Source organism: Mus caroli, unplaced genomic scaffold (genome assembly GCF_978045245.1).
Source record: "Mus caroli unplaced genomic scaffold, Mus_caroli_1 scaffold_6, whole genome shotgun sequence".
Lineage (NCBI taxonomy): Eukaryota > Metazoa > Chordata > Mammalia > Rodentia > Muridae > Mus > Mus caroli.
In genome coordinates, this window is record NW_028227261.1 from 63975487 (window position 1) to 64047575 (window position 72089).

Below are 72089 nucleotides of genomic sequence, written 5' to 3' on the forward strand. Positions count from 1 at the left end.
AGGTGAGCTGTCTTTCGTTGCATTTCCTGCTAAGCTGATGTTCTAAAGAATAGGTTCCTCGGAGTAAAAGAGTGTATTTTAGCTTCAGGAAGAGAGAATTTGGCATCCTAACATGATGCTTCTTGAACATTTCTTCCAGTATTCCTGAACACAGAAAAAACATCCTTGAAGGACAAAAACCCTAAGAAGATGTCTCTAATCACACAGAGATGCAAAGGCACATTGGCTACCTACAGATACAGACCAGGTCCAGAATAATAAAGAGGAAGAGACTGAGCAACACAGAGGGGACAGCAGAGAACCCTGAGATACCAGAGGCTTTCTCAGCTCAAGTGAGCAATACACAGGCTAGAGTCTCCTGAAAATCAATGGCCAACAAAGCCACCAAAGGCCAGTGGCTTCTGGGTTCTTGGTTTCATGATTGCAGAATAAATTTTACGGACATCAGGAAAGCAAATTTTTAGAGAGTTTATTGTAACGTAGGAGCTTATGAGATTAGAAACAAGCAGGACTTCTATTTAGCAAGAGCAGGGGGAACATTGACTTGCTAGCGGAAAGGCTTTTTATATATAGGATTTATGGCAGAAACAGGGTTGAGGCATGGGGAGGGGAGGTGACCAGGCTAGTTAGCATTCATGAGATATCTGTGCCCCTCTCCATAATGGTATGTGAACTGAAGCCTTGATCTCACCCTTACTACTTCCAGGCAGCTGTGAGAAGAGAAATAATAATTAAACATATACACATGTATACACACACACTCACACATACACACACAAACACACACACACACATACAGATCAGTGTCCTTCCAAGACAAAAGATATTTCTGGGTTGGTTTTCACCAGGACAGAACTATCTTCTGGGCAAGAATAGGCAATGAGGTCCCTGTCCTTAAACTGTCTGACAGGTTTTGATCTCCCATTCTCATGAGTGAGAAGCATCAGTGTTATAGGGTGAGGCTAAGGTTTGGGCAAGAAAATTACAGTCTGTTCACACCACCGTGATTAAAAAATCAAACAAACAAATCAGCATTTTGCTTCCTTGATTTCCTTCAAGGAAGGTAACCAGGTGAGATTTGACATCAGCAATGCCAGAAACTTTATCCTCTTGTAGATTTTTGTTTGTTTGTTTGTTTGTTTGTTTGTTTTTTGCTCTTGTCCTCTCTAGAACTTTATGGCTGTGAGAGCAGGTAGTCTATGCAGCTGAAGATGATGGGCAGGGGTTAAGTGCACTTCCTCTTTTGACAGAAGATGTAGGTTTGGTTCCCATGACCCATATGGCAGCTCACAAGTAAATACAGCTCCAATTCCAGGGGATCTGATTCCCTCTCCTGGTATTCAAAAGCACAGTACATGTGTAGTACATATGCATACATGCAGACAAATGTTCATACACATGACCTTTTAAAAGTAAAATCTTAAGAAGGAAAGAAAAGAAAAGAATGAGTAGTCTACAGAGGACATGAAGGAGAAACTGCTTCAGATCAGGGAAATTTGGAGCCAGAAAACAAAAGTTTTCCTATCAAACCTTTCTTTTGTTTGTTGTTGTTGTTGTTGTCGTTGTTGTTGTTGTTGTTTTCGAGACAGAGTTTCTCTGTATAGCCCTGGCTGTCCTGGAACTCACTTTGTAGACCAGGCTAGTCTCGAACTCAGAAATCCTCGCCAAGTGATCTAAGGTGCCAGACTCAAGGTGAACTACAGGCATTTTGATCTGTGAAATAGCAAAGGTTTTATTGCAGGTAACTTACTGACAGAAGGAAACACTAATGTGTTTCCTTGTCAACAAATACTAAGAGTCTTAAAGTATGGGATGCTTGAACCCCGCACTATTCCTAGACTCCCTTTTAACAACTTACACTTAAAAAAAAAAGGGAAAAGTTTTATTTAAAAAGACTCCATCACAGTAGTTATTATTAAAAAAAATAAGTAAATGCATGTTGTAGCACATTCTGTAGTCATGAGTACTTCTGGGGACAATACTGTAAACAAAATAATTACAATAGTGATAGATGTAAAGCAGGACACCAAACTTTACACCAGAAAGAGCCCAGCAATGCTTTTAAGTATATATTCAGCAAAGACCAGAAAGGAAGCAAGGCACACTACTTAGTTTATCTTTAATGTATATTATTTTCATTTATTTGTTCATATTTATATTTTCAATTTTTTCTAGGAAGGAAAAATTGCATATTAAAAACAAAGAGCTAAAAAACAAAGAAAAATGGAAAGCTTAAGAAAGATCAGGAGTAAATGGTAGCTGCCATATAAGCCATACCAATGCTACCTTTCCATCTGAGTTAAAACAATATATATTCTTGTAGCTGATATCCAACATTTAATGGTAGACATCCACCTTGAAGTATAAAATTGACCTTGGCACCCCTAAGATGAAAACTTTTCAGAAGGGCCAAAAAATGATGAATTAAAAGAAATAAAAATATAAGATTGAATATGTGGTGATGGGAACCATATGCCTCCTAAACTCTCGTGAATATTGAATGCATTCAACATCTTCAGGATTGTGTTAGGCACAGTGAGTAGATGTCTCATAGACATTGCTATTTTTTTTTTTTTAATTTTTAAGTTATAACTGCAAGATGGCCATCATCTTTATTCTTTTTGAACATTTTTGTTTTATTTAGTTTTGTTTTATTTTTATTATTTTATTTTGCCTGTATGTCTGTTTTCCCTACATTTATGTATGTGCACCATGTGCATACCTAGTTCCCAAGGACGTCAGAAAAAGGTGGATTCCCAAGAACTGGAGCAATAAATGATTGTAAACGAACATTTAGGTGCTGGGGTTATTAAACCTGGGTCCCTGGAAAATAAACAGGTGCTCTTAACCACTGAGGCATCTCTCCATGTCCCCCCTCCTTTTTTTCTTTTTAAAATTATATATTTTTATTTAACAAAATATATTTATTTTAAATGTTATTGTTATTATTACTATTATTATTATTATTATTTGCTGTGGTGGTTGTTTGTGTGTGTGTGTGTGTTTGTGGCTGATGTGTATCTATAAAAACAGACAAGCATGCTCCATTGTATATGTGTGGGAACTGACAATTTTCAGGAGTCAGTTTTCTCCCAACGTGAATCAGGGATTGAATTCTGAACACCAGGTTTTTGTAGTTAGTGGTTTTACCCACTGACCCATCTCATTGACCCACATTATCTTCTTTTAATAGATAAAAATGAGTAGACTGAGAGAGACTGAAAAATATGCCCAAATTCACAATGACTCCATAAGCTAGCGAAGTCTTCATTGTGTGTACCACCAAAGTCAGAAGATGCTTGGAGGGGGCCTAGCTTTCAGGTTGTTTAGCTGGCTGCTTTTAGGCAAGTTTTCAACAAGAGTTGTGAGCAAAATCTCAGAGCAGAAAGACTTTTAATATTTTAGATTAAATATTAATTAATATTTTAGCAGAAAGGCAGTATGATATTTTTATCTTGATATATTTGTGTTAATTCTTTGATAATCATACACATATGTAACATATCTTTTAAGCTTGCAGTTTGCTCTGAAATATAGAGTAAAGGTGAAGCCAGGGAATATGGGAACAACTAAAGTAATTTAGACCATTAAAATGAAGCCAAGTCCCTTACATCAAGACAATTTAAAAACAATGCAAGGGTGGGAGGCAGAGGCAGGCAGATTTCTGAGTTCAAGGCCAGTCTGCTCTACAAAGTGAGTTCCAGGACAGCCAGGGCTATACAGAGAAACCCTGTCTCGAAAAACAAACAACAACAAAAACAAAAGCAAACAACAAAAACCCGATGCAAGGGTTCTCAGGGTTGGACACGCCCCACCCTTCTCTGAAAGGTGAAAAGACACCAGCTTTTCACTCATGTAAAAGACTCTTTGAGAAGAAATCATCTGGGTTCCTGCTCAAACAGTTCTCCTGAGAACAAGGTTTCCTTATCAGGTTCACATAGCCCCTTGCCATCCCCCGGAATCCATGGTCCAGAGATGGGGAGGGGCAGCGGTTACTCAAGCTGGCAGTAGACCTTGTTATTGACACTTTACTTGAAATAAGCAGGCATACAGAAAGTAAGAATCACAGACTTACAGAGGTTTCAACTAGATGTCTAAGGAAGGCCTGACACATATTTGAGGATGTTCTACAAGCAACGCGAGCAATGGCTGTGCTGAAGCGGTAAAAGTAAGTCAGAAAGACAGTGATGACCTAAGGAAGCTGCAGGTGCCAGGTATGTGGAATACCTGTGAAGGACAACTGAGAGTAGGGATGAGAGCCAGTTCAATAAAGAAGCCATCAGGGCCACAACCAGTAAAGCTTATGAATGCGGATGGGTTACCCTAAGTCCTTGTAATGTCTCATCATGCCACCCCATCACAAAATTTGGGCTATGGAGCTATGGGGCTTACACTGCCCCTGATGGTTTTGGATTTTGCTTTGGTCTGACCGCTATTCTCCCTTCCTATGTCTCCCTTTCTCCTTCTCAGAACTGGGATGTTTACTCTGTATCGTAGTATACTGGAAGTGTGACTTCTTTTGTTGACAGGGGTTTACAGCAAAGAATTCCCTAGAGTTTCAGAGAGGACCTTGTATTTGGACTTTGGCTTAATACTGGAGCTCTTAAGTTAAATTCAGTAGTGGGGCTGAGGAGACAGCTCTTTTGGTAGAGTGTTTGAAGACTAGAATTCAGTCTCCAGAATCCACATACAAAAGAATGAGAAGCCAAGTATAGTGCTGCATGCTCATAACTCCAGTGCTCGGGAAATAGAGGCAGATAGTTTCCAGCCAACCTAATCTACTTGCCAACTTCTAGGTCACTAAGAGAACCTACTTCCCCACAATAAAAAATAAAATAGCCACGCAGACAGACAGCAAATGAGGAAGGCCACCTGAAGACAGAAATGCAGATGTGTGTAGTCATTACACATTACAAGTTGCTTAATTTTGTTAATTCCATATTTAAGTTCAAATTTATCATATTTGCATTTTAAACTAAAAACATGCTATAAAAAGATCAATGATAATAGGCATGCTAATAATCTCCACTTTCTTTTCTTTCTTAGAGGCCATTAAATAAATACTGACAAGTTGGCAGAGAGACAGGGTACGTGGAAACCATTTTATACCTATTACCTCTTAGTGGTTTTTTTTTGTTTGTTTGCTTGCTTACTTGTCGTTTGTTTAGTGGGTTGTTTATACTATGAACTAGGGGTTTTAGCGGTTTTGTTTTTTTACAACAAACAGCAAAAATTATGCAGTTGATTTTGTCTTATACTAGTGCAGCATGATTTTGAAATTTGGAAATAGAGCCACATGTTGGAAAAGAAAAGCCATTTTGGAATGCACCTGTACAAAGCCATTTTAGAATGCAGTACTGACTGGTGCTCTGTGCTTTAGCAAAGTGAGCACTAAGCTTCACAATAGCAAGAGTTCACATTTGTTTGTTTTCTCAGCCATGCCTGCGGGGATCTACAATACACAGAGAGCCTTGCAGACTTTGAATTCCAAGGCAAGTGCTTTATCATGGGAAAGGCCATTGAAATTCATACCCCGTCCTACCATGTGCAATCCACTCCTGCAGTCTAATGTCTTTCCTGAAGTTAATTAATGAGTCTGCCTTCCTCTTCCATTAGCTTGGCCACTGATGAAGATATTAAGTAGATTCGTTATTGGACTGAACTCATGAAGATGAGTACCACTGATGTCATCTCAAGCTAATTCAGCCTAGAAGTCCTTTTAAACACAACACTCTGATAATCCAAGCAATTACTTAGCTAGGGTGTCTCTCCTCCATTTGTTGAGCAGCTTGTCATGCAAAAAGAAAAATCCTACCAAGTCAGGATAAATTATAACTGATGTCCCCCACAGTTACCACCCTCACTCTGCCTCTTAAGCCCAGCTGCCTTGTCTCAGAATGAAATTACATCTGTTTGCTGGAGCTCCGAGAGGAAACAAATGAATCTCAGTGGTCTGATTTGTTTGGGCCTTGATTATAATTAGAAAAATGAAGCTGAATGGAGGAGACAATTTACCTTTGCAGAAAAGATAGAGATTTAGGGAGAAAAGTTGTCACTTCACTGCTGACATTCCCTTGGACTGTTCTGTTCTGCATCTGGCTTTTCCCCAGGCCATCTGATCTTACCTTTTTTTTTTTTTTTCATTTGTCCTTACTACAAGTTCAAACCTTTCCATCAGCACCAGAGAATTAAGGATACAACTATCAGGATGGCTTAGATATTACCACCTTTCATGTCTAAGAGAAAAATCTTCAATTTCTCAGTATCATGATACCATACGTCTAGAAAGGGAGATATAATGCATTCGATTCCATTTAAGAAGTCACTATGATTTATTTTTATGGAAATATATATATATTTTTGCAAATTCAGCTTATTAGAGCTTCATTCTTGAATGCTCTCCTTATAATCTGAGTGACACTGGATGAAGTTTATCAAGAAAAGAGCAACAAAAATTAGCTATGAACATCTGAAACTAAAAGGTTTATTGATGTTAAACCAGAACACACAAATTTCTATAGTTTAATCATTTTTTAAAATATTAGTTGGTTGAAGACATGCCGCAGCAGTTAAGAGGGATTGATGCTCTTCCAGAGGACCCTAGTTTAGTTCCCATCATTCAGTTGGGTGGCTCACAATCACCTGTAACTACAGTACCAAATAATCCAATGCCTATCTTTGGCCACTATTAGTATCAGCAGATACATAGTAAACATATACATAGACACACAGAAATAAAAAATAGAAACAAAACCACAACCAGGTTGATATATCATGACTCTAAAGAATTCTCTGTATTAAACCTTTAGTTAAGCTGGGTGTGGTGGCACAGGCACTTGAAGGCAGAGGTGGGTAGACCTCTGAAAGTTCCAGGCTGGCCAAAGAACTACATAGTTAGATACTTTCTAAAATAAATAAATCAAATACATAGTAGGCCTGAGCCATCTGATGGCACATGAAATGAAAATTGCAACAGTCCATCTTTACACAGCAGAGAATTCTTCCACTCGTGTGCCTATAACTTGGATTACTAATACTACAGCAATATTGTCCATTCATTCTAAAAAACTTTTGTTTCCTAGTGTCTTCCCTTCCCTCCAAACATTCTAAACAGACCTGACTGATACTGAAACACTTGTCTGGGTGAAGGAGAAGAGCAACTCTTAGGTATAAAACTGACACTAAAGACAATCTGGACTTAGTGCTTGATAAAACTTCCTAGAATGTTCTATTTTTCCATATCAGTCATAGATGATCTTGGAATTTGTTATAACAAGTCTAGTAATTTTAGACCTAAAAAACTCCTGAACAAAAATTTACAAAAGAATTGTTTCTATCCACTAAAGCTTTTACGATAATTACAGAGATATCATCCTTCCTGTAACCATTATGAATAAGCTAAGAATATAGCAGATTACAAAAAGAGAATTTACTAATTCCTTTGATTGTGGCTGAAAATGCAATTAAATGTGTCAGCTTAACCATTTCCTAGTCTCTAAAATTCTGAAACTTCAGCAGAACAGTGTGGAGAACAGTAGTTAAGCAGTTGCTAGATGTGTGCAGCTTTTCTCTCTTCTAATACTCTGAGGCACTAGGGAATTTCCCATCAGCGAGACAGAGAAGTGTTTGTGTGACCTCATCTTCTAAATAAGGTTAAATATTTTATATTCATGCAAGCAATTATAATCAATCATTAAAAACAGAAGGAGGGCCGGTGAGAGACCCCAGGAGTTAAGAGTGGGTACTGCTCTTCCAAAGGGCCCCAAGTTGCATTCCTTACACCCTCGTTGGGTGGCTCACAGTACCCTGTGTGTAGTGTGCTAATATGTGCATTCCAACATTCAAAGGCACACATACAAATGATTAAGAATGAAATAAACCTGAAGAAGAGGAGGAGAAGGAAGAGGAGGAAGGGGAGGAGGAGGAGGTGTGGGGGACAGCTTTAAAAGAGAAGGAGGAAGAGAAAGTAGCAGCAAGGGGCTAGAGAGATAGCTCAGTTTGTAAAGTGTTGTCATGAAACCATGAAGATCTGAGTTCAATTCCCAGAACACACGCTAAATAAAATTTGGTTGTGGTGGAACATATATTATACATGTGTTACACACAGAGGAACTGTGAGAGGTACTGGAGAGGTCCTAGAACCCCACAATAAATAGATTTCTTTCTACAAGTTAAATTCAAGGTGCAATAAACACCCCTAAGTTATTAATCATTAACCTCTGAAAAGAAAAAAGATATCTAGGCTCTTTTAACATTTGAAAAATGTAAAATCTTCGCATGCCCTAATATAGAATAGGTGTCTAAATATAGTAGCCAATGGGACATTATATGATACATGTGTTTCATAAGCTTCCAACTTTAATGCATTTGTGGTTTATCTTTATTATTTCTCCTTAAATGTCACCAATACTCCTAAATTATTTTAGAAAGCAATACATTTTTACACTAAAGAATACTAAAATAACGATGCGATGTGATTTAGACCAATAATGTCCAGCAGAACTTCTGAGATAATGGGAGTGGTTTCCTAAAATAATATGACTGTTGTCCTTCCTGCATCTCACCAGTGCACACAGGATGTGAATTTCACATTTTATCATTAGCTCAAATAGGGAACTCACCATGGGTCCAATAGTCAGTATAAATGCAGGCCAAATCAGCCTTCATCATGTTACCATTGCTCTGCCATGTGCTGCCTAAGTTTTTGTATTTATTAAGACTATCAAAAATCATAGTTTTGATTAAAATATATCATGAATGTGTGTGTGTGTGTGTGTGTGTGTGTGTGTGTGTGTGTGTGTGCATGAGTGAAGGTGTGTATGGGAGTGTGGGTGTATGTTAGAAGTTTCTATTGGCCTGGGTTTGCATTACACATATTGAGGGCTCTAGATGAATACCCATATGTTATACCTTGCCAAACAACCAAAGGCAAACATATAAGACACTGTGGAATAATGCAAAATGCTGTATATATGTGCATAATTGCTAATAATCTAAAAAGACTTTCTCTCACTGATTCTAGGTAATATGTCCTAAAGAGGGACATAGTAATGTGTGGTGACATTCTTCTAAAGAACAGTGTCTCAAGGCATTTAACATTTTTCGGGGTCCTAATTCAGAGGCTTCAAGTGAAAGTATTACAATCTTACTGAAAAGAAACAAGTAAGATCTTTACTAATGAAATGCCTTGCTCCCCAAGTGCCAAAGAAAAGCTTTCAGATGATGAATCAGGTGTGTTTTGTTCTGTGCTGTTCTAGATGACTCTGTTCCCTTTGACTTTTCTTCCTTCTTGTTTCTCCTTTCTCCTTATTTTTCATAGATAGCCCTTTAAATACTGTCTTTTTCCCACTAAAAATTACTTGCTTTGAAATGGTAGACATAGTTGAGCAGAACATGATTCTTGGTTGAATTTGTCATTGAGACGTTACATTCTGTTCATTAGAAAGTAGCCTGAAACAATGAATTCCCTTCACATAAGCCATTGAACTACCATGGAAAGATAATGACTTCCTGTCACTTCGAACCTCTGTCTCATGCAAACCCCCGACCTGGAGGCAGAGAGGCTTTGAAGCTCATTAGCCATTCCCCCAGAGCCACCAGTGCTGAGTTTCTCATCTCTTGGTGCCTAACATAAAGGATTGTGTGCCTCTCAGCCCTGGTGGAATTTTATTGGCAAACATGATAAAGTGCTAACCTAAGGGGCTTAAATTTTAAGAAACTGAACATCCTTGGTGTGATTAAAGTGATCGTGTTGATAGGATTTTTAAAACTTTAATGTAATTGCATTTTTATTGAAACTGTTTTGTCAACTTTTAGTAAGGACAATATCCAATTCAGCAAATCAAAAACAGACTTTTTCTTTCTTTTTTCTCTCTCTCTCTCTTTTAATATATTACTCTTTCCTTAACCAGAAACTACATTGAGGTAAGGAGATATTTTTTTAAATGCTGCACACAAATGTTTTCTTAATGTAACCAAAAGAACTATTCTCTTTTCCATTTTCTAAGCTTGCTGAAAGCTTTAATTTTATGTTGTATTTCAAAGAGAATGTGGAAGAAAAGTCTCTCAACCTGGCTTTCCTGGCATTGCACTAAGCTAGAGCCAGCCTCCCGAGCTCATACTTTCATGGGATTTGGTTAAGTTCTTAAGCCATCAACTTCATCATCATCATCATCATCTCAGATTGCTGTTTAGGGTTCTGTGGTTTCAGTTCTTTGTTTGTTTCATTTAAGTGACTTTTTTAAACATGCAAGCTAGAAATAAAACTAAGCAAATCAGCAAAGCATTATTTACAATAACTGCATTTTCAGTTTTGTGTTGAGCCAAGACATCATCATTGTTACTAACTTCTGCTTCTTCTTTTTTGTTGTTGTTGAATTTATTTATTTATTTATTTATTTATTTATTATTCATTCATTCACTCACTTTACATCCAGACTGCAGTCAACATCCTTCCTCTGCTCCTAGTCCCACACTTACAGATTTTTCCCTTCTCTCCGCACTACCTCTTCCCCTTCTACTCAGAGAAGGGGATCCCCCACACACATGGGTTACACCACACCCTGGGACATCAAGTTGCCATTGGCTAAGCACATCCTCGCTCAGTGAAATCCAACTAAGTACTCCAGTTACAGGAAGGGGATCCAATGGCAGACAACTGAGTCAGAGATAGCCCTTGCTCCAGTTGTTCAGGGAACCAAATGAAGACAAAGCTGCACATCTGCTACAAATATGTAGGGGGGCTGGTCCAACTCATGCATGCTGTTTGGTTGGTGGTTCAGTTTCTGTGAGCCTCATGGGATCAAGTTAGTTGACTCTGTCGGTCTTCTTGTGATGTCCCTGACTGCTATAGCTTGCTCAATTCTATTCCTCCATTCACCCACAAGACTTCCCTAATACCATGTGATGTTTGGCTATGGGTCTCTGCATCTGTTTCCATCGGGGACTGGAAGAAACCTGTCAGGAGACATCTTTGGTGGGCTCGTGTCTGAAAGCATAACAGAGGATTAGTAGTAGTATGAGGGATTGGCTATCTTACATGGGATGTGTTTCAAGTTGGGCCAGTCATTGGCTAGCCATTCTCTCCATCTCTGCTCCATCTTTATCCCTGAGCATATTGTAGGCAGAACAAATGTGGGCTTCAAAGCTTTGTGGGTGGGTTGATGTCCCCAACCCTCCACTAGAAATCCAAAGTGGTTACAGGAAGTGACCATATCCCCTACTGGCAGGAGTCTCATCTAGGGTCATTCCCCCATAGATTCCCCAAAACCTCTCCTATCCCAGGTCTCCAGTTATTCCCAAAGATAACTCCAATCAATTGCCATTCCCTCCCCCAAACCCCCTTTCTTCACACCTGATTCCCATCCCCATTCCCCTCCTGACAACCTCTACCACCCAGTTCCCTCCCTCCATCCACCTCTGATGACTATTTTGTTTTCACTCCTGACTCAGACTCACACATCCTGCCTTGGATTTATTTGGGTCTGTGAATTGTAGTATAGTTATCTTGTAATTTACAGCTAAAATCCACTTATAAGTGAATACATACCATGTGTGTCCTTCTGGGTTTGGATTATTTCACTCAGTATCATATTTTTTAGTTCCATCTATTTGCCTAGGAATTTCATAATGTCTTTGTATTTAATAGTTAATTAATATCACATTGTGTAAATGAACGACATTTTCTTTATCCATTATTCAATTGAGGGACATCTAAGTTGTCTCCAGTTTCTGGCTACTATAAATAAAGCTGCTATGAACCTACTTGAACAACTGTCCTTGTGGTATAGTGGAGCATCTTTTGGGTGTGTGAACCAGGACAGCTGAGTTAATTTAGCCAGTTAAGAGCTCAAAAAGAACTAGAAAAGATGAGCTTATTCAGTAGTAAGTCACAAAGGCTGGAAATATTCTAGACCTAAATAAGATCGTATGGAGGCTAGAAACCTCCAAAACTAGGCCTAGGATAGCAGGCTGAGGCTATAATTGTTTCAGGTAAGTAAAACATACATTTAAAGACTGACATTCTGACTGACGTGAGAAGGAGTCTTAACATAGTTTTAATTTCCATTCCTCTGACAGATAGTGAGACAACTATTTTTTTCATATTTGTTTGTTCATCTTTTGAGGCTAAAATTCTATTTTGTTAACTCATTTATCTATTAAGTTGCTTGATTTCTTGTCATTTCAACTTTTGAGAGTATTTTTAATATAAATACTAATCCTCTATAAGACATACAGCTAGCAAATTTTATTTCTCATTCTATAGTCTATCATCCAGACTAAACTGCTTCCCTGGATATGCAAGTTTTTCATCTCATAGGATGGCAATTGTGAATGGTTGGCTTTATTTACTGATATTTATCCTATTTTAAAAGTGTTGACTATGCCTATACCTTGACATAGGCATACTTTTGTTTTTTTACTAAAGTTTTCAGAGTTTTAGGTTTTATGTTACTATCATTGGTGTATTTGAGTTGAAATTTTTTTACAGGGTAGTTTTTAGGAAAATTTTGTTTTTGTTTTTGTTTTTGTTTGTTTTGTTTTGTTTTACAGGGTCAGAGAACACAAATCTACTTTCACTCTTCTACCTGTGGAATCCAGTTTTCCCAACATCATTTATTTGTTAAGAAGCTGTATTATTTCTAATGGAACTTTTGACATCTTTGTCTAAAGTCAAATAGCTATATCTGTGTGGGTTCATATTTGGAAACTCTCTTCTGTCCCACTGATCTATGATATGTTGTGTCCAACCCCATGCTGTTTTTATTACTATGGCCCTGCAGTGTAACTTGGAAATCAGCTATGAGCATCCCTCTAGCATTGATGTGTTTGCTCAGGATTGATTTGGCTGTCTATGATATCATGCGCTTCAATAAGAATTTTAACATTCTGTTCCAAAGCTGATTTTTAATTTTGTGTTGTACTTAATTGTCTACAAATTTATTTATGAATGTGGAGGATGCACTTGTGACATGACTTTCATGTGGAAACCAGAGAACATCTTGCAAGAGTCAGTTCTCTCCTTCCACCTTAGTGTCCCAGAGACTGGGCTCAAGTGATCAACTTTAGCAGCAATTATCTTCACCCACTAAGCCATCTTTTTTTTTTTTTTTTTTTTTTGGACAGGTTTTCATGACTTTAATCATAATACCTCGTCCCATAGGGTCCACTGAACCATCTTGCTAGCTCCCGATCTTTAATAATAAATCTTTCATCTAAGGTCTACTTTGTGTCTTCTAGTAATATGATATATGCATATATATCATATGTGTGTGATTCATAAAGTCAGTGACAAAACTAAAATTCAAATAGGCAGAATCCTAAAGTTATCTCAGATCCCTTCACAAAATCAGTCTCTCAGAAACAAAGCTATTTGCTATTCAATTTCCAGTATGTATGAATGAACAAGACAACATGTCCAGGGCACTGTACTAGGAGCTGATTTGGAGCAAAGCATACATACTTAAACTTTTTAATTCAGTGGATGGATGCATACACTAAGAACTTAGTCATTTAAATAGGGAGTTGCATGGACAAGAAGAGATGGGCAGACAGAGGAGAAGACAGGAGAACAGATCCAAAGTAAAATGGCATAAGGGGATGACATTATAGGTCTTAGTGGGTGTCAGGTATGTTGGAAGCTTTAAACATTTGCATATGGGGAGGATCTTAATTTTTCTCTTATAAAAGTAATTTAATTTGTTGTTGTAGATGTATGGCATAATTTCTTTTGCGATCTACTTTTAATAAGGGTTCAACCCCACCTCTAGCCCATCACCCAGCAGAAAGAAACAAGTTATTAGGATACAGGGGAAGTAGACCTACTCAACAATAGTTCTTTGGGGGCAAGCTCAAACTTCTTTCAGTCCCTTTGCAAACACCAAATATGACTCAGCAGCCACAGACCCATCCTCTAGGCAGGCAGATACCACACAAGAAGTAGCAGTTGTAGTTCAATCCTGAGCTCACCAGGCTCACCAACTGGCCTGAGGTGCAGCTGAGGAAGTGGTCAGCTGCCTCGCCTGGGGAACCTCACAAGCAGTTCTTGAGCTAGTTTCTCGAAATGGCTGCATTATCACAAGTTGAACTTCACAACACTATGTAAGATGAACCAATACATTAATGTTGTTGGTGAAAAATAGCAAGGCCTAGCAAACCAAACCAATGCTCAGTGCTCATCTCGCACTGTCTGTGGGTCATATTCATATTCCTTCATCAAGCATTCTTTCACGTCTGGCTATATCCTTTCACCTGCGTCTGCTTCAGGAAAACATTCTTTCCTGTGTCTGCTTTAGCAGGACATCCTTTCACCTGTGTGCCCCAGCAAACCATCATTTGACATAACTAACTTTCCAAAGAACTAGAGGTTTCCATTTCATGTGGGTCTTGTGCCTGTAGATACGTCTATGCACCATATTGTGCCTGTTACCTGGAGAGGGCAAAAGAGGAAGTTGGACCTCCTGGAACTGGTTACAGACAGCTATAAATTGGGAATTGAACCCCCTGTTTTCAAGAAGAACCCTCAGTGTTCATAATTATTGAACCATCTCTCTGGCCTCATAAAGTAATTTCGTTTTAAAAATACATTCACATACACAAATTCACATATACAGCTACCATATCCAATGTCAGATAATCTACAGATACTATTCTTATTAACTTAAATTATTACCTGACCTTTGCAGAGGAGTAAACTAAGCTCAAATGGGTCAGAGTTGAGCACAGTTACACACATCACAGAAATGAAGAGAGATCAAAAAGCCAGAAGTGTCTGTACCCTGCCATGCCAAAGCTATGCTAAAATGTAATATTGTGTCAGCCTTCATTATCTTACTGTAGCTTCAAATTCATATTTGTTAGGTAAACAAAATATAAACACCCAAATTGGATTGAGAACTACACAGTCATACTTTGAAGCAGAACATAAATTATAAATATAATGCATATGATAAATATATAATTAATACAATTAATAAATATTGAACATTTATGTTAAAGAAATGAAGAAATTCTATTTTTATTTTCATAAATAAAAAAAAACACTAACAATGGCATATATCGCATTGTTTGGTGATGGGGATTCCATATGTCAATATTGATTCCCATATAGACTCTATCCTTAGAATTTTTCTCACTAGTAACAGGATTATTTATATGGCTGCAGGTACATAAAATGGGCATATATATCAAATAAACCCTTAGAATAAATCATAAAGAGATACAAATGGAAGTAATTGTCTACCATGCTCAATGTCCGGAGAATTTTTTGTTTTTGTTTTTACTTTTATCATTGTTATTATTATTATTTAATCATTTTTTACAGTCCAGTCATCATTCCCCTCCCAGTCTGCCCTCTGACTGTTCATCATCCCATATCTCCTCCCCCATCTCTGAGCGGATATCCCCACACCCCACCCCTACCCCACTAGACCTCCCTACTCCCTGGGGCCTCAAGTCATGAGAGAGTTAGGTGCTTCTTCTCTCACTGAGGCCAGACCAGGCAGTCTTCTGCTGTATATGTGTCAGGGGCCTCATATCACCTGGTGTATGCTGCCTGGTTGGTGGCTCAGTATCTAATAGATGTATGGGGTCCAGGTTAGTTGAGAGTGCTGGTCTTCCTCAGCTTCTTCCAGCTTTTCCCTAATTCAACCACAATTCAACCAGCTTCTGTCCATTGTTTGAGTGTATTTGTATCTGATTCTTTCAGCTGCTTGTTAGGCCACTCAAAGGGCAGCCATGCTAGGCTCCTGTCTGCAAGCATCAGTAATAGAGTCAGGCCTTGGTGCCTCTTCTTGAGCTGGATCCCAATTTGGCCCTATCACTGGAACTTCTTTCCCTCAAACTCTTCTCTATTTTTGTCCCTGCAGTTCTTTTAGACAGGAAAACCTCTGGATCAAAGTTTTTGACTGTGGGATGGTAATCCCATCCCTCCACTTAATGTTCTGTCTTTCTACTGGAGGTGGACTCTACAAGTTCCCTCTCCCCACTGTAGGGCATTTCATCTAAGGTCCTTCCCTTTGATACCTGAGAGTCTCTCACCTCCCAGGTCTCTAGTACATTCTAGAGGGTCCCCTTGCCTCCTACCTCCCTGTTTCCATGCTTTCTGCTGGCTCTGAGAGTTTTAATCCTGCACACCCCCATACCTGATCATGATCCCCTCTTCCCCTCCCTGTCCCCTCTCTAATGTACTGAGTTTTATCCCCGAAACTGCATAACACCCTGTATTACAAAAATACATAAATAAATAACAATTTAATTTAAAATAAAAAGAAATACATTTAAAACAATTCTTTGGGTTTTTACATTTATTAAAGATGAATGTAAATTTGCATACTGATGAAACATATGTTCTTTTATATTTTTACATAAATAATTAGGACTGGAGAGATGGCTCAGCTGTTGAAGGCTAGGCTCACAACCAAATATAAATAATTAAATCTTGGCAGAATATTTAATACTCAGGATCTAGAGCATCTTCAACATTTTCCAGGCTTGATTGATATTTAAATTCAACAATGCTGACAATGCTGAGAACCAAAGAACATTCACACATAGATGTGCTGCGACAAAGTGACAAGACAGTGCATAAGGTCATTTCAGAAATTATTGCAAGTTCTGACTTAATTCCAAGCCAGAATTCTTTTAATGACTTACTATGAGGCCCAAGTTTTCAACTTAATAGCCCAGCGTATCAGCTTAAGCAACAAGTTTTAAACTCAAAGTTTCTAACCCAATACAATCCAAACATGAGCTGATTTGGATCCTGATGGACGACAGGAAAACAGATATTGTCTTCATTGTCCATAATTAAACCTATGTGTTTTATAAGAGTATAACATTTATGAGAGTATATGTACAGTAAATGTACAACTCATAACATAAAATACTCTCAAATCTGAGCCAAAGTATTTCAGGCAAAATCTACTGATAGTGTGTGCAGGATGGCATGAGCAATGCAGTGTGTGTGCTGTGTATTTGGAAGCTGCAGTAAAGCTGAGTGGTGCTCAGAGCACACACAGTACACATTTGACTTTTAATTCTTTTCCTCATTGCCCATTCAGAAAACTTTTATAGTTGTTAAAAGTTTTGTAACTCCCAACATAATGCATTCATCCAAGCAGTAACATGGGTGATCACAATACACAGTTTAGGAAGTTGCGCTCAGCAAAACTGGGACAAGGGCCCATGAAGTTCCACCTATAGCTGAGGAACCATGGGCAGCTGCTGGCTACTGGGGGATGGAGAGTTGATTTTCTTTAGAAATATTGTCCCTAGTAGCTTGTCCATGTTACAGTCAATGGCCCACACCCACATATGTAGTGGAGAAACTAAATGGACTTGATAAATTAAAAAAGAAGAAAACTTGAAGTTGGAAACACGTTAAAGAATGTGAAAAAGATGGAAGAGATCTGATCTATATTGTATTCATGTATCAAAGTTTTTAACCATAAAAAATAAAAACTAGGATCTTTATGAATTCTACAATCCCTTCAAGAAAAATTGAAGAACATGAAAGTTTATATTGGTGATAGATTACCTATAGTGGGTCCTCTTCTGCACAATCTGAGATTCATCCAAATAAGTCTGTAATAATTCTAAAAATACTATAGAGGAATCAATTTAGGAATGTTTTATTATTATTCCTGAGGTATAAGACTGGGCCAGAAGAGATAAGAAAATAACAAATTAGGGAACAGTCAGGGAAGTAAACATATAGTTAAGTCATACTAGCCCATCTTACCAATGAACAGGGTTTGTAGAAACAGACTTGTTAGAGACATAAGAATACTCTCCACTGGCATCCGGTGGAATTCTGCATCTGCTCCGTATTACAGTCTGTTGTGGTAAATCTCCAACCCAAATATGCCCCAGCAATAAAAACAGAAATCAGTTAATATGAATACATGCTGTGCCCCTAGTTTGGGCAGACCTACCACTACACTACCATCTTCCACATCTATGAGACCCCTTAGAACTTGCACTTTCTCTAGGCTGTGTGCTTCTGTTCTGCTTTTCTTCTTCTTCCTCCTCCTCCTCTGCATCCTCTCTCTCTTCCATTTTCTCCTTCTTCCCTCTCCCTACCTTCTATTCCACCTTCCCTTTTATCTGCCCAATCATCAGCTCTCCTTAACTTTACAAATGAAGGTGGGAAGCAGGTTTACAGGAAATCACCTGAGTGCAGACTCATTCCTTGTTTGCAACCACTCACAGGGGAATGGAATTAACATCAAATATAATTAGCCCCAGGGCTATCCACAACAACTGTCTACATCTGGGTACACATGTCCTACAGTATCCCATTTCTAAGAATACAATTGAGCTGGCTGTGATGGCGCACGCCTTTAATTCCAGCACTCAGGAGGTAGAAGCAGATGGATTTCTGAATTCCAGGCCAGCCTGATCTACAGAGTGAGTTCCAGAACAGTCAGAGCTACACAGAGGAACCCTGTCTCGAAAAACCAAAAAAAAAAAAAAAAAAAGAATATAATTGAAATGAAGGAATGATACTAACACAAACATCACTGGAATGGCATTCTATTGCCTTTCAGAACTATTATACAATATACATGTTTTCAAGGAATCTGAAAATAGGAAATGGAAAGAAAAGCAGGTCAACCTAAACTCAACTCTTCAGAAACCAAAGAAAACATAAAGTGCCCACAAGTGAATACCCCACTCAAAAACCTAGCAGAGTAGTCCAAGTATGATTTTAATTGCTTTTATTATTCCTTTGATTAAATTATTTTGTTTACAAAATACTTAAAAGATACTTACTAAGATTTTATTACACATAATTCCAAAATGACTGGAATACATACATATTTGAAAAGGGAATACAATTGAGAAACATTGGTCAACTGCTTTATTATACCATACCATATGGTGATTGCTCTTCCATGCTTGCATTTGCTGTAGATGGTCAGGTTTAGCTTGGTATGGTATAATTGGGTTTGTATTTCAGGTAAAAGAAATTTTTTTGGTAATGTCATATATGAGTACAGTGTATTTACATCATATCCACCCCAATTCCCCACCTTCTTTCAGACTCTTCCCTTACAGCATCCTCCCAACTTCATGTTTACTTTCTTTCATTTGTAGAGAGTCTTAAGCCCAAGTTGCCCTCTGAATTCAGGTTGGGTTCTGAATTTTCTTATATTAATCCTGTGAGTGCTAAGCCTTTTCATGTTAATTGTTACAGTTTTATATAACTGGCAATGATGGAAGAAAATGGCTACCCTTCTTAAATAAAAGTTTGGAGTCAATTCAATACACAATCATTGTCAAATTAAATGGTCCACTATCATAAGTATTAAGAAAAATACAATCAGGGTATCTAGAAAATGTAAAGGGAACTAATAACATAGAGGACAGAAAATTAAGGTTAGTTAGAAAAGAGGATGTGATGAAATGTCTTTATGATTAAATTTACAACTAAACTCTTCAATTTTTACCACTAATCTTGTTTAAAACTCTTAAGTCCTTTAGTCTTTCCAAGATCATAGTTTAACTTTCAAGGTATTTATTCAAGAGTATTTCCAAAATCGACTTTCTGATAAGGGGAAAGGGAAACGTAGCATTAGTGTCATGAGATGCTGAAGTCAGTCTTTGCTCCTCTCTGAGACTTCCATGCATCAATTCCCTACTTAGGCAACATTCATTTAAGTACTGCCTGATGATACATCTGCAACAGCTGAATTGAAATGTTACTAAAACCTAAGTAAGCACAAAATCTTCTACTGTACCTCCATATTTTTTTAATTGGATATTTATTTCATTTACATTTCCAATGCTATCCCAAAAGTCCCCCACACGCTCCCCCACCAACTCCCCCACCCACCCACTCCCACCTTTTGGCCCTGGCATTCCCCTGTACTGAGGCATATAAAATTTGCACAACCAATGGGCCTCTTTTTCCACTGATGGCCGACTAGGCCATCTTCTGATTCATATGCAGCTAGAGACACAAGCTCCGGAGGATACTGGTTAATTCCACCTATAAGATTGAAGATCCCTTTAGCTCCTTGGGTACTTTCTCTAGCTCCTCTATTGGGGGCCCCGTGATCCATCCAATAGCTGACTGTGAGCATCCACTTCTGTGTTTGCTAGGCCCCGGCATGGTCTCACAAGAGACAGCTATATCTTGGGTCCTTTCAGCAAAATCTTGCTAGTGTATGCGATGGTGTCAGTGTTTGGAGGCTGATTATGGGATGGATCCCCGGATATGGCAGTCTCTAGATGGTCCATCCTTTCGTCTCAGCTCTAAACTGTGTCTCTGTAACTCCTTCCATGGTTGTTTTGTTCCCAATTCTAAGAAGGGGCAAAATGTCCACACTTTGGTCTTTGTTCTTCTTGAGTTTCATGCGTTTAGCAAATTGCATCTTATATCTTGGGTATTCTAAGTTTCTGGGTTAATATCCACTTATCAGTGAGTACATATTGTGCGACCTCCATATAATTATGAGGTTTTTAAACATATGTATGTTCTGAGTGCTCAAATATGAGAAAGATTAAACTCAAGAATGTTAAGTGTGCCATATGGATGCACAAGGCATGACATAAGTTTCACTCATCTTTCTCAAGTGTCAATTTTGCTCAAAGATGCTTTGTATATAAAAACAACTAAGCATAAATCATCTTTAGTTTATTTTTATTTTAAAGAATAATAGAATTCAAAAGTCCACTCGGGAGGCAGAGGCAGGTGGATTTCTGAGTTCGAGGCCAGCCTGGTCTACAAAGTGAGTTCCAGGACAGCCAGGGCTACACAGAGAAACCCTGTCTCAAAAACCAAAAAAAAAAAAAAAAAGAATTCAAAAGTCAAGTAAAACAAAGTAAAAATAAACAAATAAAACTTCAAAGAAGCATTGTACTCATTGGTTTTTTGTTGTTGTTGTTGTTGTTGTTGTTGTTGTTTTGGGGTTTTTTGGAGCTACTTCCCCAGGACCCTGAAACTAAGAAGTTTGGGTTCTACATTCGAAATTTTTGTTATGGTTTTTGCTCAAAGCTTCAATAACCAGTGTTACACTCTTTAGGGAAGTGTCTTGCACAGGACAGATAAAAGTATGAACTGTGTTGATTTCACTGAATCTACCTTTAGACACAACTCAATCTAGGAAAGTTTAATTTGACACATTAGATAACACATCACCAGACAAAGAAGGGAGAAGAAAAACTGGGAGAAAAGTTCTATCAAATGACTTGGAGAGATAGAGTCTCACTATGTAGCTCAAGCTGTTCTGGAACTCTCTATGCACACCAGGCTGTCCTCTAATTCACGGAGATCCGCCAGCCTCTGCCTCCCACATGCTGGGATTAAATGCATGTGCCACTATGTCCAGCTTAAATATCTGCCTACTACCACTCAATTCTCTGTGGTACACTGAGTTCTCATGTAGACAGGCATTAGTATGAATTGACTTCTACGTTCCTTGAAGAATAAAAGCCAAATGCCTTAACCTGTCATGCATTCTATACAGGATCCCAATACATCTAGAGCATCCCACTTTATTACCCAGTTTTATGCCAAATTACACACACAGAGGAAGTTGGAGGGAAAGAGGAAAAGAGAGAGAGAGAGAGAGAGAGAGAGAGAGAGAGAGATTTCTATTCACCTCTACAGTCTGTCTATTCTCTCTAACTTGAATATCTTTTCCTAACCCACCATCATTACATTGGGTATAATAATCCTTACAATACTTCCCCCAGAAAGGCCACACTAATCAAGTGCCTGAAAATTCATGCTTCTTTCTAATCTAATAAATACAGAATATGCTTTTCAGTGAGATTACTGTCTGTTTTATATTATACTTGCATATAAATCCTACTTTCCCTATGATAAACTCTTTGAGGGAAGGCAAAATGTATGTATGTGAATACTAACATATTGAATGGGTGTATAGATGAACATACTTAAGCACTTTTACATAACCCAGAACTCTCATTAATTTAACTCATTATTATTCTACCCTTCAAACATATTTAACCCATGTGTAATCAGAAATACAGCAAAGCAGCCCGTGCATCGATTTCCATGATCGCCCATAACAACTGTTTCATTGACTGGAGAAAGGAAGAAGGGAGGTCAGTGCCCTTTAATAAAATCTGCAAAGATTGTATCTGCTCCTAGCCTGTACTGCTGGGCATGCACTGCCAACTTCCTTTTGGATTCTGTCAGCAGGCTTTCAACCATTTTAATTTAAATGAATCATCCAAAAAATCTATGGCATTTAATACACCCACTTCTCCGGGATATGAAATTCAGTTTTTCTTTATGTAATTTAGTTGATGGTGCCAGATAATGTCAAAAATGTTCTGGTTAATAGCTGTTTCAAGTTTCATGGAAATAACCAAACAAAAGTTGGATAAATGTATTTTTTACAGAGCTGCCCAGTAGGAATGCAGAACTGGACTCACAGGTAATAGATGAAATAGATGAGGTCTTCTCAACACTATCCCAGCTCACCAAAGAGTACAGAGCACATCCTGAACTGCCTTGTGTGATCACCACTACAGCAAAGTATATATTTGCAATTTCCCTGCTTATGCACAGGCATAAAAATATGCTTATTCTTGTTTCAAAAAAGTTGGAAACTCTAAGTAAACAACATAAAAATCAAAATAGAAACCACATCATCTCATCATAATGTAGAGATTAGCAACAGGAAGATCTGATTCAATTCTGTGAAAACTGAAAAACAATCAAATGCCAAGAGATCCCTTTCTGTTATTTCATGAAACTTTATTTCTTGTATCATCTATTGGTGTGGGTATAACATAATTTAAAACAAATAGACATGAATGTGTATGGTTTTGATGGCTTATAAGAGTCTCTATGAATCTTTGAAAAGTCAAAGTTCAAGAAATGTCAATTGTGTATCATTTTTAACTTCAAGAATTTTTTTGTACTTCAAGGAATTCTCTTGCTTTTTTTTTCTATAGGAGACTGTGAGAAGGCTTAACATTTGAAGTCTCATAGACCTGGATTAAATTCTACCTACTTGTGCCTTTCACTATATCATGTGAACTTCGGTCAGTCACTTTATGTCAGCTGTGGCTCTCTCTCGCTCATAAAGTTAAAAAAACATTTAAGAAACACACACAAATAGTCTGCCAATGTTTGATCAACAGCAGGCACCTTCATATGAAGGAGACTTCTCCATCATATGTGGTCCTCACTTACATATGAAGTGCTTCTTCTTAGAACTTCTAAGATATCCTGTCCTTTGGAGAACTCAACACTGTTTGCTAAGGCACAGGGAGGAGGACTGCTAACATGTAAGACTGGAGTAGGGGGAGGGGGCAGCACCCTCATAGAAGCAGAATAAGGGAGGATGGGATAGGGGGTTTGTGGAGGGGAAACCAGGAAACAGGATAACATTTTATTATTTTTTTTAATTTTTAATATTTTTATTACATATTTTCCTCAATTACATTTCCAATGCTATCCCAAAAGTCCCCCATAGCGCCCCCCACTTCCCTACCCACCCATTCCCATTCTTTTGGCCCTGGCATTCCCCTATATTGGGCCATATAAAGTTTGCAAGTCCAATGGGCCTCTCTTTCCAGTGATGGCCGACTAGGCCATCTTTCGATACATATGCAGCTAGAGACAAGAGCTCCGGGGTTCTGATTAGTATATCATGTTGTTCCAACAATAGGGTTGCAGATCCCTTTAGCTCCTTGGGTACTTTCTCTAGCTTCTCCATTGGGAGCCTTGTGATACATCCAATAGCTGACTGTGAGCATCCACTCCTGTGTTTGCTAGGCCCCTGCATAGTCTCACAAGAGACAGCTATATTTGGGTCCTTTCAGCAAAATCTTGCTAGTGTATGCAATGGTGTCAGCGTTTAGAAGCTGATTATGGGATGGATCCCTGGATACGGCAGTCTCTAGATGGTCCACAGGATAACATTTTAAATGTAAAAAATAAAATATCCAATTTTTAAATTTTTTTAAAAGTTAGTCTCCTTGTCTCCATCTCTAAAATGTAGTTTTAGTTCTTTCTGTGTCTGACTGAATTGAAGTACAAACCTAACCTGACTAGTGTAGCTACTTCCAGAGAACTACTGTACAACTCAATGATTCTCAACCTGTGGGTCATGACCCCTCTGGAGATTGGATGACTCTTTTATAGTATCATCAAAAACCATCTGCATACCAGATATTTAAATTATGCTTCATGACAGTAGCAAAATTACAATTATGAAGTAACAAAATAATTTCGTGGTTGGGGTTCAGCACAACATGAGGAACTCTTAAGGGGTTGCAGCATTAACAAGGCTGAGAATCACTGGTAGCTAAAAGAAACTGCTTGGTCTTATTATCTTAGATTTAAGCAAAATTGGATTTTATTGTTGTAGTTGGGTATGGATTTTTAATTGCCTGTTCCTTCATTAGAAAGTATCATTTTCAAGGATCCTTGTCTCCATACATAGTCTTTCTTCCTCTCGGGGTTTCTAAGCTACTTCATCCTGATATACCATCATTCATCAGCATGCATCAGTGTTTCTATTGCACCAGAGTCAATACAGTTTTTAGCAAAAGAAATCCTACTTACTTACTTTTTTTTTCAAAAACAAGCTATTCAAACGTATAAGGAAGCTTAGATATTTAGAGCTTCAAACTCTAAATAAGCTGAATTAGACTGAAACATGCTTGATATCAAATACACTGTTGACATCTTCAGAAACAGAATACTCACCTGTAATCAAGGGGTAGGCTGCCAAATTCTAACTCTCTCTTTTTTTAGCAAAGGCTTATGGAGTTATAATTATATACAACACAACTCACTCTTGAAAGGTACAATGTTTTGACAAATTTGCCCACACATATATATAAACACCTCCAAAATCAAGAATGAGAATATTTCTGTCACCTGGGAAGACTCTTTTCTTTCCATTTGTCATCAGCCCTTACTGGCCCACTCTCAGACTATAATACCCACTGATATATATATATATATATATATATATATATATATATATATATATACCTCTGTAAGGTTTCTTTTTCTAGAATGCAACAAAGTAGAATCACATAATATGCAGTAGCCTTAATCTGAGTCTCTTCCCATGATGTCATGATGCCTGAAGTAGTTGTAACACATTCCCTTTTATTTCTCCATATATTTCCACTATGTGGGTATAAGAAAGTGTGTCATTGTACTCATTGCTCCATCAATATTAAGATTGTTTCCATTTTGGATTATTGTCACAACACTTTTCATAAAAATTTGAAAACAAGCTGTTGTATAGACAAATTTGTATTAATTTCAAGATTAAAAACCTAGAAATATAGGTGGATCATATGATATGGGTGTTTCTAGTTCCTTAAAATTGTCATAGAATGTTTTTCCTTTTTTTAAGTAAAAATGTCACCTTGCATTCTTGTCAACAACACAGGAAATTTCCAGTTTTACCAGAACCTTAACATCAAGTATCATTGTCAGTCATTTGTGTTTCATTCTACCAGATGTAGAGTATTATCTAAACATGGTTTGAATTTGTGTCCCTAATTACTGTGTTGAGTATCTTTTCCTATAGCTGTTTATACTTGAGTAGCTTCTTCAGTGAAATGTCAACCTGAAGGTTTTGTGTGTTTTAGGTTAAGATATATTACTATAATCGTTATTATTATTACACATTATAAATTCTTTGTTCCAATATTTTACCAGATTTGGGTTGTGATTTTGTTGAGTACTAAAGAGTACATACCATTAATACTCACTCAATAATTATATGGCTCAAATTAGACAAAAAAAAAATCATACAGTTAAATCATATCAGAGTTAAATTCTTTTTTTTAATATATTTTATTACGTATTTTCCTCAATTAAATTTCCAATGCTATCCCAAAAGTCCCCCCTACCCTCCCCCCTCTCCCCCATTTCCCTACCCACCTATTCCCATTTTTTTTTTTGACCCTGGCGTTCCCCTGTACTGGGGCATATAAAGTTTGTGTGTCCAATGTGCCTCTCTTTCCAGTGATGGCCGACTAGGCCATCTTTTGATACATATGCAGCTAGAGACAAGAGCTCCGGGGTACTGGTTAGTTCATATTGTTGTTCCACCTACAGGGTTGCAGGTCCCTTTAGCTCCTTGGATATTTTTTCTCCAGCTCCTCCATTAGGAGCCCTGTGATCCATCCACTAGCTGACTGTGAGCATCCACTTCTGTGTTTGCTAGGCCCCAGCATAGTCTCACAAGAGACAGCTATATCAGGGTCCTTTCAGCAAAATCTTGCTAGTGTATGCAATGGTGTCAGCGTTTGGAAGCTGATTATGGGATGGATCCCTGGGTATGGCAGTCTCTAGATGGTCCATCCTTTCATCACAGCTCCAATCTTTGTTTCTGTAACTCCTTCCATGGATGTTTTGTTCCCAATTGTAAGAAGGGGTACAGTGACCCCACTTTGGTCTTCATTCTTCTTGAGTTTCATGTGCTTAGCAGATTGTATTATATATCTTGGGTATCCTAAGTTTTGGGCTAATATCCACTTATCAGTGAATACATATTCTGTGAATTCCTTTGTGATTGTGTTACCTCACTCAGGATGATGCCCTCCAGGTCCATCCATTTGCCTAGGAATTTCATAAATCATTCTTTTTTTTTTTTGCATGTTTATTAAGCCTTTTACTCTTGGCATCATATTCTGAGCTTGTTAACTTGCCTTACTTATATTTGTTTATTTTTGCTCTTTTGTTTGCAAATTGATTTCTTTTTTTTTTAATTTTTAATATTTTTATTACATATTTTCCTCAATTACATTTCCAATGCTATCCCAAAAGTCCCCCATAGCGCCCCCCAATTCCCTACCCTCCCATTCCCATTCTTTTGGCCCTGGCATTCCCCTATATTGGGGCATATAAAGTTTGCAAGTCCAATGGGCCTCTCTTTCCATTGATGGACGACTAGGTCATCTTTTGATACATATGCAGCTAGAGACAAGAGCTCCGGGGTTCTGGTTAGTACATCATGTTGTTCCAACAATAGGGTTGCAGATTCCTTTAGCTCCTTGGGTACTTTCTCTAGCTTCTCCATTGGGAGCCCTGTGATACATCCAATAGCTGACTGTGAACATCCACTCCTGTGTTTGCTAGGCCCCTGCATCGTCTCACAAGAGACAGCTATATTTGGGTCCTTTCAGCAAAATCTTGCTAGTGTATGCAATGGTGTCAGCGTTTAGAAGCTGATTATGGGATGGATCGCTGGATACGGCAGTCTCTAAATGGTCCATCCTTTCATCACAGCTACGAACTTTGTCTCTGTAACTCCTTCCCTGGGTGTTTTGTTCCCAATTCTAAGAAGGTGCACAGTGTCCACACTTTGGTCTTCATTCTTCTTGAGTTTCATGCGTTTAGCAAATTGTATCTTATATCTTGGGTATCCTAAGTTTTGGGCTAATATCCACTTATCAGTGAATACATATTGTGTGAGTTCTTTTGTGATTGTGTTACTTCACTCAAGATGATGCCCTCCAGGTCCATCCATTTGGCTAGGAATTTCATAAATTCATTCTTTTTAATAGCTGAGTAGTACTCCATTGTGTAAATGTACCATAATTTCTGTATCCATTCCTCTGTTGAGGGACATCTGGGTTCTTTCCAGCTTCTGGCTATTATAAATAAGGCTGCTATGAACATAGTGGAGCATGTGTCCTTCTTACCGGTTGGAACATCTTCAGGATATATGCCCAGGAGAGGTATTGCTGGATCCTCTGGTAGTACTATGTCCAATTTTCTGAGGAACCGCCAGACTGATTTCCAGAGTGGTTGTACAAGCTTGCAATCCCACCAACAATGGAGGAGTGTTCCTCTTTCTCCACATCCTCGCCAGCATCTGCTGTCACCTGAATTTTTGATCTTAGCCATTCTGACTGGTGTGAGGTGGAATCTCAGGGTTGTTTTGATTTGCATTTCCCTAATGATTAAGGATGTTGAACATTTTTTCAGGTGCTTCTCAGCCATTCGGTATTCCTCAGGTGAGAATTCTTTGTTCAGTTCTGAGCCCCATTTTTAATGGGGTTATTTGATTTTCTGGAGTCCACCTTCTTGAGTTCTTTTTATATATTGGATATTAGTCCCTTATCTGATTTAGGATAGGTAAAGATCCTTTCCCAATCTGTTGGTGGTCTTTTTGTCTTATTGACAGTGTCTTTTGCCTTGCAGAAGCTTTGCAGTTTCATGAGGTCCCATTTGTCAATTCTTGATCTTACCACGCAAGCCATTGCTGTTCTGTTCAGAAATTTTTCCCCTGTGCCCATATCTTCAAGGCTTTTCCCCACTTTCTCCTCTATACGTTTCAGTGTCTCTGGTTTTATGTGAAGTTCCTTGACCAATTAGATTTGACCTTAGTACAAGGAGATAGGAATGGATCGATTCTCATTCTTCTACATGGTAACAACCAATTGTGCCAGCACCATTTGTTGAAAATGCTGTCTTTCTTCCACTGTATGGTTGTAGCTCCCTTGTCGAAGATCAAGTGACCGTAGCTGTGTGGGTTCATTTCTGGGTCTTCAATTCTATTCCATTGGTCTACTTGTCTGTCACTGTACCAAGTTCACATTCATTTTTGGACCAATTGGGTTTTTTAGTTGGTATTTATTTTATTACATATGTCTGAAATATGGTTTTTTGTTTGATATTAGTATCTCCCCTAAATCAAAAATCACTTGGTATTCTGTCTCAAATACAGAAAACAATATGTGCCACAATATTTATCTGTCATTCAGAGTTTCATTCAAAGTACATAACAAGGAAATAATTTATCAATGTACAAACATAGGGAAAATCAACAAACTAGATTGCAATTCTAGAACTACAAATTAAAATGGAAAGCAGAAGATGATTGAATATCAACAAAGTAAATAACTAAAAGGGCACTTGGCTCTTAGGAATTTCAAATTATGCTATGGACAGGCAGGCAGGCAGACAGACAGACAGACAGACAGACACAGACCAACAGACAGACACATATTCATCTTAATCTCTTCACACTTTCCTTTTCCTGGTGGTCAATGCCATGGGGAAAATCAGAAAAGAAGACCTTGTTGGAGAGATAAGATGTATTGATGAATTTTATATGACTTAAACACCCAAAGACTTTGAACAAAAGAGAAAAGGCATGATCAGTAGTTCCACAAGACCAGAAATCATCAACCATAAAGAGATTATAAATACACACTAAGCACTGAAGGATCATAACAGGAGACATTTAATTCTGACCATAAAATGATAACAATAAATATTCAGTTGTATAGTCAATGAATGACTTACATTTCATATCATAGTGGCTCAATACAAAGAAATATGCCATATGTTGAGGTCTTCTTGTTTTATACCCAGCTAAAACATAATATCAAAAATTTTAAAGTTAGAGACAAGAGGGAAAAAGGATGAAGTAAGATCAATTGCCTTGTTTTTACTTTGATATATCACTATGTACTACAGATGCTGTTTCCATTTTAAGCTACCTACTAAATACTACACACTTCTGTGTTCTGAGGAACTTCCATGTCATTTTCCACAGTGGCTGCACTAACTTACATTCTCATAGCACACTATTCTTACCCAATCATCACCACCTCATCATAACCAGCATTTGTTGTCTTTGTTTTCTTGATGATAACCACTCTGGTTGGAATGTTATGAGTTCTAAACACATTTTTCGTACACATTTGTTTGATAGCTAAATGTGTTTTAAAATGTTTCAGATATTTTGTATCCTTTGTATTTATGAGAGATGAAGGTCTAATCTTATTCTTCTATATAGAAAGATCTAGTATCTTGTCTTATTTGGGGTTTCCTTGTTGTGAAGAGACATCATAACCAAGGCAAACATTTAATTGAGGCTGCCTAACAGTTTCATAGGTTTAATGCACTATCATCATGGCAGGAAACATGGTAGCATGCAGGCATGGTGCTGGGGGAGGAGTTGAGACTTGTACATCTTGACCCAAAGGCAGCCAGAAGAGGACTGTCTGTTGCAGGCATCCAGGAAGAGACCATCTACAGCACTAGCAGAGCCTGAGCATTGGAATCCTCAAAGCCCACCTCTGAAGTGACACACTTCCTCTAACAAGGCCCTACTTCCTCCGGTAAGGCCACACCTCCTAACAGTGCCATTCCCTAAGCCCAAGCTTTCAAACACATAAATCTATGGGGGCAAACCTATTCAAAACACCACATATCCTAAGCAAAATTGTCCAAGGAGACTGTCTTTTCTCCAATGTGAGTCTTGGCACCTTTGCTATGACGACAGTTGCACAGGCTTATTTCTAAATCCTCTTTATACCTGTTTATTTGACATATTTTGCTATTACAACTCCATAGCATAGTTTGAAATTTAATATAGTAGCACCTTCAATATTGCTTTTTTTCTTTTTGTTCATATTTATTCTCACTTTTTAGCAGTGTCTTCTTATACCATATAAATATTAGAAATTTTAGCTAGCTACAAGAGATATGAAATTATCTGATAGTTGTGTTGAATCTGTACATATGTTTTAATGACCTCAAGTTGTAGTCATTTTCCAGAAAAATTATATAATTTCATTCTTCATGGCTGGAAAAACAAACTTCATTGTGTATACATACTACATTTTTATTACACAATCCTCTGTTGACAGACATCTAGAGTAATGCTACAACTTGGCTATTGTGAATAGCACTATAATAAACATATGTGCAAGTATCACTATAATATGTTCCCTCATGTAACTGCAGGTGCATACTAATCTCTAATGCACCTATGTCATCTGAAAGTTCTATTTTTAGCTTTTTGATAAACTGTATTGACTTCCTCAGTATCTGGATTAATTTATGTTTCTAATTAGCAGTATATTAGGGTTTTCATTCCCCAATATCTTCACCAGCTTTTGTTGTTATTTATTTTCTTTATAATATGCATTCTGACTAAGATGGAATAGAATCTTAGTTTGGTTTTAATTTGCATTCCCCCATTGCTAAGGATGGCAAATATTTTATTGTAGATTTCCTGGCCCTTTGTATTTAATCTTTTGAGAACCATTTATTCATTTTGTTGTCTGATTTATTATTTACATTGTTTGGTTTGCAGTATTTCATTTTATGGGTGTTTTATATGTAAGAGATATTGGTGAGCAAATGTCAGGCATATTGCTAGAAATGAACTTCTCCTGTATTGTGGGTTATCTCTGTATTCAGTTAAATATTTCTTTTGTAGTACAGAATCTTTATAAAATTTCATACAATTCCATGTGTCACTTCTTAGCATTATTTCTTGAGCTAGTAGATTCATTCCCCAAAAGCTCTTTCATGTGTCTTGAATCAGTTTGCCTGTTTTTTTCTACAATTTTCAGAGTTCCAGACCTCTTATTAAGGTCGATTTTTAATTAAACATTGTTTAAAGTAAGATATATCTACCTGTATTCATTCTTCTATATGTAGATACATTATTTTTTATAGCATCACATTCTCTTTTATTTTTTGTATCCTCATCTAGTCAGGGTATTAAAGTAATAATTGTTTCACAAAATGACTCCAGTAGCAATTCTTCCCTTTATATTTTACAGAAGACTTTTCAGAATTTGATAAAAATGAAGACGCATCGTGCCAAAACTTATGAAACACAATGAAAGCAGTGCTAAGAGGAAAACTCATAGCTCTGAGTGCCTCCAAAAAGAAACTGGGGAGTGCATACACTAGCAGCTTGACAGTACACCTGAAAGCTCTAGAATAAAGAGAAGCAAATACACCCAAGAGGAGTAGATGACAGGAAATAATCAAACTCAGGGCTGCAATCAACCATATAGAAACAAAAAGAACTATACAAAGAATCAACAGAACCAGGACCTGGTTCTTTAAGAAAATCAACAAGATATATAAACCCTTAGCAAGACTAACCAGAGGGCGCAGAGACAGTATCCAAATTCATAAAATCAGAAATGAAAAGGGAGACATAACAACGGAAACTGTTGGAAGTCAAAAAATCATCAGATCCTACTACAAAAGTTTATACTCAACTAAATTGGAAAATCTGGACGAAATGGACAATTTTCTAGACATATACAAGGTGCTAAAGTTAAAACAGGATCAGATAAACCATCTAAACAGTCCCATAACCCCTAAAGAAATAGAAGCAGTCATCAAAAGCCTTCCAACCAAAAACAGCTCAGGACCAAATGGGTTTAGTGGAGAATTCTATCAGACCTTTAAAGAAGATCTAATACCAAGACTCTTCAAACTATTCCACAAAATAGAAACAGAAGGTAAATTACCAAATTCATTCTATGAAGCCACAGTTACCCTTATCCCTAAACTACACAAAGACCAAACAAAAGAAAGAGATCTTTAGACCAATCTCCCTTATGAACATTGATGCAAAAATACTCAATAAAACTCTTGCCAATTGAATCCAAGAACACACCAGAATGATCATTCACCACGATTAAGTAGGCTTCATCCCAGGGATGCATGGATGATTCAATAAAAAGAAATCCATCAACATAATCCACTACATAAACAAACTCAAAAAGAAAACCACATGATCATTTCATTAGATGCTGAAAAAGCATTTGACAAAATTCAGCATCTCTTCATGATAAAAGTTTTGGAAAGATCAGAAATTTAAGGCCCATACCTAAATATAGTAAAAGCAATATACAGCAGATCAGTAGCCAACATCAAAATGAATGAAGAGAAACTTGAAGCAATCCCACTAAAATCAGGGACTAGACAAGGCTGCCCACTCTCTCCCTAACTATTCAACATAGTACTTGAAGTTCTAGCTAGGGCAATTAGACAACAAAAGGAGGTCAAAGGGATACAAATTGGAAAGGAAGAAGTCAAATTACCACTATTTACAGATGATATGATCGTATACTCAAGTGACCCCAAAAATTCCACCAGAGAACTCATAAATCTGATAAACAACTTCAGCAAAGTCCCTGGATATAAAATTAACTCAGACAAATCAGTAACCTTCCTGTACTCAAAGGATAAAGAAAGGCTGGAGAAAGAAATTAAGGAAATGACACCCTTCACAATAGTCACAAATAATATGAAATACATTCTTGTGATTCTAACCAAACAAGTGAAAGATCTGTATGACAAGAATTTCAAGTCTCTGAAGAAAGAAATTGAAGAAGATCTCAGAAGGTGGAAAGATTTCCCATGCTCATGAATTGGCAGGATTAATATAGTAAAAACGACCTTCTTGCCAAAAACAATTTAAAGATTCAATGCAATCCCCATCAAAATTCCAAATCAATTTTTTATAGAGTTCGAAAGAGAAATTTGCAAATTCATTTGTAATAACAAAAAATCCAGCCGGGCATGGTGGCACACGCCTTTAATCCCAGCACTTGGGAGGCAGAGGCAGGCAGATTTCTGAGTTCAAGGCCAGCCTGGTCTACAAAGTGAGTTCCAGGACAGCCAGAGCTATACAGAAAAACCCTGTCTCGAAAAACAAAAACAAAAACAAAAACAAAATCCAGGATAGTGAAAACTATTCTCAACAAGACCATCCAGAGACTGCCCCACCTAGGGAGCCATACCATAAAGAGTCACCAAACCCAGACACTATTGTGGATGAGAACAAGTGCTTCCTGACAGGAGCTTGATATAGCTATCTACTGAGAGACTCTGCCAGTACCTGACAAATACAGAGGTGGATGTTCTCAATCAACCACTGGACTGAGCACAAGGTCCCCAATGAAGGAGCTAGAAAAAGGACCAAAGGAGCTGAAGTAGCTTGCAGCCCTATGGGAGGAACAACTATATGAATCAATCAGTACCTCAAAAGCTCCCAAGGACTAAACTACCAACCAAAGAGTACACATGGAGGGACCCATGACTCTAGCTCATATGTAGCAGAGGTTGGCCTTGTTGGACATCAATAAAAGGAGATGCCCTTGGTCCTGAGAAAGCTCAATGCCCCAGTGTAGGGGAATGCCAGGACAGGGAAGTGGGAGTGGGTGGGTTGGTGAACAGGGGCAAGGGAGATGGGATTTCCGATTTTCAGAGTGGAAACAAGGAAAGGGGATAACATTTGAAATGTAAATAAAGAAAATATCTAATAAAAAATTCAATCAAGTCCTTGCAAACTAAATCCAAGAACACATCAAAAAGATCATCTACAATGATCAAGTAGGCTTAATCCCAGAGATTCAAGTATGGTTCAACATACAAAAATCAGTCAATGTAATCCACCATATAAACACACTGAAAGAAATAAAACACATGTTCATCACATCAGATGCTAAAAATGTCTTTGACAAAATCTAACATCCCTTCATGTTAAAAGTCTTGGAGAGGTCAGGGATACAAGGCCCATACCTAAAGACAATAAGGCAATACACAGTAAGTTGATAGCCAACATCAAATTAAGTAGTGAGAAACTTAAAGTAATTCCATTAAATCAATCAAATCTGCCCATTCTCTCTATATGTACTCAATATAGTATTTGAAGTTTTAGCTAGAGCCGTGACACAACTAAAGTAATTCAAGAGAATACAAAGTGGAAAGCAAGAAATCAAGGTCTTGCTATTTGCAGATGATATGATAGTATACTTAAGTGACCCCAAACTTCTACCAGGCACCTCCTATAGCTGATAAACACCTTCAGCAAAGTAGCTGAATACAAAATAAACTAAAAGAAAATTCAGTAATCCTACTATATACAAATGATAAATGAACTGAGAAAGAAATCAGGGAAACAACACTCTTCCCTATAGCCACAAATAATATAAACTATCTTGGGATAACCTTAAGCAAGTTGAAGACCTGTATGACAAGAATTTCAAATCTTTGAAGTAAAAATTGAAAAAGATATTGGGAAATGGAAAGGTCTCCCATGATCATGGATCAGTGGGATTAACGTAATAAAAATGGTTATCTTATGAAAAGCAATCCACAGATTCAACACAATTCCCAACAAAATTCTAACACAATTCTGTACAGACCTTGTAAGAAAAAGAGTCAACTTCCTATTGAGAAAGAAGAATCCCAGGATAGCTAAAACAATTCTGTACAATAAAAGATCATGTAGAGGTATCACCATCCCTAATTTTAAGCTGTACTACAGAGCAATAGGAATAATTTTAATCAAATCTTTGACCCAGAAGTAAATCCACACATGTATGTACCCTTGATTTTTGACAAAGAAGCCAGAACAATACAGTGAAGAAAAGAAAGCATCTTCATCAAATGGTGCAGGTCTAACTGGATATCTGCATGTAGAAGAATCCAAATAGACCCATATTTATCATCTGCATAAATCTCGACTCCAAGTGTATCAAAGATCTCAACATAAAACCAGAAATGCTAAACTTGGTAAAAAATAAATAAATAAATAGCAATAGCACAGGCACTTAGATCAATAATTAATGAGACCTCAAGAAACTAAAAGGCCTCTATAAGGCAAAGAATGCTGTCAAAAGGACAGCACAGCAGCCTACAAAATAGGAAAAGATCTTCACCAACCTCACATCCAACAAAGGACTGGACCAATCTTCCTGAAGACCCAGTTATGCCACTTCTAGGCATATACCCAAAGGATGCTCCATCCTACCAAGGTTTACTTGTCCCACTATATGTTCATAGCAGTTTTATTTATAATAGCCTGAAACTAGAAACAACCTATATGTCCTTCAACCAAAGAATGAATAAAGACAATGTAATACATTTACACAATGAAGTATTACTCACCTATTATAAACAATGACCTCATGAAATTTGCAGGCAAATGGATGAAACTAGAAAACATCTTCCTGAGTGAGGTAACTCCAGACTCAGGAATATAAACATAATATGTGCTCATTTACAAGTGGATATTAGTCATAAAGTATAAGATAACCATGCTACAAAACACAAACACAAAGAAGATAAGTAACAAGGAGGGCTCAAGGGGGAATGCATGAATCTCACTGAGAAGGGGAAATAGAATAGACATCCTGGGTAGATGGGGGCCTGGTGGAGACTGAACAGAGTGGGGTTGGGGAAGGAGAACAGGAGTGATTAGGTCAGGGGAAGAACCTGTGAGAGACTGGAATTGGGAAGAGAGGTTGTTTCTGGGACAAGCTAGAAACCAAGGTCAATGGAAACTCCCAGGAATGTATAAGGGTGATGCTACCTAGTTAAGACTTCTAGCAACTGATGGTATGGAGCATGAACTGGCTATCTCCTCTAACCAGGCAAGACTTCCAGTGGAAAACTGGGAACACCATCCCAGCTACAAGACCTTCGACCTAAAATTTATTCTCCCTACAAGATGTGTGCAGGGGTAAAAATGAGAAGAAATTGAAGGAGTAGCTAACCAATGACTGATACAGCTTGTGACCCATATCATGAGAGGGATCTTATCCCTGACACTGCCCAGAGGGCCAGGAACTAAAGGCTGGTTATCCCAAAAATCCCAAAATAGAACCAAACCCGAATGGGAAAAAAGCAATAAAATGATTCCTAATGATATTCTGCTATACTTCCAGACAGGAGCCTAGCATAACAGTCATCAGAAAGGCTTCTGATACGAACAGATACAGAGACACACAGTCAAACATTAAGTAGAGCTTAGGGAATCATGCAGAAGAGAGGGAAGAAGGATTATAGAAGCCAGAGGGGTCAAAACTACCACAAGAACACTTACAGAATCAATTAACCTGGTCCCACAGGACCTCACAGAGACTGAACCATCAACCAGGGAACCTTCATGGGACTGACCAAGACCCTCCCTGCACATATATTACATTTGTGTAACTTGGAACTGTCTCTGACTCTGATGTCCGCCTTTGGGAACCTTTCCTCCTATTGGGCTGCCTCATCTAGCTTCAATAGAAAAGGATGCATCTATTATTACTTAAACTTGATATGTGTGGGAGTTCACTCCTCAGAAAAGGTAATATATTACTCTTCTCCGAAGAGGAACAGAAGAGGAGTGGATAGAAGGAGAGGAGGTAGGGGGAAACTGAAGTCAGGATTTAAGTTAACTAATTAATTAACTAACAACACTGAGTTACTTGTTGGCCCAAGGATGGAAGAAAAGAAGACAGAAGTCATCTTTCCACAGCCCCAGTGTAAGAGACAACAGTTAGAGCAGTAGGGTTGGATGCTGACAAACCTAAAACTCCAGTCGATGGAAGGCTGAACTTAGACAATGAAGCATCCAAGAGGAGATGGTGCATTCCCCAGTGTCAGGAATTGATCTATCTTCTGAGAATAGTAGTCCTGAGACTCTGTAGAGAATAGTGGTGTGAAAACAGAACTTTGACCTCTGACCCTCCACACAACTGCATCTCTGCAGAAGATTGATGAAAGCCTAGTGAATTTTGAAATTATACAGGTGTAGGTCTGCCTGTCTATAACTCAGTGTTGTATCCTAGCCTTGAATAGTTCCCAATGTGCTTAAAAAAATAAACATCTAGAATGAGAGGGTGGACAAACTGGAGTATCTTTGAATAGTATGAGAACCTGTCTAACCCACAGACTGCAAGATTTAATGTGGCCAGCAGGGGCCTCTGGTATGCAAAGAAATCAGATTAAAATGAAAGTGCAATTTATCAGAACCTATGGAAGACAGAAGAGGTAGCTTTTAAGAGGAAGGTGTATAGTTATTGAGGCTTACATTAAAATAAATCAGAAATATCAAGAAAGTAACTTAATAATGCTTCTCAAAGTTCTTCAAAAACAAGGATAAACAGTAGACAGAAGGAAATAATGACCAAGTCAAAGATCAATGAGACAAATGAAAAGAACAATACAAAGAACCACCAAAATACAAAGAACTGATCTTTGAAAAATTCAACAAAACTTGCAAAACTGTAGTGAAACTGATAAAAAAAGAGAGAAAAGACCCAAACTCATGAAAAGGATGAAAATGAAGGTTATATACCAACAAAACACAGAGGACCTGAAAGTAATGCTGTAAAAACTTATATCCCATACTATTGGAAAATCTAGATGGAATGTTAAGTTGCTGAATATGTATTATCAACGGAAGTTACATCAAGAGTCAATAGACAAATTAAACTGGTGCACAACAAATAATGATGAGGAGACAAAAATAGATTCCCAAGAAAGAAAATCTCAAGACCACATGGACTCAGTACCAAAATCTACCAAATCTTTATCTCAAATATTTATAAAATTGGTAGAGAAATAGAAGAACACAATCAGACTCCTGGCATGAGGCTAGCTTTACACTGACACCAAAATCTTTTAAAGAAAAAAAAAACTATAAAGTGTTCTCCCTGATAAATGTAGATACAATTTCCTCCATAAAATATTTGCAAACCAAATTCAAGAATACCTTCAGAAGATCACACACCGTGACTAAATTGGTTTCATTCCAGAGATGCTGGGAAGCCTCAACATATGCAAAGCAATGAGTGTGATACACAGCTTGTAACTAGAACCAAGGACAAAAGCCACATGCTCATCTCACCTGGACAGAGATATAGCAGCATGTAACTAGAACCAAGGACAAAAATCACATACTCATCTCACCTGGACAGAAAAGAGCTTAAACAAAGTTTAACAGCCCTCTAAGATAAAAGCCCTGAGGCCATCATGCTTTGAAGGAACATACCTCCATATAATAAAAGCAATATATAACAAATCTATAGATGATATCATACTACTTTTCAAATGTAAGGACATTTTCTCTAAAATTGTGAGGCAAATACTTTCTCTCTCTATTTTTATTTAATATAGTATTTGAAGTCTTAGCTAGAAACATAGAGCAAAATAAACAAATAAAAGATATACAAGTAGGAAAGGAAAAAGGAAATTACCACTATTTTCGGGTGATATTGAGAGGCTAAACCTACTCCATCTTCGGACCAACCTCCATTTTAAAAGAAAAAGAGTCTGAGAACTTGACCTGCAGTTGAATCCAAACTGCACCCAAGTTCCAGGAAGAACCACATAGTTTTCTCTGGCCAATCCGTCAAACTTACTCCCTAAGTAACAGCCAATGAAGATTAGTCTAATAGTTCCGAATGTACTTTCAGACAGTTTGTGATTGTTCATGGCTTTGCTTCAGAGCACCTGCCTACCAGATCACAATAGTCATTCAATTAGATGCTTGCCAGGCTAGACACCTCCTCGCTTGCTCACCATTTCCTATAAAACCTTGTCCCTCTGAGGGATCTGGGCTGCACACTCCCATCCTGCTGCATCAGTGTCCAGTGTGAGCCAAGCTCCAGCTTGAATAAAAAGACGATTGCAAAAGAAATATTTGTGTATATATAGATAGATAGATATAGATATAGATATAGATATAGATATAGATATAGATATAGATATAGATATAGATATAGATATAGATATAGATATAGATATAGATATATTCATGTGTGTGGGTGTGCACGTGTGTGCATATATGTGATAGATGAGTGTGGAAGCCAGTGATCAATGGCAGATATTTTGTTCAATTATTCTCCCCATTATTTTTTGAGTCGGAGTCTCTCACTAAACTCAGAGCTCAGGAAAAGAAAGGAAAAAGCAAATTCAGCTAAATTGCCCGGACAACAGTTTAGCTTCCTTCAGTTTCTGCTACCTACAGTATTGGATTACAGGTACATGATCCTGTACCCATATTTTATGTGTATACCAAGAATCAAACTCTGATCTTGATGACTGTACAGCAAGCTCTTTATTAATAGAGATATCTTTTGGCAACATTACTAGGAGCAATGTACAGATTCCATGTGATTCCCATGAATATTCCAACAATATTATTCACAGTAGTAGAAAAGACTATCTGAAATTCTTGTGGAATCACAAAAGGCACAAACTATCTAAAGCAAGGATACAATAAGACAAGAAACAGTGGTGGGGAATGAAGAATCTTTCTATACTGCTCTTGGGAACATATACCAGTTCCGTGACTATAAACAAAACACTATGAAGATTCATCAAAAACCTAAAACTTGGATTTCTATGTATGAACCAACTACATCACTCCTAGGTATACATGCCCAAGGAAGCACACCACAGAGACACTTATTGCTGCACCATTCACAGTGGCCAAGATGCAAAATTTGGCTATGTGTCCAGCAATATATATTTGGATTCTTCAAAGGAGAACATATATACAATGCAATTTCACTCATCTGTAATAAATAACAAAGCCATGCATTTCCATTAATATGGATAGAACTGGGTCTCATTCAGTTGAAATAAGCAAAATTCAGAAAGTAGATATGACATTCTTCCCTCTTACATGTCTAGATACATATATGTGTGTGTGTGTATGTATATGTGTATATATATATATGTATATATGTGTGTATGTATATATGTGTATATATGTGTGTATATGTATATGTGTGTATGTATGTATATATATATATATATATATATATATATATATATATATATTCACATGAACACATGCATTCACATATACCACAAATTTTACAATGGTTATTCTGCCATTTCATAAGCATGGATAGCTTCGCTATCTTCTGACATATTATTCAATTTCTTCAGTGCTTTGGAATTTTTGTTATATAAGTCTTCATTTCATTGCCTGGGTTAATTCTTGGGTCTTCTGATGTTTCTTGAAGCTACGTAACTGGGAATTTTATGATTTTCTCTCTCTCTTTCTCTCTCTCTCTCTCTCTCTCTCTCTCTCTCTCTCTCTCTCTGTGTGTGTGTGTGTGTGTGTGTGTGTGTGTGTGTGTTAAAATGGGACAAAAAGGACCTATAAGGGATGAGACATGGTTCTAAAGGGAATAAGAAGGCAGCACCGAGACTGCTGACAGGAAAAAAAAAGATAAAATATCACACATTTTCTCTCATACAAGGAATGTAGATTTATCTGAATACATATACAGTATGGATCAGCAATGTTGAAATATTTCAGGAGAAGAAGGAAGTCAGTAAGAGGTGTAGAATAAGAATGGTAGTGGAAGGGCAAATAGGGGCAAGAAACAATAATGTATATTGTGAAATGTCATAATTAAAGTCCTATTATTCTATGTACTAATTAAAAATATTAAAGATATGCCAAAATAAAAGAAAAGATATGGGGAAACAGGATGTTAAGAAGGATAGATTTTTTTCAGACTCTTTAGAAGAAATTCCATACTGCCTATCAAATTTTTAAGATGTTTGTGTTCAGATAATGTTTATCTTTAATATCATGCTACAGAAGTACTTGTACAAATGAACAAATCATTAGGGTTTCTATTTCTGTGAAAAAATACTCAAAAACAATTGGGGAAGGAAAGAATGTATTCCGTCTTACAGTTTAAAGTCCATCATCTGCAGAACTCAGGGCAGAAATGCAGAGCAGAGACATAAAAGCAGCAACTGATTCAGAGGCAATGGAGGAGTGCTGCTTACTGGCTTGTTCTTCATAGCTTGCTCAGCCTGCTTGCTTGTTTTCCTTCCTTCCTTCTTTTCTCTCTTTCTTAGTAATGTTTTTATTCATATATTACATCCCTATTGTAGTTTCCTCACCCTACACTCTTTCCAGTCTCCCCTCGTCCCCTCTCCCCCAGATCCCATGCTCCTCCATTTCCGTTCAGAAAACAGAAGGCTTCCTACAGAAACCAACCTGAACTGCATTAAAGAAAAACAACAACAACAACAACAACAACAAAAACAAAAACAAAAACAAAACAAAACACAAAACAACAACAACAAAAAAAGCAGTAAGACTAGGCACAAACTCTCATAGAAAGGCGAAGTGAGGCCATCCAGGAGGAGAAAAAGGGTTCCAAGAGCAGCTGAAAGAGTGAGAGACATCCCAAACCCACTGCTAGGATTCCCACAAAAACACCTAACCTCGTGGTGCTAACATATGTGCATAGGACCTAGCACAGACCCATGTAGGCTCTGTGATTACAGCTTCATTGTCTGTGAGCCCCTATGAGCCCAATTTAATTGATTCTATGATCTATGTTTTTGTAGTGTTCTTGACACCTCTGGCTCCTACAATTCTTCTACCTCCTCTACTACTGGATCCCCAAGCTCCAAGAGGAAGAATCTGATAGAGATCTCCAATGTAGGCTCTTTTTGCTCAGTCTAATGTCACCCTGCTTTCTTATTATGTCCATGACGAAATGCTAGGGTAGCTCACCGACAATTTACAGTGCTCTCCCACATCAATCATCAATCAACAAAAATTCACACAGTTTGCCCACAGACCAATATAATGGGAGCATTTTCTCAACTTAGGTTTATTCTTCTTAGAATAAGAAAGTGTAATTACATCAAAACTCAATTCATGTTACATTTCATTTCATCAAAGAAAATGAGTTCTAGAGATGGACTACCTTTACTAGCTCAAGTGCCTAGGAAAGGATATAGTCTGATCTTGGTCATACAGATGGTGTGGAGGTCACTTGTGCTACTTCTGGTTCTAGTTGTAAGAAATCTGGCTGTAAAAATCATTTTGATTACTAGCCACCTCCCACTCTGGCTGTAAGAATTTGATAGGGCCCTGATCAAGAGATAACACAGACCACCAAGCAGTTAATCATCTCCAATTCCCAACTTTTTGGATGGAAGAACAGGTTTTTCATCTTTTTCATGGGATAGTCAATCCTGTGTGCTTAGTACTCCTGGTTTCCCTAGATGTCTATGGGTATGGGAACCTTTGTGCCCTCAAGGACAGTTATCTCCCACAACCTGGTACCAATTTCTGTCATTGTGAGGGGTTTTCTTGCTATAATAAAATAGCATGACCAAAAGCAACTTGGAGAGGAAGGAGTTTATTTAATATACAGTTTGTAGCATCAGCCAGAGAAGTCACAATAGAAACTTTAGAACAAGAACCAATACAAAAGTCATGGGAAAGAGCTGATAATTTACTTGCCCACAGGCTAATCTGGTGGGAACATTTTCTTAAGTGAGGTTTTTCTCTTCCAAAATGACTTGTGTCAAGTTGGCATAAAAATAACCAGCACAAATTGGTTGTTTATTCTATCTTTGTTGGTAATAATAGATCATGAGAAATGTCATCTCATGTAATTGTCTAATTATACATCCTTGTGTTATTAAAGGAATCAGGTGAGATGAGTAGCAGGAAAGTTCAATAAGACATAGAGCCCTATTCAAAGAAAAGAGAACTCCAGTACATGAGCAGAGTCTATCAACACTTTCCCTCTTCTGAGTTTGTGAGAAACAGGAAACTAAGAAAAGAGAAGTAAAGGACACGACATTATCTTCCTGTTGTGACTATTACTGACAAGATGTCAGACAAAGTTTCTACTGTAACAGAATATTTCAAGTAGAAAAAAGGCAGAAAATAAGAAGTCAAGAATGAATAAATATGATGATAATGAGAAAAACAGACAGGAGGGGAGTATTGTGGCTGGGACAGAATGAACTGGTTTGTGACCATGGGCTTAAAGTTTGGACACCCAGAAGTCTATATTCTTATTCTCCCAAGATTTGGAATTATCTCACATGTAGTTACTTATTAATCTGGAAAAAATGAACCATTTGGATATTTCTCATGGAAATATCTCTTTCCAGAGCTGACTTCAGGGTCTGAAACCATAACACAATGGCATAGTAGACGTTGGTGTTAAAGCATCCTTGGTGAAGGAGAAAATCTGGAAAACTGATATCCAAGAAGTGGTTTGGAAAGGAAGCCATGGGATAGTTAAACTTAGAGTGGGACAGCCTTATGAATATAAAAGAGGGAAAGCTTTAGGTATGTCATAACTTGGGGCTTCAGGCATGGAGAAACCGAAGGTGTGTAGACTAGGAAGAAGATAACCTATACGTACACATTAGCTTTCTTTAGATGGTCATATTTGAAAGAATAAAAATCACAAATCATGAATAAAGTTCTAATCAGAACTTTCAAGTTCAAGGCCAGTTATTACAGAAGCCATGATTCAGCTTCCTGAGTTGTTACTAGAGACAATCACCTGGTTTCTTTCCAGTCTAACATGGGAGGGAGTCTTCCTGTCTTATTTATTTATAAACAACATGGTAGGTTTCTTGAGCAGGTTGTTCCAGACTATGGTCATTGATCCAGCCATGTCTGTTTACAGATTCAGCCTCTCAGCCCTGTAGTTTAGGAGGGAAAACACTGAATTCACAGAGTTTAGCTACTCTGTGAAGAGTCTGTACAGCAACAAATGGGACACAGAAAGGTTAGTGGGGAAAAAAGAGTCCAGAATGACTCTTTGTCTAGAACCCAAACACCTATGTATGTGTAATTATTGTAGAACTTGAGTGAAATTACAGATTGAGAAAGTACTGTATAAACTGTAATGTTTTCATCTCTACTCACGGATAGGACTACACGGCTTCCTCTTTCACTTTGCTCTGCTCTTTCTTTAAGTTAGATCACACTTAAATGTTGTTCCTGATCATCCTAACTACAACAGCCACAGCACTACCTGTCAGCTGCCTAAGACTGCACCAGTGGAATGGCTTACCAACTGTGTAGTCTTTCCCTCACACTTTTCACACTTTGGCAAGGTATAGATTTATTATTATTATTATTATTATTATTATCATTATTATTATTATCTTCTCCTATTGCAGGAAAACAATACCCACCATACCAAAAGGACATGTATTTAACAATGTTCATAGCAGCCTTATTTGTAATAGCCAGAAGCTGAAAACAACCTAGATGTGTCCCTCAAACAAAGAATGGATACAGAAAATGTGGTACATTTACACAATGAAATACTACTATTCCGCTACTAAAAATGAGGATGTCATGAATTTTGCAGGCAAATGGATGAAACTAAAAAATACCATCCTAAGTGAGAAAACCCAGACTAAAAAGGACATGAATGATATGTACCCACTGATAAATGGATATTAGACAAAATGTACAGAATACCTAAAATACAACCCACAGACCATAAGAAGTGTTAACAAGCAGAAAGGCCCCAGTGTGGATGCTTCAATCCCATTAGAAGGGGAAAGAAAATAATCATGGGAGGCAGACAGAGAGAGGGACCTGGGTGGAAGAGGGGAGGGGAAGGTGAAAAGGGAAACAGGATCAGGTATGGGGGTAGCCCAGAGGGCCAGGAGAATGAATGGAAATATGAAGCCTGGGGCGGGGCATGTCTAGAAAGTACCAGAGACCTGGGAGGTGACTTTCAGGACTCAATGGGGGTGATCTTAGCCAAAATACCCCAAAATGGAGAAAGGGAACTTATAGAGCCCCTCAAGAGTAGGGATAGGGTTACTAACCCAGAGTCAAAATTTCTGACCCAGAATCGTTCTTGTGTAAAAGAACTGCAGAGACAAAAATGGAGAAGAGACTGAGGGAAAGGAGAGCTAATGATCAGCCCCACTTGTCATCTATCTCATGGGGGGAGGGGGGACCAAGGCCTGACACTATTATTAATGTTATGATGTGCTTACAGACAGGAGCCTAACATGGCTGTCTTCTGAGAGGCCCTACCAGCAGCTGACTGAGGCAGACACAGATACTTACACCAAACCACTGGACTGAAGTCAGGGACCCAATTAAGGGAAAGATTGAAGAAGCTGAATGGGAGGATGACCTAACAGGAAGACCAATGGTCTCAACTAACCTGGACCCCATGGAGCTCCCAGAAACTGAACCACCAACCAGGCAACATACAAGGTCTGGAACAAGGGGGAGGAAGAATTGAAGGAGCTAGTGGGGTCAAGGACACCACAAGAAAACCTACAGAATCAACAAACCTGCCCATAGGGGCTCATAGAGACTGAAACATGAAACAGAGAACATGCATGGGACAGACCTAGGCCCTCAGCACATATGTAACAGCTGTGCAGCTGGATCTTCATATAGGACTCCTAAGAACAGGAGCAGGGGGTGTAAGTGACTCTGTAGGCACCTTTGGATCCCTTTTCCATAACTGGACTGCCTTGTCTATCCACAATAGAAGATGTGCCTAGTCCTACTGTAGCTTGATATGCTGAGGAAAGTTGATATGTATGAGAAACTTCCCTTTTTCTGAGGATAAAGGGAGGAGAGAGAATGGGGGGGGATGAAAGGGGGGAAACTGGGAGGAGAGGAGGGAGGCAAAGATGCAATTAGGATGTAAAGTAAAAATTTAAAAGGTATCAGTTTGAAAACCGATTCTGCATATCAAACATTCCCCATCTTTTTAAAGCCTTACATGTTAAGCTACCTTAATTATCAAACATAAAATGAGACAGAGTACCAGAGGTTATTTTAATAGAAGTACCTAGCTACTTTTATTAAATTTCTATTTCCCATTTTAGTGGCTACTGTGTTTTCTGACACCTGTACCCTCCTATGCTGGCTGGGGCAATTTGTGTTTTGGGTGAGATGTATGTGCTGCTCAAGGGAGTTGCTCTTTTGGTCTCACTCTCTTTTATTCTTCTTAATATGTATCAGGTTTATTCTGCATATATGGGAACATAAGAGCTTAGTCTATTTGTTTGTCTTACTGACTTGGCCAGTTGGGTTTTTTCTCACCTAGAAATAGTGTATGTTGTCTCAGGAAGCCCATGGTGCAATTGAATGTGCTAGGGAGTTCTGACATCACCCTTTTGAGCTGGAGGGAACTAGTGCCTCTAAGTTAAGCAAACACTCATACAATCTTACATTAAAAGAGAGAAGGTTCTAATTAACAGGAGAACAGTACACATGACCTAGAATTCAAGGAGTGGCAGGGGGTGAAAGCTGGAGTGCTGGTGATCAAACACACTGGCCAAATACTCCAGAAACAAACAAATGCTTGGAAGTTACCCAGCAAAACATCAGAATAGACTAATGGCTTATCGACCAAACTAAGGGAGATCTGAGCCCCAAAAATAACTCACCAACATCCACCCAATGAACCTGTGGGTACTATGGGACACAAGAGATCCATAACACTGAAATGGGGCACCAAAATTTTTGATGCAAAACACAGCTTTCACTTGAAAGGGATTAGGAGAGCTTACTTCGACCCAAATATGTATAATCATGATCCAGGAACAAGTTGTACCAAATAGCATATTCCTATGTGGAAGTTGTTACAGAATGAAAACCCTCTACTGAAACAACTCTCAAATACCCTGGAGGAGACATCCAACAGGCAAAGCAGGAAAAACTCTACTACAGTCTCCAGCTGCTACTTGATGACATTCTTAACTTTGGGTTGGCAAAAGGTATTGGTTTGCTAGAACACATTCCAGAATTTCATAACACATTCAAATAGATCAGAGGTAGGACTATGGATGAATTTTATGCAGACTAGAAGCAGGACAACACATATGCACACACACACACATACACATGATTTTTTTTGAGACAGGGTTTTTCTGTGTAGCCCTGGCTATAATAGACTTCACTCTGCAGATCAGGCTGACTTCAAACTCAGCGATCCACCTGCTTCTACCTCCTAAGTGCAGGGATTAAACATATGGCCACATGGCATGGTTGATCCAAGATAATTTGTCTCTGGAACTATAATATACCAATTCTCCAGAATCACAAAGTTCTGATCAATTAACCTGTAGCCTCTTTAGCATATGTGCAGATATATAATTTTGCTGTTTATGGAGGAAACGTGGCAAGAAAGAAAGTTTTTCTCCTTAGCTAGGCTGACTTCATAAGTATTAATTGTGAAACTTAGTTGACTTGGAGTATTGGATGTGGAGATTGCTCCAGTAATCTCTGCTTCTATATGCTTACTGGTAGCTTATCAAGCAATGAGCTCTGGCCAGTAGCAGTCAAATTACAATGCTGTACTGTGCTTCTAAGAATTATAATGAAAACACTGCAACTTTTAATTATTAATGAGCAAATTAATATTCATAATCCTGCTACAAGGGCCTAAAACATTGTTAGATTGTTTTAAAGTTATTTTCTCCTGAAGTAATTCAATTAAATTACTCAAAAGTAGTCTCTTAAAAGGCCCAAGTTTATCTTGATAGTGTCCTTAATACAGATTTGTGATAAAAATCTGTGATAAAAATTTGTGATAAAACTCCACAAAATGTTTGATATTTACCGTACAAAAATCTTAACGCATGTTTTCAGCATGAGGTTCCACTTCTATAGAGTCTAATGAATAAATAAATTCTGTATTGACTTTGGCTCAAATGGCAAGGCTATGTGACCTGGGGAATAACCAAACGTTGGCAGAACAAAAGTGAAAAATCAATAGCGATTGATTATTTAAACTTGGAATTTCAGGGCACTCAGAGAGGATTTATTCTAAGCCAAGCCCCAGTAGGAACAGTCTTTGAATCTATCTGATTTGTAAACTGTCTCCGATACTTCATCCTACACAGTTAATTTGCAATGAGAATTGCTGTTTCAACTGTGGGTACCTAATTTGTTGATGAATTTTATATAGTTCTTGTGATTTATTTTCATTTGTATGGACATCAGTGCCTTCCCTGCTTCCACTACTTTTATCTTTTGAGATCAGGTACTTCTCTTCTGATCTTTCTCCATTGTGGTTTTTTTTTTTTTTTTTTTTTTTTTTTTAATTAGGAGCAGCTGGACTCTAGCAACTCTGTGTTGTTATCATATTGGATCTGTGGGAAGGGGATTGTCCAGCTGATTTCATCTATTCAATTGAAAAGCAGTGAACTCTGCATTTTATGTCTTACACCTGCTTTTGGGAAGGACATACCAAAAATCACAACAATCCCAGAAACAGAATAGTTGGCAGATGTTGGGTGATTAATGGGGTGATGGCAAACTGGCACATTCTCTCCATGAAGCATGTCTGTGTTTATAACACCACACTTAGAACTTAGACATCTAAAGTTAGACAGTCAAAACTGGTAGGACTTTTGTTACTCATGGGGTGTCTTTTCCCAAGACATTGAGAATAATTAATAAGCTATCAAGTTTTCAAACTTGTTATGTACTTAACTTTTGAATAAATCCAGGAGACCTCAAGAAAATTACCGATATAAGAAGACGTTGTCATCGACATCATCATCATCATCTTGTGTTGGACAGTATATCAAGATAGTGAAGGCATACTTATGGAATGGTTTATGTATTGAGGTCAAAGCAGCTTAGTGGAGCTGGTTCAGTTTCATGTGGTTTCTGGAGACTGAACTCAGGTCCTCAGGCTTGCACTTCAAGTGCCCTTACACAGCTATCTCACCATCCCTTCAAATACCAATTCTAGAGACCATCCAGTTAATGATACCATCATGGTACCCACAGTTGTGAATATTTTACTTTTAGTATAATCTAAATCCTTTCTATAAAAGAATTTGAAATTGAAAGTGCCCCCCCCAATAAATTAGCTTCTTATAATTATGTTTATGCTTTTTCCCCCAGAGAGAATCTGTTTGGGGATATTATTATATGAATGACTTACGCAATTGTAAAGAGACTGATCATTTTTATGGACTTTATTTAGTATATCCATTTAAAAGGTTTTAACTAATTTATCCATAAGATATTTTGTTGGCTCAGTATAGCCTGACAACCCGAATTCAATCAACCTCATTTTAATTCCCAATAGCGATGAGGAGGAAGGGGAGAACTAACTCGGTGTTAATTGTGATACATGCAGCAAGGCATATGGTATGTGCACTGGCACAAAAGCACTAAATAAGCATGTGTTTAAAAGGACAATTTGTCAAACATACTAAGGTATGTTTTGGCCCTCTAAAAATATAAAAGAAAATAGCTCACAAACTAAAGAATGATCCATTCATAGATGGTACTAGACTTACAGTTACTGTAAGGACAATACACCTGTAGCATCTTAGCACTCTTCTTTATTTGACCTTGTAAATTAAGTATAAAAGTAAATTACAAACTAATTAATCACTTTAAAATTGCTTACTGAGGCAGGAAGATTTATTAAATGTTATATAATATAATCTAGACTCATATCATAGGGAAAATAGATCTAGAATGCAAGCTTCTCTACAGTACTTTTAGAGTACCTTACCCAGTATCCTTAATAGGGTAATTTAATTTAGGTATATTCTCTACTATCACTTTCTTAAGATTTGTCTTTCTTGTCCTCACCTTTCTGTGGGCCTGACTATACTATTTCTTCTCTGTGAATTATTTCTGCCACTTAAAAAATTTCTAAAATTGTATTTCCAGTTTCTGGCTATTACAAATAAGGCTCCTATGAGCATAGTTGAGCAAGTGCCTTTGTGGGATGATAGAGCATCTTTTGGGTATATGCCCAAGAGTGGTATAGCTGGGTCATAAGGTAGAAGTATTCCCAGTTTTCAGAAAAACCACAAAATTGATTTCTAAAGTGGTTGTACAGGCTTGTAATCCCACCAGCAATGAAGTATTCCCCTTGTTCCACATCCTCACCAGCATGTGCTGTCTCTTGAGTTTTTGATCTTAGCCATTCTGATGGGTGTAAGATGAAACCTCTGAGTTGTTTTGATTTGCTTTTCCCTGATGACTAAGGATTTTGAACATTCTTTAAGTGCTTCTCAGCCACTTGAGATTTTTTTATTGAAAATTCTCTGTTTAGTTCTGTATCCCATTTTTTAATTGGGTTATTTGGGTTGTTGATTTCTAACTTCTTGAGTTCTTTGTAAATTTTGGATATCAGCCCTCTGATGTAGGGTTAATGAGATCCTTTCCCTATATTCAAGCTGCCAATTTGTCCTATTGACAGTGTCCTTCTCCTTACAGAAACTTTGCAGTTTCATGAGGTCCCATTTATCAATTGTTGATCTTAGAGCCTGAGCCACTGGTGTTCTGTTTAGGAAAACATCCCCCTTACCAATGTGTTCAATAGTATTTCCCACTTTCTGTTCTATTAGATTTAATTTATCTGACGTTATGTTGAGTTTCATGCAAGGCGATACATGTGAAACTATTAACATTGCTCTACATGTAGACATCCCTTACCTGAAGAATGGATATAGAAAATGTGGTACATCTACATAATAGAATAATAATCAGCAATTAAAAACAAAGACATCATGAATTTTTAAGCAAATGGATGGAACTTGAGACTATAATCCTGATTGAGGTAACTCAGTTCCAAAAGGACACGCGTGGTATGTACTCACTTTTAAATGGGTATTAAGCATAAAATTACCATGCTTACATTCCAGAGACCAAAGAAGCAAAGCAATAAGGATGGCCCAAGTGAGGAAGCTTGAATTTAGCAAGGTTCATAAGAGGCAGATGGAGGGAGGGAACTGGAAGGGAGGAAGATGGGGAGGGGAATTGGAGATTCAGATTCAGGTGTGGGCAAGACAGGAAATATGGCTAGATGGCCATGAAAATGAATGGAAGTCTGCAACTAACAGGGGCAAAGAAGTTGCGGGGGGAGCATCTCCAGGAGACAGAGATCTTGGAAAAGGGAGGCACCCAAGAATCAATGGAGGTGACTTTAGCTATGGAACCTGAAAAAGCCACCTCTGTAGCCAGGCAGGATCCCCAACAGATTAATAAAGATGCCAACCCACCCACAAAACTTTCCACCCAAAATTTATCTTGTCTACAAGAAATTCAGTCAAAAGGGAAGGAGCAGAGAATGAGGGAACAGGCCCATCTTGAGACACATCCCATGGGCAAGTACCAATCTCTAACTCTATTAATAATACTCTGTTATGCTTGCAGACAAGAGCATGTTGTCCTCTACAATGCTCCACCCAACAGCTGACTCAGACAAGATACAGACAACCACAGCGAAACAATGGATAGAGCTTGGGACTCTTATGGAAGAATGGGAGGAAGGATTGGGGGCCCGAAGGAGACACGAACTCTACAGGAAGACCAACAGAGTCAACTAACCAAGATCTGTGGAGCTATCAGATCCTGAACCACCAACCAAAGAGCTGGACCTAGGTAGGCCTCCCTGTCCATATATAGCAGATATTCAGCTTGATCTTCATGTGTGTCTGGAATATCTGAAACTGAGGCTAACCTAAATGTTGTTGCCTGTTCTTAGGATATGTTCTTCTAGCTAGGCTGCCTGGTCTGGCCTCAGTGGGAAAGAAAATTCCTAGCCTCACAGAAACATCAAGTGCCAGGGTTGGAGGGATACCCAGGGAAGTCTCCACCAGTGCAGAGGAGATGGGGAAGGAAGGGTGGGGAAGGACTGTGGAAAGGGGTGACTGGGATGGGGAGGCAGTGGGTGGGATGTAAAGTGAATAAGTTAAAAAATTTCCAAAATGTGTAAAATGCTGTCTTCTTAAATCCTGCCGAATAACATAAAAACATCCTTGGTTTTCTACCCCCATTACGGGGCTTACCCCACTCTGCTGCCATTACTCCTCTCCTCTGTAAGGAGACTAGAAACAGAATTTATTTTTGTAATTTTAAGTCTTAGCAGATAGTATCCTTAAAAAAAATAGTTTCTCACTTGATATGTAGATGAATGAATGAAATTTAATTGGGCCAGAAAGAACATCCAGACCATGATATAAGCAAAAACTGAACAAGAGGTTTATTTATCTATTTTATTTATTTGCTTACTTACTTACTTGAAATAGAGTCTTATATATCATATAAGGAGGGGCTGGCCTCAGACTCACTTGGTTTATGCTGGGGACCCAACCCATGGCTTTGTGGATGCTCGGCAAGTGCTCTACCCACTGAGCTACACTTTCACCCTTAAAAGGAACATTAGGAATCTGAGCCTTTTACACAAAAAACAAGTACCAACATAAATGTGCTATTACCGAAACTGCCATAATTCTCTACTTTATTAAAATAAAAGATATTGGATAATGCTACACCCAACTTACCAAATGAGAACAACTTGAAGACAAGTGTGAAGACGTAAATTTTTGTTTTTGCATGGGAAGCAATGATAGGAGAATGTAAACAAACCTTAATCTTCTCAAGTCTCCTGTGCATTATGCTGTTGGCATTTGTGCATTTTATCAGGCTCAGGGCCTTTAAGCAAGAAATAAATATGTTTAAAATAGTAAAATTCACATTTCTTGGAAAATATTCACTGTTTACCACTGTCTATGCATCTTGATAATTGCAATAAAGCCAAGAGATTTTTCAGATGTCCATAAATTATTCATCTTTTTAATATAACATTAAGTGGGCAAAGGCTAAATAAAACATTTGATTTTTTGTTCGTTGGGAATCTGTTAGGAGCCTGTTCATTCTATAGTTGTTGTTTGAAAGCAAATGCATAGGGGCTGGAGAGATGGCTCGGTGGTTAAGGGCACTTTTTGCTCTTGCAGAGGACACAGGCTTGATTCCCAGCACTCACATGATGGCTCACAACCATCCAGAACTCTGGTTCCAAAGGATCCAAAACCCTCTTCTGACCTCTGTGGACACAAGGTACAAACATGCTGCACAGATATACATGGAGACAAAAAGCTCAGGCACATAAAATAAAATAAATATTTTAAATATTTAAATATTTTTCTAAAAATAAAAATAAAAAAGAGACAAGAAATTTAACTGCACATAACACAGCAGGATATGGGATGAAACAAATATTCATAGAGCAGATACTAAGATTGATGAGATGGAGTAGGCCTGGGCTTACTGTAGCTTGTTCAGCCCTGTCTGGTAGTCATCCCAGTCAGGCCTTCTCTTTTCTGAAGGGAGGTCGAGGGTGAGAGGGGAGCTGAGGGAGAGAGGAAGTGCAGGGAAAGACTGCGGGAGGGAAGGAAGGGGAAACTGTGGTTGGGATGGAATATATGAGAGAAGAATGAAAAACATTTACTGATTTGAGCTGGGATTTTGGGTTGGTTTTTGGTTTTTCGAGACACGGTTTCTCTGTGTAGCCCTGGCTGTCCTGAAACTCACTCTGTAAACCAGGCTGGCCTCAAACTCAGAAATCCACCTGCATCTGTCTCCCAAGTGCTGAGATTAAAGGCATGCACCATCACGCCCATTTGTATTTTTTTTTCTGAGTGGGTGGAGTCATTCTGACTTCACACATTTCCTTTTTGAGCATCAATCTTCCAATCAGTATTTTAAACAGGGTTAGTGTTTTTTCCAGAACACAGTTTTCAGTAACTTTCACAGAATGAAGCTTCCTAACAAATGTTTGAAAATACAGCCTACTGAAGAGTTTAGACAGAATAGTGATACATTTACTGTTATTCATATCATCTGCTAGGCAGTGCCATTTTCTAGATGAAGTTTTCTTCAGAAACGTTTAAACATGCTTTTATGTATTTATTTGTATGTTTACATACAATCAAATAACAACTTTCTTCAGGTATTCTGAAACTGTACAAGATGCTTATGTGTTGACCTTGAGTTCCTGATCTTTCCAAGACTTTTAATATGAGGGGTGTTGTATTTTGTCAAAGACTGTTTCAGCATCTAATAAGATGATCATGTGTTTTTTTTTTCTTTGAGTTTGTTTATACAGTAGATTCCATTGATTGATTTCCACATATTGAACCATCTCTGCATCCCTGGGATAAAGCTTAATTGATCATGGTGAATGATCGTTTTGATGTGTTCTTGGATTCAGTTTGCAAGAATTTTATTGAGTATTTTTGCATCAATATTCATAAGGGAGGTTGGTCTGAAGTTCTCTTTCTTTGTTGGGTCTTTGTGTAATTTAGGTATCAGTGTAACTGTGGCTTCATAGTACAAATTAGGTAGTGTTCCTTCTGCTTCTATTTTGTGGAATAGTTTAAAGACTATTGGTACTAGGTCTTCTTTAAAGGTCTGATAGAATTCTGCACTAAAACCATCTGGTCCTGGGATTTATTTATTTATTTATTTATTTATTTATTTATTTGATAGGGAGACTTTTAAGACTGCTTCTATTTGTTTATGGGGGTATGGGGCTGTTTAGATGGTTTAGCAGATTCTGATTTAACTTTGGAACCTAGTACCTGTCTAGAAGATCATCCATCTAGATTTTCCAGTTTTGTTGAGTATAGGCTATTGTAGTAGAATCTGATTTTTTTTTTCTTCAGCTTCTGTTGTTATGTCTCCCTGAGTTTTTGATCTTAGCTATTCTGACCAGTGTTAGATAGGATCTCAGGGGCATTTTATTTGCATTTCCCTAATGACTATGGACTTTGAACATCTCCTTAAGTGCTTCTCGGCCATTCAAGATTATTTTGTTGTGAATTCTCTGTTTAGTTCTTTACCCATTTTTTTAATTGGGTTGCTTGGTTTTTTTGAAGGTTAATTCCTTGAGTGCTTTGTATATTTTGTATATTAACCCTCTATTGGATGTAAGGTTGGTGAAGAGTTTTTCCAAATCTGTAGATTGCCGATTTGTCCTATTGACAGTGTCCTTTGCTTTACAGAAGCTTTTCAGCTTTATGAGGTTCCATTAGTCAATTATTGATCTTAGAGCCTTAGCTGTTGGTGTCCTGTTCAGGAAATTTCCCCCAGGCCAATGTGTTTGAAGCTCTTTCCCACTTTCCCTTCTATTAGATTCACTGTATCTGGTTTTACATGGAGACCCTTGATCCACTTGGACATGAGTTTAATGCAAGGTGATAGATATAGATCTATTTTCATGAGAAGAATCTATTTTCAATTTTTAAAGATTGAGGAAAAACATCCAATCATTCCTAAAATTAAAACTAGACACTTTACATGCAGTTATAGCTATTAAATCAAACTATCCAAGAGAAAAAAATACAAGCAATAATAAATTATTTCAAAAGTTCCAATATTTCAAAGAATACAAATGAGTGTAGACAGTGGGAAATGATAGTCTGTTTGAAGAGGATGACTTTTGCTAGTGGTAATGGTGTTTAAAGTGCTTCCCTTATCTACTATTGCTACTTTTTGAAGACATATTTTGTTGTTGGTTGTCTTAACTTTAGTGGTAACACTGCTATTACATGTTACATGTAAATGGCATATCAATGCAGTGGATAGAAAAAGAAAAAAGCCAAACCTAGATATGATCACTAAGAGTGCTAATATGATCCAGAGGGTACTTTCCTCTTAGCATTACCGACTACTTCACAGTCCTGAAGACTGCTGCCCTACCTAGTCAGCCTCATCCTTATCAGATTCTGGGAACAAGACTATCTAGAACTGTAACACAAAAACCATTTGGCCTCTCCAAGCACAAAATACGATGGCTGTCCAATAGGGGGAACTGTAGGCTGAAGTTCCCCTCCAAAAAAGTCACTCTTGGGTGAGTGTGACAAACTCGCTAGAAGTTTGTAAATTCAGAGGCTGAAGAGACAGCTTAGTAGCTAAGAGCATGTGCTACTCTTCCGGAAGACCTGGATTTGAGTCCCAGGGTCCACATGCCAGCTCACAACACTCTGTAATTCTCCATTTCCAAGGAATCCGATGCCCTTTCTGACCTCCACAGGCACCATGCATACTAGTGATGCATAAACATACATGCAGGCAAAATAATTAAAAATTTAAGCGTTTATTTTGAGGATCATGTATTCATTTTATTCCTGCAAACCTTTCTGGGGTCGGCCATTAGTAGTATGCAACCTCAGAGGCATGCCTACTCTTATTGGTGCTTTAATATGTGATTCTGCCAAATTTACTATATAATCTTCCTGTAGGTTCTATGTTTGAATCAAGCCATTTTTAAAATTTCACTTTACATCCAGATTGCCTCTCTCCTCACCCCCACCCCTGTTCCTCCTCTTCTCCCAGTCCCACTGGTACAAATTCCTCCCCCCCCATTATGCTGTCCCCAACAGGAAGCCCCCTTGGGTACCCTCCCACCTTGGGACTTCCAGTTGCAGTATGGCTAAGGGCATCCTCTCCCACTGAGGCCCAAATAGGTAGACCAGTTAAGGGAAGGGGATCCAATGGCAGGCAACTGAGTCAGAGACAGCCTCTGCTCTAATTGTTAGAGGACCCACATGAAGACCAAGCTGCACATCTGCTACAAATATGATGGTGGTTCAGTTTAATGCAGACTTTGGGGACTGCTTTCATACTTTCAGAAATTTTCTCTTCTGTTTTCTATTCTATCCTTATGCTGGGCATTTCTTAGGTTGTTATTGTTGAGGTAACAGAAGCCAAAAGAGTAAATGAAACTACCCTGTAAAACCATTAGTTAGAAAACTCAGATTAACACCCAGGCTGGGTGGTAAGTGACTTTGCATAGCTTGCATATGGCCCTGGATTTCATTCTCAGTACTTCCCACACAAAAAGATGAGAGCTCAGAGCTCATTTATCCTACTTGGATTACTCATGAAGTATGAGTTCCCATGTCAGCATTCATTTCAAACACAGCAACCTATGTTATAGGGCCACTGTACTCGATTTCTAAGAATTAAGTCATGAGTATTAAATTATTAAACTAACAAATGCCAAATCATAAGAACATGATTTTTTCTGTCTCCCCCTATTGACATATTAATGTAAAATTAGACATTCTAAAATTCACCATACAACTTACATTTCTTTTGCAATTATTTTAAGAAAATTTAAGTTCAAGTGTTTGGAAAACAGATAAAATAATCAGTCGCCTAGTATTCTTTTTGATTGGCAACGTGTGAGTTTTCCAAAGTCAAGACCCCCTCATCCAAGACACAGTCTTTTAAACAAGTTTAGATTATTATGGAATTGTTCCTTTTCTTACCAACTAATTTACTTCTATATTAAGACTGACATTATGAATCACAAGATATTTTTACCAAATAAAAAATTAAGTGATTGAATATATCAACATTTCATTTTATAAATACAAAATGCATTTTTAAAGATAGATTCAACAGTGGTTTTTTTGTAACTCTAAATGGCATTTTCTTTTTGATTTTTCAAAACAGGCAAAAAAAAATTAAGTGGGGGTTTGTGTGGCACACAAGTGAACACAATTAAGGAGACCCTCATTGTTGTCTTCTGAATAGACTTGTCACATAGCGATTCACAGCTTTGTCTAGTGACAGTGGAATATCAAAAAGATACTGAATACTATAGCAAAAATCTATTGTGCCTCTGAGATCTAATCTTTGTCTGAATGTAATTGCCTTATTAAAAGATTTGCAAGCTTACTCTTTCTGTGATTCTAAAATAAGCCAAGACAAACCATGCTGCAAAATTACAACTGCAGTCCTGATGCTATGACAGCGGCATGTAAGTCAAACTGAAATGAAAACCCCATGCACAGTTCCACAGCAATGCCATGGATGCTTCTAGTCCTACAATTATCCCTGGTGGTATGAGTGGCATTTGGAAGACTTTCTTCCCATGAACCTAGCTTAGAATGCCTGAGGAACTGCTTATGTAAATATGAATATCTCATTTAGATTGTAATTCATGTTATGTGCCAGTGTTTGCTTCTTAGTACCTGTTCATTACAGCTAATAGATTCAGGATGAGTGCCTTGGTTGTCCCCACTCCCCTCACCCTCAAACACCTTGCTATAAGCCTTCCTAGTGGGGAAAACAGATTCATCATTCAGTAGGAGAAATCATATACATACTAATGCCAATATCTCTTACCGATTGTCAGCTTTGATAAATAGGGACCTTCTGCCACTGCTGCTGTGTTTGCTTTCCACCAACGCCTTTATTGAACATATTGCAATGTTTTACTTTTATGATTTTGTGAAAGGCAATGCTTCCCACTTCCCTCATCCCCTTGCTCATATGTAGCAGTAAGATACAGTGCCAGGCACTAATTCAGTTTAGTTGGGAACTAGAGTTATTATTTCCAAGGGAGACACAAATAACACTCAATTTCATTTTTTCACAATTATCTTATCTAGGAAACAGGAACCAGTTCATTATAATTCCTCCAATGGCTGTGCGTTTGGGTAGAAGACAATGGTTTGGGGTGATAAGTCCAGATGTGTTTTAACATAGGTAAGTTAAATGAAATTTTTTCTTCCAAAGCTGGTGAAATTGGGCATATATCAAGTATGTGTAAAATGTTATGTATGCACATTAGACAAACATTTTCTCTAAGTACATTCTTTTCACTTCAGTAACATAGGGACACTTTATTCATATAAGTTGAATTGATGTCCATTTTTCTGTCAAAATGAAAGTGTAACTTTGGTCTATTCAGAAGCTATGACTTAATTGCATGACCATCACTAGACCTCAGGTTAATACCAAAAACTGCATAAAAATACATTTGATATGCCAATTACATAAGCTGGGAATTGTTCAAAAATGCTACTAAGATTCCAAGAATGAAAACTTGATTCTAAACTGAAGCTTTTCTGCGTAAAGCCCAGTGTTGATTTTTACTGTTCTTCAACATTACAACTACACAATGGTCTTTAAAAGAACAATTTTACTCAAATTATAGAAGTTGGAATTAAGAAGACCACACACAGTTGCCAAAAAATTCTGTGGCCTAACAGTATTTCTCCAAAGGCCATTTCCTAGTACTTTTTCCTTCTTTATTCTTTACTTTCTTTCCAAGTCTAGGATTTTTGTAGCTTATAGGGGAAGATAGAAGATAACAAAAAACAAAATTGTATTGAGTTACACAATGTGTGTCTGTCCAGTTAGTGTCCTTGAACAATGATGTAAATGCTGCCTGACAATACTGTTAGGCCAAGACTAAAGAGAATACACATTGTTCAAGTGACACAAAAATTAATGAGATAAAATATTGCAGCTCTAATTTTATACAATTCTAATAAAATCTTCTGACTTAGCTGGAAGAATGTAAGAAAAAGGAATATTCGTTCTACCTTACTTGATTCTCTCCCCACCTGCCCTATCATAGTGGTGCAGTCATATGCATTGCTCAATGCTCTAAGGATTCAGATCAGGATGGGCAGAACTCTGATCATGAGAGAAGGCGCTATTGATAACTATAGCAAGATGAAAAGAGTGTGCAAAAAGTGTCTCATGAAAAACTACAATATATGGGTGCTACATACCTTTATCCTAGTCTTCAGTATCTGTTTCCATGACAAAATATACTTGCTCAAGAAAGAGAAACTAAGAGAAGTGTCTAACAGAGATGATGTAAACCATTTCACGTGACAAGTTGACTGTTCCTAGAGACATCCCTTTGTAGTCAACAGATAACTGAAAATGCAAAGTAATATTATTCCATCTTTATCTAATGTTACATATATGCAAGTATATATAGATATATATTTATACAAATATCTGCATACGTGTTTATTTATATAATATAATGTTAAATGAAATCTCACAACTTGGTCTGACAATATTTCCTACAAGAGACATAGACTATCTAACAACAACCCCAATACCAGTCATAAGAAACATCCTTTCCTGTTGTTAATGAAGGTAGTCCAAGAGGCTTCCAAATCAATACAGGCTATTGCTATTGCCATTACTCTTGGCTACAGCCCCAAGTCAGGAGATAAGTCATTTGCTGAAGACTTCATACACTTCAGACAAAGGACTTGAAAGATTCAAGCTGGATCTGACCTGAAAATATCCTCCCTGAGTTGTAGCTTTCATAATAGTCGAAGATGCTAAGCAAGCTGCTGAGAGAAGGGGAAAACCAGTAATAGTCTTGCTGAGCTGATGTTTATGAAGTATAACCAAGGCCGGCATGGCAAGATATCCCTAAAGGTACAGTAGTGGCACTCATATCTTAGCAGTAACCAACAGCTGTCTGATTAGATTCAAGGCCCTCTAAACAGGAGGGAAATCATGTCTGGTATTTAAAACACAGCCTGCTACCTAAGTTATGGAGGTCATGTGTCTTAGAGGAGAACCAACTGCCAGCATTTTACTACACGAGCATAATTCCTAAGTGCATTCTAATGCAGTAGTGGACACAAGTTATGAAAGAATCTGTAAAGCTAGTTGCCTTTCCTAGTTCTAATTCTATCAAACATTTTTTGTTTTATCAGTGATTAAGTTCATAAAATTATATTCAATACTGAAAATATAAAATTTAAAGTGAAGCTCTACAGCTTTTGTTTTAAATTCCTGTTCTAACTGTATAGAAGTTTACTGAAAAAAAAAAAAAAGTTGTACTGGTTTTACATCTGGTTAACTTTGGTATGTGCTGTTTTCATTTACTCGAAAGGTTTTTTATACTAAAGGTTTTTTTTTAAACCAAAAGATTGAACACTGAGCTTATCTTATGCTCACATATAAATGTAGCTTTCACCTCTTCATCACAAAAGCTTCTTGCTGCACCAAAGACCATTGCAGAAAATCACAACTTTTTCAAATGCAGAGATCAACTAATTGTGGCCTTCTTAGCCTCGACTGATACATCTACAGATCCTTTAAGTAAGGATCAGGGGGCATCCCAGAAAAAAAGGGGGAAGAAAGACTGTAAGATCCAGATGATCAGGAAGGCTGTCCTGTCTCCTAGAAGTGACAGGGAAAGTAAAATCCACAACACCTTGACAGTCTCGCTGCATAACAAGACCTTGACAAGGACAACACCAATAGACATGCAATAGATGTTTCAAGATAGAAGGAGAAAAAAAAAATCACAGGCCCCACCCATAGGGAATCCAGTCCCAAATAATTAACCCTGAAAAACACACAAGCAACAGTAAACAGACTCAGCAGCTTGTACTTATATATTTATGGATTTATATGTATGTGCAAATAACCAAAGAAAAAGAGGCCAAGGATTTAAAAGGGAGTTAGGGTTGGGGCATGAGAGGACTTGGAAGGAGGGGACATGGGAAGGTTGGAGGAAGGAAAAGAAATGGGGAAATTGTAGTTATTTTTAAATTAATATTTTTTAAAAAGGGAAAGCTGTACATTTTAATCTTTGAAGATGCTAAATTTTTCATCTTGAGAATAAAGATGCTGAAATTGATCTTTTCTACAGACTCTTCCATATTTAGAATTTCGTTTCATAAACCTGGGGAATTGATATGTTAAGAAAAGGGGGAAACAGCAAATGTTGCTTCTTATTCTTGAATGGTTGGTTATATTAAATATGAGATGGTTCCACGTTCTCTTCTCTTAAATGTGAAATATTTAAGGGCACTTAGAGCTGGCACATAAAGTTCGTTTTTAACTACTGAGCAGGAGAAGATCATTCCTTTTACTAAAGTATATGAGCCAAAATTAAAAAATACATTGTAAGTGATATAAATATTGTCATAAACCTATCAAGCACTTAATATTTCAGAGGATGAGAACTGACAAGATAATTACACATGATTTTTATTTTAATCTCTTCAAAATGACACTGACATCTCTCCTCTTCTGGGCTTACTTCCTTTGGGCCTATTACACCTCCAGTGATTATTTTCTCCTCCTGTTTCTGAAATGAATTATTTTATCTTTAAGATTTTTAATATTTCTTCCTCAGCATGTTATATAGGTGCCATGCAAGCAAAATCAGCCAGGTTAAAGTTTTACTTGAAGGAAGTTTTAGAAGAAGATATGTGTGCCTTACAAATTAAGTCTATAAAAGATCAGTTCAATCAATCCTGGAGTCATTCTAAACTTTTCCATTTATTGACATTTCTCCTTTTTTCAATATTAATCTTATGCAATAAAAGTTAGCCTAATGTCCTTAGAATTTATGCAGGAGACAATGTTACTGAATGCTGTACTGTGAGTATTCTTATTCAAAGGCCCTGTGACAACTCTCAAGGAACTGTAAACTCCAGCAGACTCACTTCCCCTCACAGAAAGGACAGGGAAGTTATTAGACCCTCTCTTGAGGTTCTAGTCACTCTTTCCTGCTCTTTCCTGATATACATAATTCTGTTCCAGTTGCACATGGCCTCAGCCTCAAGGTCTGAGGGTCTTGGGATAATCTTTCCAACATTTGCATTATTGTAAAAATTGAAATGACTGCAGGTGCATCATTGACAAATTCTAATTTACAGCTAATGTTAACACCCATCTAATAGCCAGAGAATTCATAACAAATGCATATTCTTTTAAAATGAAAATATGTAAAACATTACAATGCCTTTTTAAAAATGTGTTCCTCGTTGAGATCCTGGAACTTTTTTTTTTCATTATTGCATGATGAGTAGCATTTACTTTGCCTTTATTTTACAGAAGTAATACTGTTGAATTAAGTATTCACATGAGCTATAATACAAAGCAAGATACTTAGGGATATGCTATCTCATTGTATGATTTCTACAGACATCAGATATCCTCTGACAGACTTATAATGTATGTTGATGTTACCATAAAAATCTAATAATTTTATATTCTCAGAAATCAATTTGAATTAAATATGAACACCACTTACATGGTTCTTAATTAACCTGATGATTCTTATAACAATATTTTTAATTTTATGGTATTTTAAATGAAACCCATATATAGAGTTGAGCTGAAATCACTTCTGCTATGGCTTTTCCTTTTAAATGTTTTATCATTTTCATTATAAAATTAACACACAACTGTATCCCAAAATGGTAAGATAGAGTAGTACAGAAATAAAATATACCCAGCATCCTAGCTTATAAAAACAATCATAATACCCTTTTGGCAATTTTCCTTCCAGCTTTTAGTCCATAGATTTTTTTAAAAATGTATTACTTTACAATTTTATACATAAATACAGTGTTCTTTGATAAAGTCTACCACCTGCTTCCTCCTTCCATGTTCCCTCTACCATTTCCCTTCTCAACTCTACATAGCTTTTTTTAACCCACTCAGTCCATTTAGTACTCCTTGTATGGGCATCAATGTGGGGAAGCAATTTGTCCTCAGATTTTTAAAAACTGCTTTTAACTATGTGCATAGCGGTATATCCTGACCTTAACATTCAGTAGCACACAATGTTTTTCATTTAAAACTACACTATTCATAAATGTCAGTTTAAGGAAACATGAAAATTACATGGACCTAGAATAGTTAGATGATAATATCAAGTAACTACGTGTTAGCATATGTTTGCTAGTATTTTATCATTTCTTAATATGCCCAATTATAAAAACTTTATCAATTTAGATATGACTCTGATTATTAAAATATATTTACCATGCTTACATTTTAGCCTTATAAATAAATGATGCTTCATTTAATAAATGTTATACATTCAGTTTTTGGTATATCTTGCTACAATTCTAAGAAAGAGTTCCAGAATTGAACCACTGGAATGCACTTTGCACAGACTTAAAATTTTTATGAAGTTTTACCAACCTCTACTTTTACTCAGAATATATAGGAACATATTGAATAATATTCTATTTCTTTATTTGTTTTGGTTTTGGTTTTTCAGTTTTTCTTTTTTTCAGACAAAAGTTCAGCTTCAAGCTTCTTTTTTTCAAGAATTTTTTAAATGCTGTATATGCATTGGAGTGTTTTGCTTGAATGTGTGTCTGTGTGAGGGTGTTGGGTTCCCTGGAACTGGAGTTACAGACAATTGTGAGCTGCCATGAGGGTCCTGGGTATTGAACCTGGGTCCTCTGGAAGAGCAGACTGTTCCTAACCACTAGCCATCTCTCCTGCCCCCCAATTTCAATCTTTTCCTGGTAAATTCTCACATTTTAATTCTGCTTTCAGTGCATCTATCACTAATGCCATATTTCCTTTTCACTTTTGAAGAATATATCTTTTGTAACTAACAGCGACAGGAAAGAAACAATTCAAAGAACTCTCTAATACTTCTTATCAGATTTTCAGAATGTTAACATGGAATTGCATTTACCTTATTTTCCTTTGCCTGTAGACACAGCCATAATTTTTCCCTGAAATGTTTGAGAGTAAGCTGCATAAATGATACTATTGTGTTTCACAAAGTGAAAGACTATGCCTCATATTTCACACTGTTTGACAATTTGAAACCCCATTTATTCTGGATCTCTGCCAATTTAGTAGATAAAAATAGCATCTTGTTTAAAATCACATTTCTCTGGTAAAAAAAAAAAAGTACACTTCTGCTTATATGAACTAATTATGACTGATTTTTGTTACTCACGAATTGGTGCTTGCTTGTCATCAACTACCTTTACTTATGTATGTACTCACCTTCCATGTAAGAGAAGATAAAAACATTTCTTAAAACAAGAAAGATCAAGCCTCAAGCCCTTAGTCACTGTAACCTTATAACCAGCTCTGATAGATATGATTCATATATATATATATATGTACATATATATATATATATATATACATATACATATGTGTGTGTGTGTGTCACAGACACTATAAGAAGTGTCTACAAATAAAAGTTTACATATAAGTCCTAATAAAAGAACAGTTTGTCAGACATTAAGTGAGGGATGGGGTTGACATCCCACAGTCACATCTCTGACCCATAATTGTCTCTGTCTGAAAGAATCACAGAGATGGAAATGGAGAGGAGCCTGAGGAGAAGAAGGTCCAGCGACAGGCCCAAAGTGGGATCCAGCTCAAGGGGAGGTCCCAAGGCCTGACACTATTATGGAGGCTATGGGGTCAGAATAAAGGGGTCTATCATGACTACCCTCCAAAAGACCAAACAAGCAACTGGAAGAGTCAGATATTTGCACCCAACCAATGGACAGAAACAGCTGACCCCTCTTGTTAAATTAGGGAAGGCTGAAAGAAGCTGAGGAGAAGGGCAATTCTGTAGGAGGACCAGCAGTCTTAATTAATCTGAACACCTGAGATCTTTCAAACACTGGACCACCAAACAGGCAGCATACACCAGCTGATATGAGGCCCCCAACACACATACAGCAGAGGACTTCCACATCTGTGTTCATTCAGAGATGAAGTACCTAACCCTCAAGAGACTGGAGACCCCAAGGAGTTTAGAGGTCAGGTGGGGTGGGGGATGGGGGCATCCACATGGAGATGGGGTGGGGTGGGGTGGGGAGGAGTTGTGGGATGTGGAGCAGTCACAAAAAGAAAAGCAAAAGCCTTTCTTTTGCTTGTTTTTATATGCAATTATATGGATTTTTGTTTGTTTATAGACATGTTTATGTATTCTTAATATAAATTATCACATACACACATATATAAAGGGACCAATAAGGTGATTTTTATCTGTGACTTTTCATTTTAATTTTATGACTAGTGATTTTGCTGAAATCCAATTTATCAATTTTTTATGTTTAGTAATTTTTGTTCTCTTTACCTAGCAAACACAGAAGTGGATGCTCACAGTCAGCTATTGGATGGATCACAGGGCCCCCAATGGAGGACCTAGAGAAAGTACCCAAAGAGTTAAAAGGGTCTGCAACCCTATAGGTGGAACAACAATATGAACTAACTAGTACACACCCCCAGCTCCTGTCTCTAGCTGCATATGTAGCAGAAGATGGCCTACTTGGCCATCACTGGGAAGAGAGGCCCATTGGTCTTGCAAACCTTATATGCCTCAGTACAGGGGAACGCCAGGGCCAAGAAATGGGAGTGGGTCAGTAGGTGAGTGGAGGGGGAGGGTATGGGTAACTTTCAGGATAGCATTTGAAATTTGAAATGTATATAAAGAAAATATCTAATAAAAAAATAAAAATTTAAAAAAAAATCATCTGCCAGGCACAAAGGTCAAGTCCAAGTGGATCAAGGACCTCAACATAAAACCAGATACACTGAATCTAATAGAAGAGAAAGTAGGAAAGAGCCTTGAACTCACTGGCACAGGGGGAAATTTCCTAAATAGAACTCCAATGATTCATGCTCTAAGATCAAGAATTGATAAATTGGACCTCATGAAACTGGAAAGCTTCTGTAAGGCAAAGGACATAATCAATAAGACAAATTGGCAACCTACAGATTGGGGGAAAAATTTCACTAACCCCACATCTGATAGAGGGCTAATATCCAAAATATATAACGAACTCAAAAAAACTAATCACCAAAAAACCCAAACAACTCAATCGAAAAATAGGGTATAGAACTAAACCAAGATTTCCCGACTGAGGAATCTCGAGTGGCTGAAAAGCACCTAAAGAAATGTTTTAAGTCCTTAGTGATCAGAGAAATGCAAATCAAAACAACCTTGAGATTCCACCTTACACCAGTCAGAATGGCTTAGATCAAAACCTCAGGTGACAACACATGTTGGAGAGGATGTGGAGAAAGAGGAACTCATCCATTGCTGGTGGGATTGCAAACTGGTACAACCATTCTGGAAATCAATCTGGAGGTTCCTCAGAAAATTGGAAATAGATCTACCTGAAGACCTAGCTATACCACTCTTGGAAATATACCCAAAAAATAGCCCACCATGCCACGGGAGCATATGTTCTACCATGTTAATAAGGCCCTATATGTGATAGCCAGAAGCTGGAATCAACCTAGATGTCCCACAACAGAAGAATGGATACAGAAAATGTGGTTCATTTACACAATGGAATACTACTCAGCTTTTTTTAAAAATTTTTAATACATTTTTATTAGGTGTTTTCCTCAATTACATTTCCAATGCTATCTCAAAAGTCCCCCATACACCACCCCCCCACACACGTCCCTACCCACCCATTCCCATTCTTTGGCCCTGGCATTCCCCTGTATTGGGGCATATAAAGTTTACGTGTCCAATGGGCCTCTCTTTCCAGTGATGGCCGACTAGGCCATCTTTTAGTACATATGCAGCTAAAGTCAAGAACTCCGGGGTACTGGTTAGTTCATTATGTTGTTCCACATATAGGGTTGCAGATCCCTTTAGCTCCTTGGGTACTTTCTCTAGCTCCTTCATTGGGAACCCTGTGATCCATCCAATAGCTGACTGTGAGCATCCATTTCTGTGTTTGCTAGGCACTGGCATAGTTTCACAAGAGACAGCTATATCTGGGTCCTTTCAGCAAAATCTTGCTAGTGTGTGCAATGGTGTCAGTGTTTGGAAGGTGATTATGGGACGGATCCCTGGATATGGCAGTCTCTAGATGATCCATCCTTTCATCACAGCTCCAAACTTTGTCTCTGTAACTCCTTCCATGGGTGTTTTGTTCCCAATTCTAAGAAGGGGCACAGTGTCCACATTTTGGTCTTCATTCTTCTTGAGTTTCATGCGTTTAGCAAATTGTATCTTATATCTTGGGTATCCTAAGTTTTGGGCTAATATCCACTTATCAGTGAATACATATTGTGTGAGTTCTTTTGTGATTGTGTTACATCACTCAGGATGATGCCCTCCAGGTCCATCCATTTGCTTGGAATTTCATAAATTCATTCTTTTTAATAGCTGAGTAGTACTCCATTGTGTAAATGTACCACATTTTCTGTATCCGTTCCTCTGTTGAGGGGCATCTGGGTTCTTTCCAGCTTCTGGCTATTATAAATAAGGCTGCTATGAACATAGTGGAGCATGTGTCCTTCATACCGGTTGGAAAATCTTCTGGATATATGCCCAGGAGAGGTATTGCTGGATCCTCCGGTAGTACTATGTCCAATTTTCTGAGGAACCGCCAGACTGATTTCCAGAGTGGTTGTACAAGCTTGCAATCCCACCAACAATGGAGGAGGGTTCCTCTTTCTCCACCTCCTCACCAGCATCTGCTGTCACCTGAATTTTTGATCTTAGCCATTCTGACTGGTGTGAGGTAGAATCTCAGGGTTGTTTTGATTTGCATTTCCCTGATGATTAAGGATGTTGAACATTTTTTCAGGTGCTTCTCTGCCATTCGGTATTCCTCAGGTGAGAATTCTTTGTTCAGTTCTGAGCCCCATTTTTTAATGGGGTTATTTGATTTTCTGGAGTCCACCTTCTTGATTTTTTAATATATATTGGATATTAGTCCCTTATCTGATTTAGGATAGGTAAAGATCCTTTCCCAATCTGTTGGTGGTCTTTTTGTCTTATTGATGGTGTCTTTTGCCTTGCAGAAGCTTTGCAGTTTCATTAGGTCCCACTTGTCAATTCTCGATCTTACAGCACAAGCCATTGCTGTTCTATTCAAGAATTTTTCCCCTGTGCCCATATCTTCAAGGCTTTTTCCCACTTTCTCCTCTATAAGTTTCAGTGTCTCTGGTTTTATGTGAAGTTCCTTGATCCACTTAGATTTGACCTTAGTACAAGGAGATAGGAATGGATCGACTCGCATTCTTCTACATGATAACAACCAGTTGTGCCAGCACCATTTGTTGAAAATGCTGTCTTTCTTCCACTGGATGGTTTTAGCTCCCTTGTCGAAGATCAAGTGACCAGAGGTGTGTGGGTTCATTTCTGGGTCTTCAATTCTATTCTATTGGTCTACTTGTCTGTCACTATACCAGAACCATGCAATTTTTATCACAATTGCTCATAGTAAAGCTTTAGGTCAGGCATGGTGATTCCACCAGAGGTTCTTTTATCCTTGAGAAGAGTTGTTGCTATCCTAGGTTTTTTTGTTATTCCAGATGAATTAGCAGATTTCTCTTTCTAATTCGTTGAAGAATTGAGTTGGAATTTTGATGGGGATTGCATTGAATCTGTAGATTGCTTTTGGCAAGATAGCCATTTTTACAATGTTGATCCTGCCAATCCATGAGCATGGGAGATCTTTCCATCTTCTGAGATCTTTAATTTCTTTCTTCAGAGACTTGAAGTTTTTATCATACAGATCTTTCACTTCCTTAGTTAGAGTCACGCCAAGATATTTTATATTATTTGTGACTATTGAGAAAGGTATTGTTTCCCTAATTTCTTCCTCAGCCTGTTTATTCTTTGTGTAAAGAAAGGCCATTGACTTGTTTGAGTTAATTTTATATCCAGCTACTTCACCGAAGCTATTTATCAGGCTTAGGATTTCTCTGGTGGAATTTTTAGGGTCACTTATATATACTATCATATCATTTGCAAAAAGTGATATTTTCACTTCATCTTTTCCAATTTGTATCCCCTTGATATCCTTTTGTTGTCGAATTGCTCTGGCTAGGACTTCAAGTACAATGTTGAATAGGTATGGAGAGAGTGGACAGCCTTATCTAGTCCCTGATTTTAGTGGGATTGCTTCAAGCTTCTCACCATTTACTTTGATGTTGGCTACAGGTTTGCTGTAGATTGCTTTTATCATGTTTAGGTATGGGACTTGAATTCCTGATCTTTCCAAGACTTTTATCACGAATGGGTGTTGGATCTTGTCAAATGCTTTTTCCGCATCTAATGAGATGATTATGTTGTTTTTGTCTTTGAGTTTGTTTATATAATGGATTACGTTAATGGATTTCCGTATATTAAACCATCCCTGCATCTCTGGAATAAAACCTACTTGGTCAGGATGGATGATTGCTTTAATGTATTCTTGGATTCGGTTAGCGAGAATTTTGCATCGATATTCATAAGGGAAATTGGTCTGAAGATCTCTATCTTTGTTGGATCCTTCTGTGGTTTAGGTATCAGAGTAATTGTGCCTTCATAGAATGAGTTGGGTAGAGTTCCTTCTACTTCTATTTTGTGGAATAGTTTGTGCAGAACTGGCATTAGATCTTCTTTGAAGGTCTGGTAGAACTCTGCACTAAGCCCATCTGGTCCTGGGCTTTTTTTGGCTGGGAGACTATTAATCACTGCTTCTATTTCTTTAGGGGATATGGGACTGTTTAGATCGTTAACTTGATCCTGATTTAACTTTGGTACCTGGTATCTGTCTCGAAATTGGTCCATTTCATCCAGGTTTTCCAGTTTTGTTGAGTATAGCCTTTTGTAGAAGGATCTGATGGTGTTTTGGATGTCTTCAGGATCTGTTATGTTTCCCTTTTCATTTCTGATTTTGTTAATTAGGATGTTGTCCCAGTGCCCTCTGGTGAGTCTAGCTAAGGGTTTATCTATCTTGTTGATTTTCTCAAAGAACAAACTCCATGTTTGGTTAATTCTTTGAATAGTTCTTCTTGTTTCCACTTGGTTGATTTCACCCCTGAGTTTGATTATTTCCTGCCGTCTCCTCCTCTTGGGTGAATTTTCTTCCTTTTTTTCTAGAGCTTTTAGATGTGTTGTCAAGCTGCTAGTGTGTGCTTTCTCCAGTTTCTTTTTGGAGGCACTCAGAGCTATGAGTTTCCCTCTTAGAAATTCTTTCATTGTGTCCCATAGGTTTGGGTATGTTGTGGCTTCATTTTCATTAAACTCTAAAAAGTCTTTAATTTCTTTCTTTATTCCTTCCTTGACCAAGGTATCGTTGAGAAGAGTGTTGTTCAGTTTCCACGTGAATGTTGGCTTTCCATTATTTATGTTGTTATTGAAGATCAGCCTTAGTCCATGGTGGTCTGATAGGATGCATGGGACAATTTCAATATTTTTGTATCTGTTGAGGCCTGTTTTGTGACCAATTATATGGTCAGTTTTGGAGAAGGTCCCATGAGGTGCTGAGAAGAAGGTATATCCTTTTGTTTTAGGATAAAATGTTCTGTAGATATCTGTCAAGTCCATTTGTTTCATAACTTCTGTTAGTTTCACTGTGTCCCTGTTTAGTTTCTGTTTCCATGATCTGTCCATTGATGAAAGTGGTGTGTTGAAGTCGCCCACTATTATTGTGTGAGGTGCAATGGATCTTTGAGCTTTACTAAAGTGTCTTTAATGAATGTGGCTGCCCTTGCATTTGGAGCATAGATATTCAGAATTGAGAGTTCCTCTTGGAGGATTTTACCTTTGATGAGTATGAAGTTTCCCTCCTTGTGTTTTTGATAACTTTGGGTTGGAAGTCGATTTTATTCGATATTAGAATGGCTACTCCAGCTTCTTTCTTCATACCATTTGCTTGGAAAATTGTTTTCCAGCCTTTCACTCTGAGGTAGTTTCTGTCTTTTTCCCTGAGATGGGTTTCCTGTAAGCAGCAGAATGTCGGGTCCTGTTTGTGTAGCCAGTCTGTTAGTCTATGTCTTTTTATTGGGGAATTGAGTCCATTGATATTAAGTGATATTAAGGAAAAGTAATTGTTGCTTCCTTTTATTTTTGTTGTTAGAGTTGGCATTCTGTTCTTGTGGCTGTCTTCTTTTTGGTTTGTTGAGGAATTACTTTCTTCTAGGGCGAGATTTCCGTCCTTGTATTGGTTTTTTTTCTGTTATCCTTTGAAGGGCTGGATTCATGGAAAGATAATGTGTGAATTTGTTTTTGTCTTGGAATACTTTGGTTTCTCCATCTATGGTAATTGAGAGTTTGGCCGGGTATAGTAGCCTGGGCTGGCATTTGTGTTCTCTTAGTGTCTGTATAACATCTGTCCAGGCTCTTCTGGCTTTCATAGTCTCTGGTAAAAAGTCTGGTGTAATTCTGATAAGCCTGCCTTTATATGTTACTTGACCTTTCTCCCTTACTGCTTTTAATATTCTATCTTTATTTAGTGCATTTGTTGTTCTGATTATTATGTGTCATGAGGAATTTCTTTTCTGGTCAGTCTATTTGGAGTTCTGTAGGCTTCTTGTATGTTCATGGGCATGTCATTCTTTAGGTTTGGGAAGTTTTCTTCTATAATTTTGTTGAAGATATTTGCTGGCCCTTTAAGTTGAAAATCTTCATTCTCATCAACTCCTATTATCCGTAGGTTTGATCTTCTCATTGTG